This window comes from Bidens hawaiensis, unplaced genomic scaffold (genome assembly GCF_021521415.1).
Source record: "Bidens hawaiensis isolate Kalapana, Puna unplaced genomic scaffold, B.hawaiensis_p1.1 tig00022007_1, whole genome shotgun sequence".
In the NCBI taxonomy this organism is placed as follows: Eukaryota; Viridiplantae; Streptophyta; class Magnoliopsida; order Asterales; family Asteraceae; genus Bidens; species Bidens hawaiensis.
This window is the reverse complement of record NW_027493413.1, coordinates 127154-199242: the sequence shown is the minus strand read 5'-3', so window position 1 is coordinate 199242 and position 72089 is coordinate 127154. Positions and strand designations below refer to the sequence as shown.

At 37.4% G+C, this 72089-nt stretch overlaps 2 protein-coding genes and 2 long non-coding RNA genes across 6 annotated transcripts; 3 read left to right on the top strand and 1 right to left on the bottom strand.

The window, feature by feature from the left end:
* The first annotated feature begins 28954 nt into the window (after positions 1-28954).
* LOC143564486 (actin-depolymerizing factor 12-like) lies at positions 28955-33258 on the top strand. The gene is made up of 4 exons (XM_077051749.1): positions 28955-28961; positions 30168-30199; positions 32336-32595; positions 33015-33258. Exons 1-4 carry the CDS (start codon positions 28955-28957, stop codon positions 33163-33165), a joined length of 450 nt encoding a protein of 149 aa, XP_076907864.1. The 3' UTR covers positions 33166-33258.
* Positions 33259-33720: 462 nt separating this feature from the next.
* On the bottom strand, positions 33721-36654 carry LOC143564493 (uncharacterized). Its single transcript, XM_077051753.1, has 5 exons — positions 36187-36654; positions 35453-35645; positions 34513-34577; positions 34216-34426; positions 33721-34151 (listed from the first exon to the last, which is right to left on the bottom strand). The coding sequence occupies exons 1-5, from the start codon at positions 36495-36497 to the stop codon at positions 33795-33797; spliced, it is 1137 nt and encodes a 378-aa protein (XP_076907868.1). The 5' UTR covers positions 36498-36654; the 3' UTR covers positions 33721-33794.
* A 3924-nt stretch (positions 36655-40578) lies between these two features.
* On the top strand, positions 40579-43789 carry LOC143564491 (uncharacterized). Its single transcript, XR_013140885.1, has 3 exons — positions 40579-40966; positions 42197-42288; positions 43625-43789. It is a non-coding gene; the product is annotated as an uncharacterized LOC143564491 (long non-coding RNA).
* Positions 43790-44666: 877 nt separating this feature from the next.
* On the top strand, positions 44667-47706 carry LOC143564490 (uncharacterized). Of its 3 annotated transcripts, none has more exons than XR_013140883.1 (4): positions 44667-44967; positions 45043-45101; positions 46293-46940; positions 47044-47706. It is a non-coding gene; the product is annotated as an uncharacterized LOC143564490 (long non-coding RNA). The 3 variants fall into 3 exon arrangements; XR_013140884.1 differs by having other exon boundaries at positions 45026-45101; XR_013140882.1 differs by having other exon boundaries at positions 44667-45101.
* The last annotated feature ends 24383 nt before the right edge of the window (positions 47707-72089 follow it).

Below are 72089 nucleotides of genomic sequence, written 5' to 3'. Positions count from 1 at the left end.
GTCGACAGTCGTTGCAACTGCAGGGTTGTCGGTCACGATACCACCTGCGGTTACGTCCACAGCTGCTTCTGATGTCCCGGTTTCATTCGAAATCCCTGCTGAGTATACTCAAGACACATCTCACATGAGGTTTGATTTTGATGCAACCCTATCAGACTCGGAGAGAATAGCTGCACTGGAACGGGTCGTGGCAGAACAATCAAGGGTGAATCTTATCCAGACCCAGGCTATTCAGCGCCTAGTAGCAGAAAATCAACTACAGTCGTCCCTCCTGGTTGAACATAGGAGAATTATAGATGCTATGAAGGAGTTCTTGGCATCTCAGGGGGAGACAAGCTGTAAAGGCGACGAGTTAAGGACAAAGAAGAGAAATGATAGAGACGATGATCCCAATACATCGAAAGGTGCAGGTGGTGAGTTGCCAAGAACTACTCAAGCTCTTGGGACTTCCACAGCTCAGGGGGAGTCTGCAGGTGCAGTTGGTAGTGATGAGGTGGTGATGGTTGATGATGAAGATGATGTGATTGATGCTTTGAAAGAATTAGATGATGATATGCTAGATGATGATGTGATGTTTGATGATGATGTGCTGCCAATTGAGGAGATTGAAAAGATTGGTGCAGAAATTGTGATTGAAGATGAGATTGAAGAGGGTGAGATAATTGAGGAAAATGTTGAACACGAGATCCCAGATGTTGAGAAAGCCGATATGGGTAATGAGATGGCAAATGATGAGACTGAATGGGAGGAGCAGCCTAGGTGGAAGGAAGGCTATGCTCATTGGTTTATCAAAACTAAGAAGCCTGCTGTTCCAACCATGTTCAAGAAAAGTTATAATATCAAAGGCTACGCTGAGTCGAAGAAAGGAATTATTTGTTGGCTATATGATGAACAGCTAAAAGTGTTCGTGGTGAAAAGATATGATGGTATTCAATACTTTAAGAGGACGTTGAGATCTCTCAATACATTGCCTGAATGTGAGGTGAAGGATTTGGCTAGATTGGGGTTGATTAATAGAAGCGACGACAACATGGCGAGAGTTATTGGGAAGATCGTGTGGAAAGAAAGTATTAAAGAAAAGAAGTTTGAGTTATTAAAGCCACAGAAGGGAAAGCTAGTGGAAGATAAAGAAAGGGGAATGAGAGCAGATGGCAAGCCATGGATGGTAATGAAGTACAAACCGATCCGATGCATTAAGGAGGTTCCAATGAAGACTATGCCTCAAGATGTGTTGAAGAATCTTAAATGGTGGTATGTTGATTGCCAGACTGCTGAAGCCGTGATGGAAGACGAAGACGAACAAGAAGTGCTGAGGGTGTATGATCCGATGCATCTTGTTAATTTATCGAAAGCTGATCTGCAGGTGTTAAATGAAAAGAAGATATTTTATATTCCTGCTTGGAAAGACGAAGCGAGGAAGTATCAGCGAGTAGTCAAGGTATGCGTAAGAGAAGGAGTACATGCATGAAGATTACAAGACAAGTGCTTAAAGATCAAGATATGAAGCTACTGCCAAGGGGGAGTCTGTTGGTGCATAATGTCAGTAGTTCATAGTCTAGTGTCTGTAATCGAGTCTGTAATGTTAATTATGTTTTATATATGTCTTAAGCGAAGTTGTTAACAAGTTCGCCTAGGCGAACTTGTTAGACAAGCGAAGTTATGGACAACTTCGCCTGAACATGCCAGGCGAAGTTGGTCGTGTATATATAGTTCTAGGTTACGGGCTGTTTAGAAGTTAATCGTTTAGTTGTTCGAGTTGTTACGAGAGCTGTAACGTGTGTCTGTAATAGTGATATCGTATCACGTGTTTGAGTTATAATATAACGTGTTCGTTTATCGTATCGTGTGATTCGTGTTCTACGCTCGTAACGATCTACGCAGGGATTCCGCACCTGAGTTGATCGAGATATCTCGTGCGATCCGTCCAGGGAACCTACACGGATATACAATCCGGCTTAAGACCTTTAGTCTTATTTTATAAACTTTACCTTGTTGAACCTTTTAGTTCAAAATCTCTTTTTACTTTAAAACCTTTAGTTAAAAAGTGATATTAAAAACCTTTAGTTTATTTATAAATCCCTACGTTTCTTCTTTTCTAAGAAACGTATTCTTTTCTTTTCTTTATTATTTAAGAATAGTTATTATTACTTAAATAATATTTTCATAACAAAGAATATATATACTTACACACATATATATATTTATCAATATTCATAATTCTATCTTTTATTCTTTCTTTGTTATATTTTCTTTTCTTTTATCGAGGTATCGAGTATAACCTCGACTTAAGGTTTAAGCCTTTATAATATTTTATTATTATTCATTCGGGCATTATGCCTACCTTTGTTCGGCCTATATATCCTAATTACTCGAGCATCACTTCAACACCGTTTCACCTTCTTGTTCAACCCTTTCTCTTGACACTCGCCCTTGGCACGCAACACGATGGACATCAATACTTCACCAATCGTCGGCACGCTTTTCAAGACTAATCATCATGATGTAGAGAAGTAACAAACACCTTATTGGTCGATACGTCGGTGGAATGTGGCACGAACTTCGAGGAAACAAACACGGAAATCGAGGAATCGTCGCATGGTTTTTGAGGTGGATTGAGGGCACGCTTCCCAATGTTTAGGGAGATGTTTTAGAGTGAGAGAGATAGGCTGATTTGGTGTGAGAAATGAAGATCCCGGACTTGCTATTTATAGATAAAATCTGGAAGCCCATCGCGATACACGATGGCCTCCTGGTCACCCGTCGCGTATCGCAACGTAGCGTTGCATCGTCACCATATAGGTCAGCCACATGGCTGACGTTGTGCCACGTGTTAACACATGGTGGATGATGTGCCACGTGTGGACACGTGGCGGGACACGTGGCGAACGGTTTGCCACGTGTTGCCACGTGGCAGGCCACGTGCCTCGTTGTTAGACAACCCATCGCGATACGCAATGGGTTTCTCTTCTGATACATCGCGTATCGCGATGGGTCTGGAAAACAGAACTTTCATTTTTTAAATCCTAAAGTTTGGATTTTGACAGATTTGATCCCTTAACTTTAAAATTTAGACATTTTGAACTCGAAATTTTTACGATGTTACATCCTACCCACCATGAAATAAATCTCGTGCTCGAGATTGTCTCTTTAGAATAGATGGGGGTATTTATTTCTCTTTTCGGATTTGAGTTCCCATGTATACTCGGGCCCTCTTCGTGAGACCCATTTTACTTTAACAATTTTCAATGTTCGTCTTTTCAATTTCTTTGTTTTTGAATCTTCTATTTTAATTGGTTTTTCAACAAATTTTAAGTTTTCATTAATTTCAACATCTTTTAACGGCATCGATAGAGATTCGTCAGCTAAACATTTTCGCATATTTAAAATATGGAATACGTCGTGTATCCCTTGCATTTCTTCGGGTAGTCGCAAACGGTATGCGACGGTACCAATTCGTTTGAGTACCTCGAAGGGTCCGACGAATCGAGGACTTAGCTTTCCTTTCTTTCGAAGCGAACGACGCCTCTCCATGGCGAGACTTTTAGATAAACTTTGTCACCAACATTAAATTCCAACGGCTTAAGACAAACATCGGCGTAACTCTTTTGGCGATCACGTGCCGTCTTAAGTCGTTCTAGGATTTGGAGAATCTTGGTGGTTTCTTGGACTACCTCGGGTCCAGATAATTGATTGTCTCCGGTCTCAGGCCAGCTCACATGTGTTCTACATTTACGACCATATAACGCCTCGAATGGTGCGACTTGAATACTCGTTTGATAGCTATTGTTATACGAGAATTCCATTAGGGGTAAGTGGTCATCCCAACTTCCACCTAAGTCAATCACACAAGCGCGGATCATGTCTTCCAACATTTGGATCGTCCTTTCACTTTGCCCATCAGTTTGTGGATGATAGGTGGTGCTAAGGTTTAGCTTTGTGCCTAAGGCTTGTTGGAAGCTTTTCCAGAAATGAGACGCAAAACGACTGTCTCGATCAGAGATTATAGACAGCGGTACCTCATGCAAAGCAACGATGTTGTTCACATAGACACGTGTTAGCCTATCCATAGAGTACAATTCATTGATGGGTATGAAATGTGCGGATTTTGTTAATCGATCCACGATAACCCAAAAAGCATTATGTTGTCGAGTCGTTTTAGGGATTTTAGTGATGAAATCCATAGTTATTAACTCCCACTTACATACGGGAAGTTCGGGTTGCTGAAGCAATCCCGAAGGCTTTTGGTGTTCAACCTTGACCTTCAAACAAGTTAAACATTTCGCCACATGTGAAGCGATGTCCTTTTTCATTCCATTCCACCAGTAGTTTGGTTTAAGATTTTGATACATTTTGTCACTATCGGAGTGCATCATATATTTGGACTTATGAGCTTCGTTCATAATTTTATCACGCAAGTCCCCAACGATTGGTATCAAAATCCTATTACCGAGTCTAAGGATACCATCTTCACCCTTGACTAGCGAGTCAATGGTTCCGTTACGATTTTTGTCAGAGATTTGTTTTTCATTGATCACTTGAGTTTGGGCAGATTTGATTTGTTCAAGAAGATCGACTTAAAGTTCTAGCCTTAACGCCCGGACTCTTTTTGGCTTTTCATGTTCCTTACGACTTAAAGCATCAGCCACGACGTTGGCTTTGCCTTCATGGTAAACGATCTCACAGTCGTAGTCATTGAGAGTTTTCATCCATCTTCGTTGGCGCATGTTAAGCTCTTTTTGATAGAAGATATGCTTTAAGCTTTTATGATGAGTGTACACGATAAATCTTACTCCATAGAGATAGTGCATCCATATCTTTAGTGCAAAGATTTTGGCGCCTAACTCTAGATCATGAGTTGTGTAGTTCTTTTCGTGCACCTTGAGTTGACAAGAGACATAAGTGATCACTTTCTTTCTTTACATTAGTATGCATCCTAAGCCGGAATGAGACGCGTCACTAAAGACAACAAAATACTCAGTACCTTCTGGCAAGGCCAGTATAGGTGCTTGGGTGAGATTTTGTTTGAGTATATCGAATGCCTCTTGTTTATTTGTTCCCAATCCGTACTCGATGTTTTTGCGAGTTAAAGGAGTTAGGGGAACGGCGATACAAGAAAAATTTTCAATGAACCTTCGAATATAGCCGGCCAAACCTAAGAAACTTCGGATCTCGGTTGGCGACTTTGGAATTTCCCACTTCGAGATGGCTTCGATTTTAGTGGGATCGACTTGAATACCGTTTACATTTATGACATGTCCAAGAAATTGCACTTCGTGCAACCAGAAATCACATTTTGAGAACTTGGCGTACAACTTCTCGGTTCTAAGTATTTCAAGTAATGTTCGAAGGTGGACTTCATGATCATCCTTAGACTTAGAATAAATAAGTATGTTGTCGATGAATACGATAACAAATTTATCCAAGTAAGGCTTGCAGATTCGATTCATCATGTCCATGAACGCGGCTGGCGCAATAGTAAGTCCGAATGGCATAACGGTGTACTCATAATGGCCATTCCTTGTTCGGAAAGCAGTTTTCGGAATATCTTCGGTTTGGACTTTGAGTTGGTGATAACCAGAACAAAGGTTGATTTTGGAAAAGAAACTAGCACCTTGGAGTTGGTCAAATAGATCATCGATTTGAGGAAGTGGATAGCGGTTTTTTATTGTGACTTTGTTTAACGCACGATAACCGATACACATACGCATAGATCCATCCTTCTTCTTGACGAATAGTATTGGTGATCCCCATGGTGACGAACTCGGTCGAATGAAGCCTTTTTCGAGAAGCTCGTCGAGTTGTTTCTTAAATTCTTTCATCTCAGTCGGAGCAAGACGATATGGTGCCTTTGCGATCGAATCAGTATCGGGAATAAGATCGATCCTAAACTCTACTTCACGATCGGGAGGGATTCTAGGAAGTTCATCAGGAAAGACACCAGAAAAGTCAGAGACTACAGGTACTTCCTTTATCTCTTCGGGTTTGGATTCTTCAGGGACGTAGGCCATGAATGCTAAGCATCCTTGATTCAAACATTTGTTAGCCCTAATCATGGAAATTATGTTAACTTGGCTAGCATCTTTCTTGTTCTGACCACTTCCACCCGCACCACCAGTCGCGGGTTTGTTCTTCGGGCACTCGAAGCTTAGATGCCCCATCTCCTTGCAGTTATAAGATGTTATCTTTTTCTTCCAACAATCAGCCGTTGCATGGCCAGGTCTTGACAAAATTCACAGACGGTTGATGAAACATGTCAGCATTGACCTCGGTGGTGTTTTTGGCAAATCTTACAGAATGGAGTGTTTGAGTTGAACCTAGATCGGCTTTGGTTTGTGCCTTTGTCTTTGAAGTTGGCGTTTCCTCCTGTTCTCCCTTGATTGTTGGTTGTTGTTACTTTCTTGTCTTCCTCCTTGTTGCGGACAAGGCCGCCCATTAGATAACCAGCTAACTCCACAGTGGAGTTGGCCGTTTGAGGTAAATTAGACCTCACCATATCGCGGATTTCCCGCGGCAGTCCCCAAATATATCGTGTGACTTTGCTAGACTTAGGGTTAACAAGCTGGGGAACCAGGCGACAGTACTCATGAAACTTTGTGTTGTACTCTCGGGGGTTTGTCCCCACGACCTTATGATTAAGAAACTTAGTTTGAATTTGGTCGGTTTCGTGCATGGGACAAAACTTTTCCATCAACATCGCCTTAAATTATTCCCAAGAAAGATTGTATAAAACTTGTCGTCCTTTGCTCAAGATCAATGTTTTCCACCATTCCAACGCCTCGCCTCTGAACATCTGGGCGAAATATTGTATCATTTCTTGACTCGAACACTTTCTTATGATGACGATTGATTCCATCTCTTCGAGCCATCTAACAGTCGTGATAGCTCCCTTATCTCCATAAAATTCCTTTGGCCCAAAATATTTGAAGTCTTTGAAAGAGCAACCTCCAATATTCAGTTTCTTAAACTCTTGACGGATTCCGCCATCAGCATTTGATTCATGAACACTTTCCTCAACATGAGATGGTTTCGGACGAGACTTAACGGACTTACGAGAAAGATCAACGGATTGGGAATGTTTGGAATGTTTCGATTGAGATCTAGCCATAGATTCTTCCCTAACCGCTTGTTTAATCATTCTTTGTGTTTGACTCATATACTTATCAGGAATTTGTTCATCTTGTTTATTCTCGGGGTCTTTCCCTTTTTTTATTTCTTCTTCTTTTCGAGCATTCTCTATATTGTTACTTTGTTGCAACATTTTATCTTTCTCTTTTTCAATATTTCTTTTTAAATATAAAATTTAACAAATTTCTTTTCTTAATATACAATTTAATTTCACAAAGATATATATGTATTGTGAAATGATATATATATATATATATATATATATTTTACAACATATATATATATCGTTTGATTGATATATATATATATATATTGATAGACCTATCTTTACTTACGAACGTCTCAACGTTTTTTATTACACATTTTTCACATAACATATAAGATTACATTAACACACACAACTTCCACATCACATCCTTCATCATCATCTCTTCAATCTCTCACAAACTTTCTCACCACCTTGGTTAACTTGTTGCATTTCCGAAGAAGCGTCTCTCCTATCTTCTTCTTTTTCTTCCCATTCACAACTATCTTCTTTCTCAAGTCATCCGTCTCATGCAAGGCTCGGTCCAAGTGTTCTTCATGTGACTGAGGGATCTCGTTGGAGTATCCGTATCTTGGAGGTGGGTTGCGGTAACTCATCATCACCATGTCATAATGATTCTTCGGTTCTGGATACGGAGATGCGGTCACATCAGATGAGTAGTGGAAGAAAGCTTTGGCAGCTTCATTTTGTTGACGGATTTCATCCGCTTGTTCTTATTCCGTTGGAAGTGTGCCTTGATAAGGTGGAAAGCTTGATGATGCTTTGTTTCTCAGCTCCTCAAGATATTGCATGTAGGGGTCAACAGATCCATAGCTTGGATTTTGGGGAGGGAGTGATTCCACCATTGGAGTCAACACTTCATTTGGATTATCATGGTATTCCTCTTCTGGTTCTTCCTCGGATTCTTCCTCAGGATCCTCTTCCTCTTCTCAGGTTCCTCCTCTTCTTCAGGTTCCTCTTCCATGAGTTGAGCAGTCCCTTTCACCATCGGGGGCCTTCAAAAACTCTCGTAGGGAATCATTACTCTAATCTTGGGTTTGCTAGATGATCCTTCACCTTTGTTAGGACGGGAGTCAACATAATCGAAGGCAGAGCTTCCAGTATGCCATCTTTGTTGGTCGGAATAGCATTGCATCCAGTCAGATGAGGGAGATTTTGGTTCCTCTTTGATTGGTAAGTTGGAAAGGAAAGCATATGATCGGTGAGGGTTTGGTGGTAGGTATGTTGGAACTCCAGTTGGGTAATACGGTGGTATCTCGGATGGTTGATATGTGGGGATTTCTGAGGGATGGTATGTTGGAACTTCAGAGGGATGATACATAGAGATACTTGGCGGATGGTAGCTTGAATATCTTGGTGCTTGATATCCTTGCCTTGGGGTATCGTCGGGCAGATTGATCGGATTTTGTTTAGTATCGGGGTATTGAAATGGTTTGGTTAGGTCATGTTCCACACCTTGGTCGAAGAATGCTTCATAATAGTCTTCACTCGTGTTATCTTTAGGAAATGGTTCAGCGATTCCAGCTTCTTTTGCTCTACGCACATATGATGAAGGCCCAAGTATTGACGAACAGGCCATGTTATATTTGGAGGCCCATGATCGTGTCTCCAAAGGTGGCCCACGAAAACGGGCATAACTTGGCCCACGAATCTCCTTTTCAGGCCTATTACCAGTCAAATCGAAGCTTGAGACAAGGAGCCCAAATACAAAGCCCACGAAAAACGAAGCTCCGTTTCAGGCCTACGGCGGGTTGGCCCCTGTCCAATGCCCAAAAACGACTCCTAAATAAAGTTATGGGCCTTTTATTGTTTTTTCAGCACTTTTAATGTTTTTATTTTTTGGTTTGTGTTTGGCCCATGGCCTGTTTTAGGCCCATTTCGTATTAGAACACTTATTTATATGTTGGTTATGTAAGATGAAAGAGCATACTTGAATATTAATAAATTTCGTTTTTCTCTTCATTTTTCCTAGACCTTTGGGTGGCATTTGGGAGTTTTGAAGTTCATCACGAGTATTCACTGAATCAACGTGATTCGTTCTTCGTTTTTGTTTACACCGCTGCATCAACATAATTCTCCATCATGCTCTTGAATGACATCTAACATTTTGGGTGGTTTAGAGTGAGGAGGGAAAGAAAAGGTTTCAGCCTATCTTATCCCTATTTCAAATAAACAAGTAATGAAAATATTTTCCTATACTTGGATCGAAGCTTAGGTATTATCTTCTAATACCTAATTCGCTAAGATCGATGGCTCTGATACCAACACTTGTCACACCCCAAACCACGGCCTAGGCGTATGACACATATGTTGGTACCATAATTGTAATTAAATCAGAGTTAAGATTTAATAGCGGAAGTCTTATGAACTTGTGGATTTTAAATGTAATATTTACATATACAAAAGACGGGTTTTAAAAGTTTCCCGTTTAATGTTTTAAGATTAATTGTTTTACAAAAACCACCATTAACATTATATTATGTTTAACAAAAAGATCCGAGCCATCGGATATCTTGAGCACTTAGTTCAAAATCTCTTTTTACTTTAAAACTTTTAGTTAAAAAGTAATATTATAAACCTTTAGTTTATTTATAAAACCCTACGTTTCTTCTTTTCTAAGAAACGTATTATTTTCTTTTCTTTATTATTTAAGAATAGTTATTATTACATAAATAATATTTTCATAACAAAGAATATATATACTTACACACATATATATATTTATCAATATTCATAATTCTATCTTTTATTCTTTCTTTGTTATATTTTCTTTTCTTTTATCGAGGTATCGAATATAACCTCGACTTAAGGTTTAAGCCTTTATAATATTTTATTATTATTCATCGGGCATTATGCCTACCTTTGTTCGGCCTATATATCCTAATTACTCGAGCAGCACTTCAACGTCGTTTCACCTTTTTGTTCAACCCTTTCTCTTGATACTCGCCCTTGGCACGCAACACGGTGGACACCAATACTTCACCAATCGTCGGCACGCTTTTCAAGACTAATCATCATGAGGTCGATAAATAACAAACACCTTCTTGGTCGATACGTCGGTGGAATGTGGCACGAACTTCGAGGAAACAAACACGAAAATCGAGGAATTAGGGCACGGTTTTCGAGGTGGATCGAGGGCACGCTTCCCAATGTTTAGAGAGATGTTTTAGAGTGAGAGAGATAGGCTGATTTGGTGTGGGAAATGAAAATCCCAGTACTTGCTATTTATAGACAAAATCTGGAAGCCCATCGCGATACGCGATGGCCTCCAAGTCACCCATCGCGTATCGCGATGTAGTGTTACATCGTCACCATATAGGTCTGCCACGTGGCAGACGTTGTGCCACTTGTTGACACGTGGCGGACGATGTGCCACGTGTGCCACGTGGCGAACGGTGAGCCATGTGTGGCCACGTGGCAGGCCACTTGCCTCGTTGTCAGACAACTCATCGCGATACGCGATGGGTCTCTCTTCTGATCCATCGCGTATCGCGATGGGTCAGGAAAACAGAATTTTCATTTTAAACCCTAAAGTTTGGATTTTGACAGATTTGATCCCTCAACTTTGAAATTTAGACATTTTGAACTCGAAATTTTAACGATGTTACATGGACGATTAATGATTACCCTGCTCTTGGTAAACTATGTGGTTGCCCTTACAGTGGATTCAAAGGTTGTGTAGTGTGTCGGGGCGACACTCAATGTGTTCGACTTTATCACACAAAGAAGCAGAGTTATGCTCCCCACAGAAGGTATTTATCACATGATCACCCTTTCAGAAAACAAACAAAGACATTTAACGGAAAAGAAGAGATGAGAACCGCTAAAGAGCCTATGACAGGGGATGAGATATACGACGAGGTCAAAAACATTAAGAATGAATGGGGAAAGGGATCAGAATCTCTAAGTGGGAGTAAGAGAAAAAGGGATAACACAACGCCCCAACCATATTGGAAGAATTTCAACATATGGTACCAACGGCTCAGCTATTAGAAGTATTTACATGTCCAACATTGTATTGATTTGATGCATGTTGAAAAGAATGTGGCAGAAAGTATTGTCGGGACGTTGCGAAACATTCCCGGTAGGACAAAAGACGGATTGGCAGCCAGAAAGGATTTGGAGTTTTTAGGTATTAAAAAGGAGTTGCAACCGAAAGCCAAAGGCAACAATACAGAACTGCCTGCAACATGCTTCACATTATCAGCACAAGAAAAAGACATGTTTCTTGAAACATTGTATAAACTGAAGGCTCCACTAGGGTATTGTTCTAACTTCTCTAGTTTGGTGGATCTTAAAGAAAGGAAGCTACAAGGCCTTAAATCACATGATTATCACATGCTTATGCAACAGTTTCTACCCCTTGAAATACGGTCCATCATGCCAGAACCAATGAGAAATGCTATAATCAGGCTTTGTTTTTTTTCAAGTCAATTTGTAGCAAACAAATCATTGTAGAAGAGCTTGATAAGATGCATGAAGAGCAAATAGTTACATTGTGTCTGCTGGAGAAGTACTTTCCTCCATCATTTTTTGATGTCATGGTTCACTTAACCGTGCACCTTGTCAGAGAGATAAAATCATATGGGCCACCATGCTTTCGTTGGATGTATCCCTTTGAAAGGTGTATGAAGGTTATCAGAGGGCATGTGCGAAACAATACTTAACCAGAAGGGTGCATTGTTGAGGAGAACATTATGGAAGAAACAATCGAGTTTCTCAGCGAATACCAAAAAACATCAAGAGTACTGTTGGTATTCCACATGATAAGCATGATGAGAATGGGGAGACAATTTCTGTCACAGACGCTAAATCAGTTGAAGTTTCTCCTTATCTCTTCAAGAGAGCACATTTCTATGTGCTGCAGAATACGCCTGAAATAGCGCCAGTATATCGAGTAAGTATTACTAACATATATACTCTAAATTATATATATATATATATATATATATATATATTCACAATATATTATACTCCTACTTGCAGACAACACAAGACCACTTTGAAAAACCAAATGCCTGGTAAACGACAAGCATGGCTGGAGAAGGAGCATACTTTAAAGTTTGGTGACTGGTTACGCGGCAAGGTAGATCAATTTATTAAGTCTTCTATAATTTTTAAAAATCTTTTATAGTTTCTGCAATGTAGGTGAAGAATCTAATCCTTGTAATGAAATTCAGGTTGAAAGAGAGCTTGCGGGCTCCCCAGGTTCTATATTGGAAACCGTAAAGTGGATTGATTGCACACGGAGTACACCGCAACGTATACAAATACGACTCATACGACATCAACGGTTTTGAATTTCGTACAAAATCTCATGATGGTAGAGTTTACCAGAACAGCGGGGTGGGTGTAGAGGCGGATGACATGCATATCAAAAAAGACGTGGTGACCTATGGACAAAACTTTTATTTTGGGGTTTTACAAAAGATATGGGTCCTAGATTATCATACTAAAAGAATTCCGATTTTCATGTGCCGATGGGTTGACCGTAAACATGTCAAACATGATATTTTTTGTTACACTTCGACCTAAACAAATTTGGCCACAAGGATGATTCGTTCATATTGGCCTCGCAAGCATGCCATGTGTTTTATGTTCAAGATCAGCTGTATAGAAAAAAGCATGTTGTCCTCATGACTCCACCCAAGAATTATAGGCATTCGTATGACAAGGTCGATGAGGAATTTAGTACGGTAACGTTCCCTCATGAGGGTAATACATTGCCACTTGTACAACCAAATCAACTGCTTCGTAATGAGTCCCCGGATGATTACTGGAGGCCCGGGAAAAAGCCTACAACTATTCGTAATGGAGATTGATACAGTAGGCATTTAGATGTCAATAATGTCACCAGTCTTTACTTTGTACTTACTAATTCAAAGTAAAAAAAATATTGGTTGGTTTTAATACTATTACTACTTATACATACCAGTTTGTTGAATTCATTTCATTAAAGTCTCAGTCATTAAGTTCAAACAGACATTAACTAAATACACACTTTCAAACATCAAGTGTAACGCTGAAACTAATAAGCAAAAAATATAAAATACAACATCATGTTGTCACAGTTAATCCACTTTATTTCCATGCTGTGACAGTCATCATTTCTCCGCCTGCTGGTTTTGTTTCTTGCACTATTTGTTCATATTGTTCTTCTGCTTCTAATTCAACTTACTTTCAACAGCAGATTTTCCTGCAAAACATTATCAATTCATTTTCTAAAAAAAAGACCATCATGCCCTTCTTTTCACAAACCTGCATATCAAAATTGTACCTTCCATACTCAGATATTTGACCAAAGCATCTGTGGGTCTTAGACTTTGAAGAAACCTTTGAACAAATAAAATTCAGTTTGAAAAAACCCTTCCAAACTCAATGCCATCAAAAGTAACCTAATTTAAGATCTGTTGGGCCTAGTTTTGGATGGTTTGTACATAGTCTAATTGTATTTGGGTTTAGCATGTACGTGGGCTTGGGTCACGGGTTTATTGTGTAAGCCGGGATCTCTTAAGAGATCTTGGTGGGATCTTAGTTCGTTTGGGCTTAGGTGTTTTGGTTCCCTATATATAGTGCATGTATTGTATAGGGTTAGGTTGTTCGTTCATTGGTGTTTTGTCCGTCTAAGAGTTACTAGACGCGCGAGTATTGTAAGTGCTTAAGCACCCGACGTATATGTGACAATCGTCAATTTCAGGTTAACCCCGTTAACTCAACTCCGTTAATTCAAACTTTAAGATCGTTGAATCTATAACGCATACTTCATTACATTTAAACTAGGGTTTAAATGACGCTTAACACTTACTACATGTGTAGTCTTTCGGGATTTGCACCGAAACGCAAACGAGTTGACGCGAACGATTGATAAATAAAAGACAAACGTCAAAACACTAATTATGTGATTATTATGTGTTAGATATATGTGTGTTACTTGATTGTTATGTGGAATGTTAAACAAGAAACAAGAACCAACTAATTAGGCTAGAGATGTAACATTTGGAAGTTTAGGGACTAGAGTGTAACTTGTATATCTATAAATATAACCTTAACTACAAACCCTAATCTATTTTCTAAACCCACAAGACCCGATCGGCCCCTCCCTTGTTCTCTCTTGGCTGCCGTCCACAAACACACACACATACACCATCAATTCAAGCCTTTGATTGAAGAACAAAGTGCTAGGAAGGTATATTTGATCATCCTTCACATCCTTGTTGATTGAATTTGATGTTTGTTGGGTTAATAACAAACCCTAGCTGGCCGATTTTGTTCATGCATATGATTAATATGATTGTTGTTATTTGGATAATGAATTGATAACTAGTTTGATAGTATTGCATGTTAATTGTTGTGTCCTTGATTGTGAGTTCAAATAAAACCCTAATCTTGTATGTATGGTGTAATTGATATGCATGGATAGTAGTTATAGTGTCTAGAGGGTTATATGGATGCATGATAGTTCATAGATTGTTATTATGATGAGTTTTGATGAGAACAGATTCTGGACAGAACGTATATACGATGTTTAACTGACTGTAACGAAGTGTAAACGTGAAAATTGATTGAGATTGTGGGTACTGCAGTAAACTAGGTTGAGTCTAGTTTCTATGAAGTATAAATTCATAATTTTTGGATAAGTGGAAGTATACTTTTATGATTTTACAAAAACGTGATGCAAAGCTGAGCTGTTAGACCTGCTGTTAGGTTATGTTGTAAATGTTATATCTCATGAACTACGAGACCAATTGGGTTGGTTCTACTTCTGGAGGTTGACTCACTGAGTTAGGAACCAAACCCAAGTGGTCTTGCATTTATTGGATTTTTCGTTTAACGGGAATGGTAAATAACATTCTGATGTGCATGAATCTGACTGATATAAGTTAGCTGTAATGTTTTGATCATTATGAACAATCTATATGGAATAAAAATAAGATAAAAGATGTTCTGGAAACCTAAGATATGTATGCTCCTGTGGTAATTTTTGGTGAATTAATTGAGACGTTATAATCGGTAAACTAGTGCAATCTTTCAAGTAGAAATTCTGTCATAACGAAACTAGCTGCTGAGTTGTATAGGAATGCATGAAATATGATAGTTTTTATATAATTGTTGTATTTTGACCAAAATACCCTTGCGGGGAATAGTTGCTAGTTGATTGCCATGAATTGACCAAATTGCCCTTATGGGGAATAATGGTTAGTTAGTCTTTGTTTTGACCAAAATGCCCCTACGGGAATAATTGCTAATAAGTATGTTATTAATACGTGACACGAAAGTAATTGCTCACTCATGTATCGTATCACAATTTTACTTGTTTAAGTCACACACGAATCACAAACGAAACACGAAACATGTTACGTGCATAGGTATTATGTGCCGAGTCTAGAGACTCGTTAAACATTCCGATACTTAGAAAATCTCTTTGTTATTTTAGAACGCTAGAGAGTTTTCTACGACGCGCATCACTCGGTGATCTAGATCGGATATTCTTCGCAAACAGTGAGTTCACTTACCCCACTCTTAAACTGTTTTCAAACGTTTTTCACTTGGGGGAGATAACATACTCCGATAAACATATTTTCTGAGATAAACGCATATGAAAGATTTTGTTATAAATTATATATCACTTGTAAAGGCTAAGCGGCATACGTAACATTTGAAGTCCCACACATCGGACCGGTTAATATTTGGAATAGCGAGTCACTTTTGGGTAGTACTACTGGGTTTGACAAACCCCACCCGACGCTAAGCTCAACTGGAGGTTGAGTGGGTGTAAATTTTGGCTAACACTTACCATGGTCTGGAGGACCTGGTGACGGGCACTTGATAAACAGTCAGCTTCGGTCGCGAACCACTTAGCGATACTTGTTGTATAGATTAGCTACCTATCGATATATAATTTGACATAACACTATCTGGTAATGCTAAACACTTAAACGCTGTAACGTGGTTACACACTTAAACGCTGTAACGTGGTTACACACTCAAACGCTGTAACGTGGTTACACACTCAAACGTCGTAACGGGGTTACGCAACATTTAAACGTCGTAACGAGGTTACGCAAAACGCTAAACGATTTATCTTATTTTACTTGTGAACTCACCAACCTTGTGTTGACTCTTTTAGTATGTTATTCTCAGGTAGCCGAGGCGGGCGCTCGGTTTAGGAGCATGCATTAATGAAAACACTTTTATTCTGCAAACTTAATTTTAACAGTTACATTTGGTTTTAAGTCGTCCTGCGTGACGCAACTTTTGAATTAAGGTTTTACGCTTCCGCACTTACTTTCATTTAAACGTTTTTCTTTGGTTTGGTTATAACTAATGATTCCGATCCTGCCAGTTCACACCCTCTGACGGTAAAACTCCGTTAGTGGATTTTGAGGGTGTGACAGATTGGTATCAGAGCCATTGGTTATAGCGAACTAGAAACTGCATGCATACTAGACTATAACCGCGACGACCCATTAGTTATAATGATACGCACTGCATAGGTTTGTGTAGTCTTGAAATCTTATTTCTTTACCTCCTTCACTCATACGCGCGCATATACACGGCTTACCTGTAGGAATGTCGACGCCACCCTCATCATCATCCGATTCGATGATGCATGCTCACGGGAAGGAACCGCAGTTACCTACTGCCTCGCCACCCCGTGTAGTCCCGGAACTCGAAGCTCCTGCACCGAAGAGGTACCGCCTATCCGGAGGCCTGTATGAAAACAACGTTAGCTGGGATTGGTACCCCAACATGATCAGACGTATGGTCTACCGTGAACAAGTTCCCCCATTGCATCACCCGAACCACCCTGCTTACCCTAACACTCTACCACCTATAACCGAACCTGTAGAGCGAGTTCTCGCAGCTGTCGTTTCTTGTTTGGAGCGTGATGTGGGTTACATGCGCTACACGAGAGAGAACGTTTCCAGATTGTTAAAAGACGAAACCGAGACTAAGGAGGAGATTGCCCGCATGGCGGCGGCAATGAAAGATATGCAAGGGGCTAGTGATCAACAGATGAAGGTTATGATGAAGATGCAAGCCGAAATGATAGACTTGAAAGAGCAACTCCAAGAAGCAAGGACCCGAACTGAGATAGCTTTAGAACGTTGCGATATCCTACAAATGCAACTTGCTCAGAACGCAGCAGAACCTGAGGCAGAGCCTGAGGCCGAGCCCGAGGCAGAGCCTGAAGTAGAACCTGAAGAAGATCCCGAAGAGGAGCCTGAGGAGGATCCCGAGGAGGAACCCGAAGAAGAACCGGAGGAAGAACCGGCTGAGGAGGAGGCACATTCAGAAGTGTCCTCAGATGACGACATCTAGTGATGATGATACTTAGATGGAGGGGTTGTCTCCATCCTAACTATTATTTTTCTATGATTTTAAGGATTGATTGGAAATACTTTGTAGCGAATACAATGGTTTTAATCATGAATTTTTATTTAGACTAAAATGTGGTTGTGATGTGATGTTGTTTCTTATTTTTCTTTCTTACCTATTTTTTTTTATTACATGTATGGTGTGTTGTATATGAAAGAAAAATTCATGTTTAACATTTTATACTGTGATTCTAGGAAATGGCCGGAAGAAACGCTGGACGAGGACGTGGTAACATCAGCATGACTGCAGCTGAACTCCAAACCCTGCTGAATGACCATGTTGCTGCCCGCTTTAGCTGCACACGTTCAAAATCAAACAGGAGGTCCGAATGGAGCATGTACCTTCAAGAACTACTTAGACTGCAAGCCCAGTACGTTTAAGGGCACTGAGGGAGCTATAGGCTTCCTGCGTTGGGCTGAGAAGGCCGAGTCGGCCTTTGAGATGTGTAACTGTCCCCCTGCCAGTAGAGTCAAATTCGCTGCTGGGACACTTGAGGATTCCGCCCTCACTTGGTGGAATTCGAACGTCCAGATCCTCGGATTGGAACTGGCTAACGCGATGAACTGGGAGGAGTTCAAAAACATGATGCGAGAGAAGTACTGTCCGAGGGAAGAAATTTCGAAGTTAGAGTCGGAGTTTTGGTCGTTGAAAATGGTGGGTTCAGAGATTGAAAGCTACACTACTCGTTCGCACGAGTTGGCAGTGATGTGTCCGCGGATGGTGGATCCGCCGAGCAAGAGAATAGAGATGTACATTGATGGGTTAGCACCACAGATTCAGGGTAAGGTGACGTCTTCCAGACCAGCCACGATACAACAAGCGATCCGTTTGGCTCACAAACTGACGGATCAGGCTGTGACCCAGGGTGCGTTACCACCAAGGGGTTCGACTGTTAAAGCCCGTGACAACCCGAGTAATGACCACGTCAGCAACAGTAACAACAACAGCAACCCGAACAGCGGGAAGAGAAAGTTTGACAACACCAGATCTTCATCCTCAAACCTCCCACCGCAACACCACTACCGTAAGCCCGAATTTACTCGGAGTTTCAACACTCAGAATCACAACAACAACAACAACGGTAGCGGGCAGGTTTCGAGCGGATATGTTGGGAAATATCCAAAGTGCAACAGGTGCAACTTTCATCATGTTGGTCAATGTGACCGTGTCAAGTGTCAAAGATGCGGAAAGATAGGTCATCAAGCGAAGGAATGTAGAGGAGACCTTGCGGCGAAGGGTGCTCCTAAGCCACCGATGACGACTAAGGGATGTTTTGAATGTGGACAGGAAGGTCATTTCCGGAAGGATTGCCCCAAGCTGAAACATAATGACAACAATGGGGGCAATGGAAGTGGCAGTAATGGTGGAGGAAATGGCAAAGGAAGAGCGTTTGTGATTGGATCAGGTCAAGCCCGCAGAGATCCGCATGTGGTGTCTGGTAAGTTCCCTGTAAACGATTGTTTTGCTTCTGTTTTGTTTGACACTGGAGCTGATAGGAGTTTTGTGTCAAAGGCCTTTAGCCAACTTTTAAACCTTACTCCAACCCCGTTAGACGCTAAGTTTCCTGTTGAATTAGCTAACGGTAAAACTGTAATAACAACTCATATACTTGCGGGATGTAAGTTGAAACTGTCAGGTCATGTCTTTGACATCGACCTTATTCCTTTTACGCTTAGTAGTTTCGATGTCGTTGTCGGCATGGACTGGTTATCCGAGAACCGAGCGGAGATTATATGCCATGATAAGATAGTCCATATTACCACCCCTTCTGGCGAGATCATTTCGGTCCGAGGCGAGAGAAGCGGCATGACCACCAGCGTCATTACCCTTATGAAGGCACAGAAGTATTTACGAAAGGGTCATCCGGCAATTTTGGCGCAGATTGTTGAGAAACCCGCGGAGGAGAAACGAATTGAAGACATACCGGTTGTGCGAGACTTCCCGGAAGTTTTCCCGGAGGATTTACCTGGACTCCCTCCTATTCGTCAAGTCGAATTTCAGATCGAGTTGACACCCGGTACAGCACCCATAGCACGAGCCCCGTATCGGCTCGCACCGGCGGAACTTCAGGAGTTGTCCACCCAGTTGCAAGATTTGTTGGATAAAGGTTTTATCCGACCTAGCTCATCGCCATGGGGAGCCCCTGTCTTGTTTGTCCGAAAGAAAGACGGGACTTTCCGAATGTGCATCGACTACCGGGAGTTGAACAAGATGACGGTCAAGAACCGTTATCCTTTACCCCCGAATTGATGATATGTTTGACCAGCTTCAGGGATCGAGTTACTACTCGAAGATCGATCTACGATCCGGTTATCACCAGCTGAGAGTGCGCGAAGAAGATATTTCAAAAACGGCTTTCAGAACACGGTATGGTCACTACGAGTTTTCGGTTATGCCTTTTGGCCTAACCAACGCACCAGCCGTATTTATGGATCTCATGAATCGAGTATGCAAGGCGTACCTCGACAAGTTTGTGATTGTTTTCATTGATGATATTCTCGTCTACTCCAAGAACGAGACTGACCACGAAGAGCACTTAAGGATAATTCTGGAACTACTGAAGAAGGAACAACTGTATGCTAAACTCTCGAAATGTGAATTTTGGCTTCGTGAGGTTCACTTTTTAGGACATGTGATCAACGAGAATGGTATCCATGTCGATCCCGGTAAGGTAGAGGCCATCAAAAACTGGGAAGCACCTAAGACTCCGACTGAGGTGCGACAATTCCTAGGACTGGCCGGCTACTATCGGCGTTTCATCGAGGGATTTTCAAAGATTGCTCAACCCCTCACCGCTTTGACTCACAAGGGCACTAAGTACAACTGGGGTGACGCGCAAGAATCCGCTTTTCAACTGTTGAAAACCAAGCTTTGTAGCGCCCCTATTTTAGCCCTCCCCGAGGGAACGGAAAATTTTGAGGTACACTGTGACGCATCTATACAAGGTCTCGGTTGTGTGCTGATGCAACTCGAGAAGGTTATAGCCTACGCCTCTAGACAACTATAGGTTCACGAGAAGAACTACACGACCCACGATTTGGAACTCGGAGCTGTAGTGTTTGCTCTTAAGATATGGAGGCATTACTTGTACGGTACCAAGTTTACCATTTACACCGACCACAAGAGTCTCCAACATATCTACGATCAGAAGGAGCTGAACATGCGACAGCGTCGTTGGGTCGAGCTGCTTAAGGATTATGATTGTGCCATCAAGTACCACCCTGGCAAGGCCAATGTGGTGGCCGACGCCCTCAGCAGAAAAGAAACGGATAAACCCAGACGGGTGAGAGCATTGCAACTCACGATTCATGCCAGCTTACCCGATCAGATTCGCGATGCGCAACTGGAAGCGTTGAAAGATGATAATCTTCCATCGGAACTCATGCGGGGCATGAGCAAGCAACTTGAAACCAGATCGGACGGGGTCCGATATTTTGAGAACCGGATTTGGGTTCCACGATACGGAGAATTGAGAACTCTAGTGATGGACGAAGCTCACAAGTCCCGATATTCTATCCACCCTGGCTCAGATAAAATGTATCATGATTTAAAGGAACTTTACTGGTGGCCGAACATGAAAGCCGACATTGCCACCTACGTGAGCAAATGCTTGACTTGTGCCAAAGTCAAGATAGAATACCAGAAACCATCTGGTCTACTGCAACAACCGGAACTCCCAATGTGGAAATGGGAACACATCTCAATGGACTTTATTACGGGTTTGCCTAAAACACCGACGGGATGCGATACCATCTGGGTGATCGTTGACCGGTTGACTAAATCGGCACACTTCCTAGCGATTAAAGAAACAGACAAAATGGAACGACTGACTCGAGTATACATGAAAGAAGTGGTGTCTAGACACGGAGTGCCTGTCTCGATCATTTCCGATCGAGATTCTCGTTTCACCTCGCACTTTTGGAAGTCGCTGCAAAGCGCACTGGGCACCCGTCTCGATATGAGTACAGCATACCATCCTCAAACGGATGGGCAAAGTGAACGGACTATTCACACCCTGGAGGATATGTTGCGTGCATGCGTTTTAGATTTCGGAAAAAGTTGGGAACCCCACTTACCCTTGGTAGAGTTTTCGTATAATAACAGCTACCACGCAAGTATTAAGGCAGCGCCATTTGAAGCGCTGTACGGACGGAAGTGTCGATCACCACTCTGCTGGGCAGAGGTGGGTGATAGCCAAATCACTGGTCCGGAACTGGTACTCGAAACCTCGGAAAAGATTGTTCAAATCCGAAATCGCATGGCAGCAGCACGAGATCGCCAAAAGAGTTACGCCGACAAACGCCGAAAACCTCTCGAATTTCAAGTGAACGATCGGGTGTTACTCAAAGTCTCACCTTGGAAAGGTGTGGTTCGCTTTGGTAAGCGAAACAAACTCAACCCACGATATGTTGGTCCGTACCGGATAACTGAGCGCATTGGTCCGGTGGCGTACCGACTGGACCTACCAACAGAACTCAGTGGCGTACACGATGTATTCCACGTATCAAATTTGAAGAAATGCCTATCTGATGAAACCCAAGTAGTCCCGTTGGAGGAACTACAAGTTGATGAACAGTTACGGTTCATTGAGGAACCAGTCGAGGTTTTGGATTGGGAAACCAAAACGCTCAAACGCAGCAAAATTCCAATCGTTAAGGTTCGTTGGAACTCGAGACGTGGACCGGAGTTCACGTGGGAACGCGAGGATCACATGATGAAAAAGTATCCTCACCTTTTTGAAGGGCTAACCAAACACCGAAAACCGCGAAACCCGGCAAACCGTCAAACATCACCGGAGGTATGAACTAAATTTCGGGACGAAATTTCTTTCTACTAGGGGATGATATGACAAACTGAAAATTTTTCTTACTTTTTCAGGCTCTCATCACGACTTAACTCAAATTTTCGGGACGAAAATTCTTTAACATGGGAATGATGTGACAATCGTCAATTTCAGGTTAACCCCGTTAACTCAACTCCGTTAATTCAAACTTTAAGATCGTTGAATCTATAACGCATACTTCGTTACATTTAAACTAGGGTTTAAATGACGCTTAACACTTACTACATGTGTAGTCTTTCGGGATTTGCACCGAAACGCAAACGAGTTGACGCGAACGATTGATAAATAAAAGACAAACGTCAAAACACTAATTATGTGATTATTATGTGTTAGATATATGTGTGTTACTTGATTGTTATGTGGAATGTTAAACAAGAAACAAGAACCAACTAATTAGGCTAGAGATGTAACATTTGGAAGTTTAGGGACTAGAGTGTAACTTGTATATCTATAAATATAACCTTAACTACAAACCCTAATCTATTTTCTAAACCCACAAGACCCGATCGGCCCCCTCCCTTGTTCTCTCTTGGCTGCCGTCCACAAACACACACACATACACCATCAATTCAAGCCTTTGATTGAAGAACAAAGTGCTAGGAAGGTATATTTGATCATCCTTCACATCCTTGTTGATTGAATTTGATGTTTGTTGGGTTAATAACAAACCCTAGCTGGCCGATTTTGTTCATGCATATGATTAATATGATTGTTGTTATTTGGATAATGAATTGATAACTAGTTTGATAGTATTGCATGTTAATTGTTGTGTCCTTGATTGTGAGTTCAAATAAAACCCTAATCTTGTATGTATGGTGTAATTGATATGCATGGATAGTAGTTATAGTGTCTAGAGGGTTATATGGATGCATGATAGTTCATAGATTGTTATTATGATGAGTTTTGATGAGAACAGATTCTGGACAGAACGTATATACGATGTTTAACTGACTGTAACGAAGTGTAAACGTGAAAATTGATTGAGATTGTGGGTACTGCAGTAAACTAGGTTGAGTCTAGTTTCTATGAAGTATAAATTCGTAATTTTTGGATAAGTGGAAGTATACTTTTATGATTTTACAAAAACGTGATGCAAAGCTGAGCTGTTAGACCTGCTGTTAGACCTGCTGTTAGGTTATGTTGTAAATGTTATATCTCATGAACTACGAGACCAATTGGGTTGGTTCCACTTCTGGAGGTTGACTCACTGAGTTAGGAACCAAACCCAAGTGGTCTTGCATTTATTGGATTTTTCGTTTAACGGGAATGGTAAATAACATTCTGATGTGCATGAATCTGACTGATATAAGTTAGCTGTAATGTTTTGATCATTATGAACAATCTATATGGAATAAAAATAAGATAAAAGATGTTCTGGAAACCTAAGATATGTATGCTCCTGTGGTAATTTTTGGTGAATTAATTGAGACGTTATAATCAGTAAACTAGTGCAATCTTTCAAGTAGAAATTCTGTCATAACGAAACTAGCTGCTGAGTTGTATAGGAATGCATGAAATATGATAGTTTTTATATAATTGTTGTATTTTGACCAAAATACCCTTGCGGGGAATAGTTGCTAGTTGATTGCCATGAATTGACCAAATTGCCCTTATGGGGAATAATGGTTAGTTAGTCTTTGTTTGTTGACCAAAATGCCCCTACGGGAATAATTGCTAATAAGTATGTTATTAATACGTGACACGAAAGTAATTGCTCACTCATGTATCGTATCACAATTTTACTTGTTTAAGTCACACACGAATCACAAACGAAACACGAAACATGTTACGTGCATAGGTATTATGTGCCGAGTCTAGAGACTCGTTAAACATTCCGATACTTAGAAAATCTCTTTGTTATTTTAGAACGCTAGAGAGTTTTCTACGACGCGCATCACTCGGTGATCTAGATCGGATATTCTTCGCAAACAGTGAGTTCACTTACCCCACTCTTAAACTGTTTTCAAACGTTTTTCACTTGGGGGAGATAACATACTCCGATAAACATATTTTCTGAGATAAACGCATATGAAAGATTTTGTTATAAATTATATATCACTTGTAAAGGCTAAGCGGCATACGTAACATTTGAAGTCCCACACATCGGACCGGTTAATATTTGGAATAGCGAGTCACTTTTGGGTAGTACTACTGGGTTTGACAAACCCCACCCGACGCTAAGCTCAACTGGAGGTTGAGTGGGTGTAAATTTTGGCTAACACCTACCATGGTCTGGAGGACCTGGTGACGGGCACTTGATAAACAGTCAGCTTCGGTCGCGAACCACTTAGCGATACTTGTTGTATAGATTAGCTACCTATCGATATATAATTTGACATAACACTATCTGGTAATGCTAAACACTTAAACGCTGTAACGTGGTTACACACTTAAACGCTGTAACGTGGTTACACACTCAAACGCTGTAACGTGGTTACACACTCAAACGTCGTAACGGGGTTACGCAACATTTAAACGTCGTAACGAGGTTACGCAAAACGCTAAACGATTTATCTTATTTTACTTGTGAACTCACCAACCTTGTGTTGACTCTTTTAGTATGTTATTCTCAGGTAGCCGAGGCGGGCGCGCGGTTTAGGAGCATGCATTAATGAAAACACTTTTATTCTGCAAACTTAATTTTAACAGTTACATTTGGTTTTAAGTCGTCCTGCGTGACGCAACTTTTGAATTAAGGTTTTACGCTTCCGCACTTACTTTCATTTAAACGTTTTTCTTTGGTTTGGTTATAACTAATGATTCCGATCCTGCCAGTTCACACCCTCTGACGGTAAAACTCCGTTAGTGGATTTTGAGGGTGTGACAGTATATTAATAATACGTGTGTTTTGAAGCAATCATGTTGTTATGTTCTTGTGTTTACTTGTGTTTTTTATTCATCAAGTGTTGGTATTCTGCACCAATACTTGTTTATTGATATCATAATTGTCGTGATCCAGATTCGGGACTTACAAGATCTGGTGATGGCATTGAGTTTTGGAAGGGATTTTATCAAAATTTAAGATCTTTGGGAAGTTTAAGATCTGTGGAAACCTTAGATGTTTTCTGCTTGGGCAAGTTTGGAATTCACATAACATATATATAAGCGTAATAAATTTTAGTCAGAAGTTTGATTGCAGTCATTAAAGTCAAAATAGTTGGTTGTTGAGTGACTGCATACTACCTGTCAAAATGGTATCCACACGCTTTGGAAACGCTCGCAAGCTAATTAATTTTGGAAATTAGTTACATTTATGCCTACTACTTGTTAAAAATCTTGGAAATATATTTATGTAATGATAGCCTACGTTAAAGTTAATTAAAATAAATATCTAGTACGCTTTAAAAACGCTTACTAGTAATATTGGTTGTTTTAATACTATTACTATATTTATTACGCTTTAAATACGCTTACTAGAAATATTGGTTGTTTTAATACTATTACTATATCTATTACGCTTTAAATACGCTTACTAGAAATATTGGTCGTTTTTAATACTATTACTATATCTATTACGCTTTAAATACGCTTACTAGAAATATTGGTTGTTTTAATAGTATTACTATATCTATTAGAGCTTTTTCACGAGCCGATCTCGAGTAGCTCGCGAGCAACTCGGATGGTTTGCAACCCTTGTCTATTTCATTTGGTTAAGTTCATACGTACATACATTAACTAAATACACACATTCAAACATCAACACAGTTAATAGAATAACCAAAATAAAATACATGTAGTATTATCAACACGGTTAATAGAATAACCAAAATAAATTAATTATATTTATAGTGAATAATTTACTTACATTACATTAATATATAAAAAGTAACTACAAATTATTACTTGCTGGAGTCCTACCATCAGATTCCGTATCTGAATCTATATCCATCGGTCCTCTTCCGGAGTAAGAGAGGGCATGATCCTCTCCCACATGTCGTTCGAGGTGTGGGTGGAGTCCTTTAGCCTTTGCAGGCGAAGGTGCACCTCAGTACGGAATGTCCCATAAGCGGACACAGCCTTGAAGTCTTCGATTCCGTTCAACTCAATGCGCGCCACCTCGATGCCCCTGGCTTCCATCACAATGCTGAAATAATCAGCAGTAGTGTACCCAGGAAACCTAACCATTCGGTTAAGTTGTTGGTACCGGAAGGTTAGAGGGTTGACATAGTCAACATACCTCACACTTTGATTCTTCCGGACAGCGCCGGAATCAAAGTGGAAAACAATTGTGAAGAAGGTAGGGTCGTAGTAAATGGGTGCAGCCTGACGTTGTTCTCGTACAATCCAGTTCGCCGGCGCCATAATATTTTTGGATGTGATTTTCTGGTGAAGAAGATGGTGAAGGCGATGGGTCGATTGTGATTGTGAATATTGGAGGCGATGTGGTGGAAATCAGAAACCATGAGTGGTATTTAAACACCATCATCGAAAACCGGTACATCTCACTGACAATTTGAAATTGGCGGCATAAGGAAACTGGAAAGACAATGATTACTTAGCCACTCGTCAATTCACCGTGTGGCCATTAATTACGTTTGGACACACTTAAAAATATTTTAGTGTGACCATTTATAGCTTATAGCCGCACATAATAAGTTTATCCGTGACAATAAAAAACTTAGGAAAAATAAAACTAAACTACTCTTTGGTCACACAACCTTGTATAAGTGGCCATTAATTACGTTTGGACACACTTAAAAATATTTTAGTGTGACCATTTATAGCTTATAGCCGCACATAATAAGTTTATCCGTGACAATAAAAAACTTAGGAAAAATAAAACTAAACTACTCTTTGGTCACACAACCTTGTATAAGTGGCCATTAATTACATTTGGACACGCTTAAAAATATTTAAGTGTGACCATTTGTCACTTATAGCCACACATAATAGTGTATCCGTGACAATAAAAAACTTAGGAAAAATAAAACTAAACTACTCTTTGGTCACACAACCTTGTATAAGTGGCCATTAATTACATTTGGACACGCTTAAAAATATTTAAGTGTGACCATTTGTCACTTATAGCCACACATAATAAGTGTATTCGTGACAATAAAAAACTTAGGAAAAATAAAACTAAACTACTCTTTGGTCACACAACCTTGTATAAGTGGCCATTAATTACATTTGGACACGCTTAAAAATATTTAAGTGTGACCATTTATCACTTATAGCCACACATAATAAGTGTATCCGTGACAATAAAAAACTTAGGAAAAATATAACTAAACTACTCTTTGGTCACACAACCTCGTATAAGTTGCCATATATTTTAAGCATTTTAGCCACATTACTAATAAATACAATGGTTGTTCGTCATATTTCGCCACATTATTAAAAATGTGGCTAACAAATGCGACATTAGGTCACACAACGTAATATAAGTGGTTATATCTTTTACCGTTTAGACACATCTGTTATCAAAACAGTAGTCGTTCGTCACATTTGGCCATACTATTAAAACATGTGGCTAGTTAAATGTCACAGTTTTCCCTTAGAGTGTGGCTAATACATGTGTTTTTGGTCACATGTATCAAAGATCAAACAAACTATGACTGTAGGTCACATTTCGCCACACATTTTTATAAAGTGGCTAGATTATATCACAGTGTTTTTTCAAAGTGTGGCGAAACATACCTGAGTAGGTATAGAATGGTCACATAAAGAAAAACATGTGTGGCCAAAACTAGTCTGGAAGGTTTTCAAACGTGGTCAATGACCTTTTAGCCACACATTTAAGCCGTAGTGTGGCAAATCGCCCAGACCACATGTGTGGCTAAAAGGAGATTTTCACGTAGTGTATATTTATTTTCCTTTTTCTTTTAAGCCCTAATAATATAATCCCTTTTATATCATCTTAACACGCAATTGACGACATAGCATCCATTGACGTACACAATACATGAACTTCTCTCGCAACCGTTTCCGCCGTCTCACGGTCGTACCCGAACTGGCTCAATCTCAAGTCCTCCGTCACTAATGGCGCCTCTTTTTTGTTCGCCGTCGTAGCTCCGCCATTGTCCGAGCCAATGAAGCGAAACTGTTCTGATAGAACCTCTCTTAGAGCTTCTAGAGCGTGTGCACTCAGCGTCAGAATGTCGTCATCGAAACCAGCTCCGGCTCCGTCGTTATGATCTCTGACGTCTTCAGCTCCCATTTGCTAAGGTTTGCGAGTCGGTTAACTGAGTCAACACAGTAGTCTACAAGTATCCTAAGGCGGTTTAACAATATAGCCTACTGATTGCAGTTGAGGTTTAACAGTGACGTTGATTACAACTGAGGTTTAACCCTAATAATCGATGATCGGATTGCTCAATTGCAGATGTTATGTTGATTATTAGGGCTTGTAAGGGTTGTTTGTTGAAGGGTTGATGTTCGATTGCAGGTCCAAATGTTATGCTGATTATTATGATTTGATTATTAGGGTTAAGATGATATAAAGGGGGTTTTATTATTAGGGCTTAAAAGAAAAACAGAAAATAAATATAATACCTAAAGTTACCACTATGCCCTTGACTTAATGGACAAATTAAACGGGGTTACGAAAAAGTACTAAAATGGCCAGTTTTTGAAACATGGAGTAGCCAGTTGCGAAAAATTCAAAAAAAGTACTAAAGTTGCGTAGTTGACAAAACCACAAGTACTAAATTGACACTTAACTCTTTTAAATATAAAGTATTTAAACAAGAGTTCGGTTTGGGTTCAGCTCTTGACTCATAATGAAACCGAAAATGGTGGCCACATATCCAATACCATAGAACTCATTAAAATAAACTTAAAAATAATAATACTCAAATCTTTCATACAATATGTTAATAATAAAGTATTTAAACAAGAGTTCGGTTTTGGTTCGGCTCTTGACTCGGGATGAAACCGAAATTGGTGGCCACATACCCAATACCATTTAACTATTAGAAATGATTTGGAAACTAAAAGTAAGCAAGAACTAAACAATATTGATAAGCATAAACTAAAGCATAAGTTAAGTATATATCAAGGACTATAATAGTCCTCCATGTAGCATTGCCTTGTAGCACAACACTTCAACCGACCGTGTCACAACCCCCGACCCCTATACCCTGGGAGGGAAGCCGTGAACATTGATTGGTGGTATCGGTGTTTATTAAATTATTTTGCAGCGGAATATTTCATCAGAACCGTAGTTAGGAAAAATGATCAGAGTTATAAAAACACCATGATTATAATTATGATAAACCGGGAATTTAATCCCTTTTGATACAAACATAAGTTTTATAAGGTTAAACCCTAATTTACAAAACACGTTTCTTTATCTTGGTGACAAGCCACTTATTTAAGCTGGAAGCCCGCAGGCATCATTCCTTTGTCTCTAACAAGTCACCTGAAACATGTTTAAAATATTTGATCAGCAAGAAATACTTGTTAGTACATTCATTTGTAAATGACACACTTTACAGTTACAACATTAAGATGTTTTTACACCTGCCTGCTTACAATTCACCGAAAGGTACTTGTCACTCGACCATATCTATAACGGTGGTCATATTACTTATTGGCTAACACTTGTCCAATAAGTAACGTGTAATAGCCCAGTAGGCAAGCCTTGTATACAAAACCCCACAATACCAGTAGTAACCATCCCGTTAGTCTACAGAGACTTAATCACTGTAATGTATTTTAAATACTTTAAAAATATATTTTGAAAACATTTAGACCATCTGTCATGAGTTTTATAGGTTTTGAAATTATCATGACAATGTAGGAAAAACAGTTGTCTCACGCAAATGTGAGTGGTACAAAAACTCGAATGTCTCACCTTGCAAGTTTACAATTAAAGAAAATGCCTCTTGGTATTAAGCACCTAGGATAAACACAATGTAGTATATCTAGATTAGTATAAAACCAATAATCATAACGATAATCACGAGAGTAGAAACTTTACACAATGGCACAATGTCTCACCTTAATAGGCAGAGCTTTTGGATTCGTGTATATTAGTTTCTTTTGATCGAATAGGATATCGCTACGACACTCGGGTATTATACTATACTCTTAATATATATATATATGTGTGTGTGTGTGTGTGTGTGTGTGTGTGTGTGTGTGTGTGAATTCAGAGAGAAAGAAACTTTCGGTGCGAGATTGAATGTCCCGTTCTCAACCTATTTATAGTTGATTTTGGACCTCGTCTCGATACGCGATGGCCATAAACAAAAGGCGTCGCGTATCGCGAAAAATCTTGTAGCTTAGCCGAGTCACCCCTAGGCATGCTACATGGCACGCCACGTGTCATGCAACGTGTCTTGTCTGCGTAGCTTCCACGTCGCTATACGCGATGGTGTTACTTTGATAGTCCATCGCGTATCGCTACGCCGCAAAGTTTCTGGATAACTTACACGTCATCGCGCTACGCGATGAGGCTTAATCTAAACCCGTCACGTATCGCGATGGAAGGATTATTAAAAATCTTAATTTTCCACAAAAATACTAAGGCGGCCCTTAAGCGGCGATGCGAGCGTGCGAAGTGCAAAGTGTGTCATCAAAGCGCCACATTGCGCCCATCGCACTTTGCCCGAGCCCATGCACGTGCCCGTGCGCGTTCGGGTGCTTTGCACCCTCCGCTAGGACCACTGGGTGTGATTTGTCTTATAAGAACATTAACATATGAATTTTCTTTCTTATAAAGAACTCACTAGTTTTATAATCTAGCGAAGTGGGACAAGAACTTACACTCCTATTTATACCATGGTGGAAGGCTCTCCTTATCCTTCCTCCACCAATGTGGGATGGATTTTTCTGCTTTCATTTTCTTACTTTTTCCTTAAGTTTATTTTGTGGTTTGTTATAGACCGTGACAGGAGAAGTGAAAGCTGAAGAAAACAAGGAGTGTATATTATATATACGTTGCAACCTCAAGCTTTAAGTAACAAGAATTAGTTACAAATAAAGATTAGTATTAGCTTGACCTTGAGAAATCAAACTATTAAAAACTTGAAGAAATAATACTTGGATTTGAGAGAGAGTTTGGAGAAGATGAACAACCAAAGTGGTGTATGGAACCTTGCTTTTATAATGGTAAGAGTATGGTTCATTCATATGGGGAAATTGCATGTGATTGGTTAAAATGGTCAAACAAGCTTTTGATAATTGATAATAATAGTCCCTAAAGTTTGTTTTAAGTCATTTTTCATCATAAAGAGGTGTTTTAACGTACCGAAAATGATGTTTTCTTGACCCGACATTTGTGAAACATAAACGAACATAAAATCCAACCTTTTATTAATAACGACGAATCCGAAAGATCAAAACGGGTCGGGTTTTTGATACAAATACAAATGTAAGTTAAACCAAAAAATGACAAATGTTACACAAACTAATATGTATGTATTAAATTAAAACTAAACTAAACTAAAAAATAAAATAAATCATCATAAAAATAGCAAAACGATTAAAACAAAAACTTGAATAAACCCCCGTAACACGGGAGAATCAAACTAGTTAGTTTCATAACCAGATACTCGATCGTTTATTTAAATGATTAATCACGATAAATAAATTTGATATGACCATATTCATCATAAATTGAGTAATTAATTAAAAATTTTATTTGAAAAAAATATTAACCATAGAATGAAATAGGAGTGAATGGGTGGTAAGGCAGAAGAAGCTGACAGACCAATTTAATGTCAACCTTTAAGACCTCTAGTTTCCCGGCAAATTTCTTTCATCATCACGTACATCACCATCATCCTTCATTATTCAACAAAACCTACAACTTTCAACCCATACCTTTCTGTTCATCATTCTCAATCACACCACCAAGTCCAACCATGGTACGTAGTACATCTTAAACATACATATATCCATTCTTCTTAATCACTTAATCTAATGCATGTTATTTAACGGCTTCATTTTTTATTATTGTGATTCTTGTTTGCGCAAATGATGATCGAGGATAGGCGAACGCAGCGTCTGGAGTTGCTGTGTATGATGAATGCAAGTTGAAGTTCTCGGAGCTAAAGTCCAAGAGGAACTACCGTTTCATCGTTTTCAAGATCGAACAACAGCAAGTGATTGTTGAAAAGGTCGGAAGCCCTGACGAGAGTTACGAGGATTTCACAAACGCTCTTCCTCCTAACGAATGTCGTTATGCTGTCTATGACTTTGACTTCACAACTGATGAGAATTGCCAGAAGAGCAAGATTTTCTTCATTGCATGGTAACATATATATAATATTGGGAGAAAAATAATAATATATTTTTTTTATCAATTGATCCATATTTTTTCAATTGATCCATATTTTTTTTATCAATTGATCCATATTTTTTTATCAAACTAACATGTTCATGTGTTTTTTTTAATGAATATATATGCGCAGGTAGTATTTCTATACATAAACGAAAAAGCAAACTAATTTATTCATACTTTGTATTACAAAGTGAGAAAACCATATACATTATATGTCTACCGTTTTTTATTTTTACATTGAAAAGAGAGCATAATTTATTTTTTTAACGTGACTTTATAATAATCTGCGTTCTAAATAGATCCCTTCTAATAATGCACACACATGTGTAATCTTTTGTTTTTTCTTTTACTAATAACTCTACCGTTATATATTAAATGTTTTAAATTAGGGCACCCGATACATCAAAGGTGAGAGAGAAGATGGTGTACGCAAGCTCTAAGGACAGATTCAAGAGAGAGTTGGATGGAGTCCAAGTCGAGTTGCAAGCCACCGACCCAAGTGAAATGAGCCTCGACATCGTAAAGGGACGCGCTCTTTAATCACAAGAAACACTTCATTTGATGAGTCCCTGGTCACTATCATTTTCTTGCTACATACGCATTATTATATCGTTTTATTTGCCTTCTTATTTTTCGCCCGATAAAATTACTTCAATCATCGTAGTTACAATGTAACATTACCATGCCTCATATTGTAATCTTGAACAAATTTGATGTTATCTATCTAAAATGATTCTTTATTTACATCGTTATGTAACTAGAAGGGATTTCGTTATGAGATATATTAGGTGAATCCCGCATTACTCGTCCACAACAAAGATATCGAGTAATATCTTGCCTCAAATACTTCCAACTCGAATTGGATGCATTGCATTGCATTGCATTGAGAGGAAAAGTCTACAACTAAGGTGACATCATGGAACGTTTCCACTAAAATAACAAAAACAAATTCATGACGGGGTAAAACAAATGCTACACCGTCGTTATGACATTTTTGTATGGTAATACATTTCGATACAAAACAACTAATGACTGTACCTAGAATTACATGCATTCGTAGACCGTTAAACCCAAGAACTGTGCCCATATACTCTCCCCTAAGACTAAACCGAAGAAAATATAATCATACAACACAGACTGAAAAAATAGAATATATCTAAAGAGTTGGATTAGGGATTTTGGTTTTCAAAATACCCTTTCTCCCATTTTTCGACTTGTAGCACTGAGTTCGCCTTCCTCCTAAGTAAAGATTTTAGGGCTACAGGTTCATAAGGTGGTGGCATGGTGCAGGGGTTGACCGGTGCAGGGCCTTTGACCATGGACTCCATCATGAACTCTTTCTCAAACCCTTGTGAAGAACAAGCCATTGACTCCGAACATAGCTCCACTGCCTTTTCGGGTATTGTAGGCTTGTATGTTAAAAGTTTAGAGTATTCAGTTAGAAGATGAAACATGTAGTCATATACTTTGTCCATTTTCAAATCTTCTTGAATGAAGTTACTTGCAGCCTTCCCTATCGCTTGCGCCTGCCACAAAATGGTGTCACAAACTTAACAACGATAACAACGATAACAAAAACAAAAATATCACCTTCTGCTTGTGAGAGTTGCTCCAATCAACTGCAAACTTAATGGATCTGCACTTATCATCTTCTTTAATAGGCCAGTAATGGTGAACAGGCATTAACCCTCGTGTAAAGAAGTCATAATAACGCGGTTTCACCATGAAAGTGACGGAGTCGCAAGCAAGAATGTATTTATTACTCACTGACCATGCAGATCCCTCAATATAAATCTTATATCTGATATGAAGAAAAAAGAAAAGAAATAAAATTCATGTTTACATGATGAATATGACATTATGAACAATTAGATATAGTTATCTAGCCTGTGGACACACTGGCTAGCTAAATCTGATTGCTTGAAACCTTGCTGTGATTCTTTAAACCAGTCCTGTAAAAGTTAATAAATTAATTTATGAACGCCAACGTTTTTATTTTTAACCAGTCAAACTAGTATAATAAAAAAATTTAAAAGCTTAAAAGAGACAGGTCAAATGGGCAAAAGTGTTTTTAATAAGTAGTGTAAACAAAATATTTTAGGCCCAGATATAATAGTCAATTAATCATTAACTAAAACATGAATTCAGGCCCAGATTCAATATTTTGAGCCAACTTTTTTTCAGCCCAATTATTTTCGGCACCCAATTTTAATGGCAAAACCGAAAAAAACAGAAACGGAATAGTTTTGGAAGACTCAGAACCGAAATTTTGTTTTTTTTGGTTCGGTTTGACCCCAAAACCGACTAGGGGTGTGTATGGACCATTTTGGGTTAAAACCAAATGAACAATCGAAAGGTTGAGTTTTATAGTTTCTTTAGAACTGTTCAGTTTTGGTTTTTTCGGTTTGGATTCGGTTCAGTCTTTTTGGTTTACCATTTTGGCTTGAACTTAAAATTTGTCTCAAATAATGATTTTGGGCCTACACCTTTTTGTTAATTGATAATTAATAGATTGTCATACATTTAGTCTAAAAAATATTTTAATGACACTATTTATTCAATTCTTATAAATTGCTTACCATTCAAAATTTGAAAATAAAAATACATTTGGTTCAGTTTGGATTTTCGGTTTTTATTATACACAAAATCCACAAAAACTTAGGACCAAGCCGTCTATTTTCTAGCAACACAGATTTTGTAATCCTGTTTGACTCTGACACACAACTTATATGGATATTAAAACTTTGGACAAAAGTATTTAAAGTCAACCAAATCTAACCCATCACGTTTTGACCCGCCCATTTCCCACTATATAAGTCGCCAATACCTGGGCATACACACGCGCATTCCAATCCTGTGTTTCAGAAACATTACATTTAAGAAGATCCATTCGCGTTTCAGCAACAACCGGATTCCCCTTCCAGTAAGCATACGGTTCCCGGTCTATCCATTTACTCCTCCTATTCCCTTCCTCTAACTCCATCAGCAAAGACCCCCAAGGCTTGATATTAATCTCTGGCCTACATTATTTTCAAGACCGTTCAAACCCGCATCAAAATCAGACAGTTCATAATATTAAGAGTTAATTTGACAATGGCCCTTGTGATTTGAACATATTGCGTGTTTGGCCCTTGGAAATAATAAACTGCAAACTTAGTCCAAACAAATATAAGCGGGTCACACACACAATTAGCCCCAAAGTTAATGCCCGCCAGTCTTTGGAGTTAAGTAACCTCATGCGCATTCCATATGAAGGCATATTTGTCATTTTATATTGACGGATGATTTTTGAAATATTGATGATGCGATGATGGATGTAGAACGGCGTGTGGAAGTAAGTCGAATGAACAACAGTCTGTAGGGAGAAAGTAGTATTTAATTAAGGTTTGCAATTAGTAATGACTGAATTACCCTCACAAGAATGGTCATGGGGTCACTCTTCGTTAAAACTGACGGGCATTAATGTTGGGGACTAAGCATGAAACCCGCTCACAAACGTTTGGACTAACTTTGCAAGTTGACGATGCGGTCAAACCACAGGGACCACTTAACTTAACTTACCATCCCCAAAACGACCAATCCGGGAAGACTATATCCAGAGTCGAATCATCACTGCAGTAACGAAACAAAGGCGGTGGAGCAACCGCATTGGGCCCACTATAGTACTTCTTCAAGATAACGGGCCAGTCAACACAGTCAAACATAAGGTCCACATCCGGTACTTTTCCAGGATACCTTCTCAACAACTGCAAGATCCCCCACAGAGTGAAAACATCTCGAGACTGAAACGACTTCTCATACGTCTCAACGTACGCGCGCCCGTTTAATATCACTAAACGAAAATTAGCTGTCCGTTTTGCACTTAACACCATTTCTTCGGTAATCCCTGTTTCCTTCCATGGTTTCAGATCTTCATGAATCCAACGAAAGTATTCGGGGCATTCGCGTGGTGGGTCCGATGTGTGTTCATCATCTTGCGGTTCAAATGTTTTCGGGTAGTAGTTATTTGGGCATGTTTTAGTGAGATTGCCAGATAAGCAATTTAATGGAATCTCGATTTTCTTGGGGGGGTTATGTGTAATAACTTGAGTGATTGTAGGTTCAGTTTGTACTGTTTCATTGGTTTGATCATTAGCTGGCTTATTGGTGGGTTGAATGTGCACCGTTTTGGTGGTTTCTAAAGTACTCCCAGATGGGTTTTCGATTATTGTCTGCAAAACCAAAATCAAACACAAAATAAGATTAGAATTATTCGGATTCTTTTATGTTTCAATCAATCAGGTTATCTGATGATTAATCGCTAATCTGTAAGCTACCGGTTCCTAATCGGTCAAAGCTGGTCCAAATCTCGGTCAAAACTGGTGAAAAAGTACTTGAAAAATGACATATAATATTCCAAGGCCGAGTAATCTCTAGTCTAACGGGTTCTACAATGCTCTGTGGCAATTTGAGATGAATCTAGAATTCAAGCATCCACATTTATTTATAAAATTGTAATTTTAGAAAAGACAAAGGCAAGTTTGGTATGTTTGAATCCATCTGATCTGATAAACACATTTATGAGTACCATAGATCTAAAATAAAATACTATACGATGATCCCTGTCGGCATGAACCCTAGTATTCCAACAACAACTACTACTACGGAGTACTACATCATTTATGATGATGAAGAAGCATTAACAAATTAAACCTTGATTTGATAAAATTCGTACCTTTTAATTACATAGCCTAACTAACAATTATTGACACAAATATTTTGAATGTAGAAGCGACAAATTAGCAGGTAGCAGAAATTGAGGTGGGTCCCGCCTGAGCTGAGGAGTACACGTATCAAGAATAAACAGAGAGAAATAAAGTGTGCGTTGTGCGAACGTCACGGCGGATGCAACGTACATGGTTTTTTATTAATATTATTATTCTCCCAAGGGAAGGAAATGAAATGAAATGAATGAGACGACGCCGTTTCATACTTTGGCGTTTTCATATTCATGATTTATTTATTTGAAAGCAAATTAATAGAAAATAAAAGCGAATGAATTTGATAAGGAAGGTTAGTTACCGGAAGGGTGAGTCGAGTGGATAGGAAGGCGGCTGCGAGCATGAAGATGATGAAGAAGAAGAAGAAGAGGAGTCGAACAGAGGATCTGGAAGTGGCCGTTACGACGCCCGAGAGCCAGATCCTGTCGGAGAAACGGGTGTAGAGACGTTTAGATCTGGATCTCCAGGCTGAATTTGAATTGTTATTATCATACCAATCCTCCTCCAGCTGCTGCATCTTAACACTTCAAATGTGCACACACTTCTTCTTCTTCTTAACAAGTAAATCTGAATTAGTAAAGAGATTGACGTACGGAAGGATATTATTATTGGTTAAAGTGTTTGTGGAGAAAAGTCTGGGGTTCCGGTGGACTGGACGGCGGTGGGGGACACCCGGGTTTTTCAGACTTTTCTTTTTCTAACGTCTTAAAGAGGGAAAAAATAGAAAAGAAATACAAAACATAAAGCTGGATTTAAATAAGGAAACACTGTTCCTTCCTTGACCGAACACACCTATTTTATATACTAGAAAGATACATGAAACAAAAGTCTTCTAATTTGGTTCTCACATTGTATTTGTTTTAATTTACTTTGATTCAATATACCTGAAAGTGTGATAGGAATCATTTAGTAGTTTTTTAATGATTTATTAAGCGGTTATTTATAATATGTTTGGTTATATCTAACACATAAAATCTTTTAATAATTAAGTTTTTGAGACATGCTAAATGATTCAAAGATTATCTTTCTTTTAATTAGTCATCTCTCTTATTTGATTTAGCATTGGATTGCCAAACTTAACTTAATAAGTGTAGTCTAATTATGAACTTTTCTCGTTCCATACAACAATAAACGTGCATATTAAGATTAATAAAACGAAAATTGCATTTTATAAATCCCCCTTTTTTGTCGTTTGCCAATAATAATCTCAACTAGAATTATCATTGCTGATGGTTCCACCTTTAAAAAAAATCTCACTGAACCTCCATTAAAGAAAACTTAACGGTGTTTCAATTCAGATGTTTGAGCTTCCGGTTAACAAAAATCAAGTTGTCGAAGAAAAAAAAATAAACGTAGCCAATCAAAATCGTATCGCCCTTTCGATCAAAAACTTTTATAACATCAAAATTAAATCGGATAAAATTAAACATTGCTAAGTTTTTTGTAATGGATGTCCAAGGAGAAAAAAGAAATTTAAAAGGTGGGACCGTCAACAGGAATCCAGTTGAGATTATTATTGGCTAAACGCACAAAGGTGAGACTATTAAAATTCAACTTTACTTAATTAAATAGAGGGTGACAACAACACCAAGAATATTGGGTGTCCTGATCCAACATGGGAAAGAGATGTGGCATCACGTCCAGAATTCCAAACAAGATCCGAGCCTTTCACCTGGGTTTTGTGAGGGGAGTATGAGAGAGGAGCAAAGGAGGAGTGAAAAAATGAACGAGGGAGGAGATAGAGTCGTCTGACATCGTAGATGCCATGATTTTTGTTCCCAATGATGATTGATGATTGGAAGGCTTAACAAAAAGTTTGGTGGGGGGGGGGGGGGGTCGTGATTTTCAAGCAAAGCTTACACTTTGACCAGTCGTAGTGGACGCCTTAGCCCATTCAAAGCGCCTCTATAACCCCTCGCACGCCGCCCCCCTTCGGCGCTATCGTCTGATTTGTTGGTATGGCGTTTCCCACATAACGCTGCTATGCTGAAATCTGATTGGCTGTGGGTTTTGATCGTTGTCAAACGGTAACATGAGACGACACAATCCGCTGGGCTCGGAAGTAGGCCAGTGGCCAAAAGGTTGAAAACCTCGTCATTGGTTGATCCAGAAAACGACACAATCCGATATTCGAAATTTCAACTTAAACATAGTAGAAGTTGGTGATCACGAGAATGAGTATGAGTAGTTGCCTCGACCTGGCAGTAGAAGAAGTCGGGGAAGAGGTAAAGGATTCGTCGTCGGCGGATGCGAGCGCTGAAATAAGAGAAGAATTCAACGAAATGAGCCGTCGACTCGCCGACATACACGACCTTGGGAGCCAATGTTATCAGTTGTTGCAACAAAATTCTCAAGCCAATAACGAGTTCACCGAGATATTGAAAGACCTACAAATAGACAAAGATTTCGCTTTTTTTGAAAAAAAAACTTCACCCTACTTACCAGCAATGTCCAAAGGCTAGCCGAAATCAAAAGGGATAAAATTATAAAAAAATAAAAAATATGGGCTCGATAAAGAAGATTAAATATTTTATTTTAGGTATTTGTTTTTTTAGGTACTTCCTTTATTTTTGATGTATTTTTTAGGTATTTGTTTTATTTTTAGTGTAATTTTCTTTTTTTGTTTTTATTTAATGACATGTGTTTATTTTTATTTTTATTAAAAATAATAATAATTGGGTATGATTGGGAGGAACTTCATCGACTATACATGTTTTTTTTGTATACCCTTTATGGTGATGTGATGCCACATGTCGTACAACGCCCCCCATAAAGACTTATTCCACTACACATGATCTTAAAAACCTTATGAAAGGCAGCAACACCACCATCCCATATACACTTGATACTCTAATCATAAGATAAAACAAGATGTAATTTACCAAATATATATTGGAAACTAGAACTATAAAAGAGTTTAAAAGTGACTAGAGTTGATAATTGACTCATTATTATATTATATTAATATGTTTCTTTTGTTATAGTATGCAAGATTGCTTATTTCATCACTCAATCATGTTCCTATATTTGAAGGTATACCCGTACATAGATAATATACGTGTTTTCAGATAACTATATGATGTCTTTGCCAAAGCCGTCTTAGACCTTATACATGGCTCAGAGTCAGTCATCATCTAAGACTAATTTTGGTATGGGTTTAGTAATGAACAATCAATTTTAATTATATATATCTCCTCTCTCTAATAAAGGAATCAGTAATTAGACACGTGTCCTCTTCTCAATCAATTTTTTCCCGCCCATATCTTTATTCAGGGTTTAATCTAATAATTTACACGGGTGTTTCATATTACAAAATCATTATCTCCGACCCCCTTTCCACAATTACCCAGTGTTCTTCATCTCTAATCCCTAATTGACCCCCCCCCCCCCTTCTGATTCTTTATAGCCGGTTTAAAATCGATGTTGTAATATGGTGAATCGATGGATGGTGGTCAATTGATGGCTTAAGGTATTCAGTTTGGGGATAAATCTAGCCACCATGTTCAATAAATGAACGACGATTTATGGTTTCTCTTATTCAAATTCGTTGATTTCTCCAGCTCTATATTCGACGGTTTAAGGTATTCGATTTCATACGAACATCAGACTATCATCTCTCATCATTTTCATAAGTTATTCAATTTGCAATTACAGTTAGTCTATATCGATTTCATTTTCTATATGATAAATGTTGGTGTTTTTGGTTGTTCATTTCAGTTTAGGGTATTACTCGAAGAGAGTAGTTAAATTTGATTGTTAAGGAATTTAATTCATCTTATATGCCTTTGTATTTTAGAGATTAAACTTGTTGAGTTGGATCACATGTGTTTGTAATGGAATTTATAACATTAGCTTCGAACATGTCTACATTAAAGTTTGAGGCACACCAAGTGTTCGATAAAATGCCACTATGAAAAAACTATGAGATTTAAATAAAAAATGTGACATTAACATGTGTAGAGATATATATGTATGGTAAATATTAGGTCCTTTATTTATTAAGATGCAAATGATCATAATCATGATTTTCTTATGTATGAGATCGCTAATTCTTTACTTCGTGTATCATGACTGATCAATGAAAACTGGAACATTGTTAATTCTATACTTTTTGTATTATTACTGTTCACTTTGATATCTCTTCGTGTATCACACCAAGTGTTCTATACTTTTTTGTATTATTACTGTTCACTTTGTAATTCTTTCTCATTATCTTAATAATACTGCAACTTTTGAGATTAATTTTTGCTGTTGCAAAACTTTTTGAGAATGTTTCTGTTAGTCGGCTAGCGAGTTTGGTGAAGTAGTTGCTCATTCAGCTAACAAGGAACTTTTACATTACGCAAAGAAACCTGATAGTTTTGTAAAAATTAGTCACTTTAGAAAGAATTGGTCAGTTTCATTGAAGTAGTCTCTCTGTTGCGTTTTCTTATAGCTCTTTTCAAGGATTAATGTAGGTAAGTAATTTAATGAACTGTTGTGTTTACATATTAACAGCAGAAATACTTAATGTCATTCGAGATATGTGCTATCGTGAAGACAAAGGTGTTATATATATATAGGATGAGGATCTACATTAATATTTTTGAATTTGTGTGTGTGTGTATATATATCTAATAATAATAGCAGTTACAACTTTCAAAATTCTTGCAGCTAACCTGCAAACTTTATCCAGCTTTGAGGTCCTTTGATTGGTGACAGAGTAAGATCTTTGTATATTTTTTTATGTAACAGTAGTATATTACATGCATTTTTCAACTCTATACCATTATAATCTCTATTAACATGACACATGCTATGGACTTTGTTAGATTGGATAACGATATGTTGACAACTCTTGCTGGAAAGAAGCAATTATACACCTATAAAACAATGGATTTCTGGAAGCAGATTAAACTCCAGGGTATGTCTTCTGCATTTTTTTGTAATCGTGTTTTATTGATGTATATATTCTTTCATGACACTTAAATAACTTAGGATGTCTTTGAAATGGTCTGCTTTTGTATAGTTTTCAATATCAATACAAATCTCAATGGGACAGTGACAATTTTGGTTTATAGAAAAGGAATCCTATCATTACTTTTAATAATAGCAAATTATAAGAAAACTTAGAGCGCATGTGAGCAATGATTATTGTAGCTTTTGTGGATGTTTATTAATCTATGTATACATATTTTTATACTTATGCGAGTGTCGTCATTAATGAAAATAGGATAGAAGCATGCGTCTTACACACAGTGAATGATGAAAAGAATATAGTTCGTAAAACTATAATATATTTCTTAAGTTCTCATAATTGAAATTACCTATTACATAAAATTATTGTAATTGTATTATCTTTATATACAAAGAGATCAACTACAATACCTAACATATAAATAACTATCAACTGCCATATCTATAATGTTGCAAGTTAAAACTTATTTTTTTCTTGCTATTCTTAAAAGTGTAATGGCTATTAATTCAAAAAACTAAGCAAAGAAAGATATGGCCAATTTGCAGCTTCAGGTTCACGCTTATTTAGTTGACTTTTAGTCATACTATTTTCATATGCTCATGTTTATTATGGTAATGTTGGCTTACTTTGCTATTCATTATGTATCCATCCATTTGCTTATTTTAAATAACTTGATCACCGTTTTTTTTCATTTAAAAGTATTTAGTGTACATGTATCATGTTGTTGTAATTAATTTTTCACTGCTTAGTTTAATGTAATAAAATATGTATAAACTGATGTCTATTATCTCCAGTGTTTTAAAAACCGGTTTAAACCGGCCGGTTGAACCGGTTAAACCGGATTTCGCACAGCAGACCGGCATTTTGAGTCCGGTATTTTTGGCCGGTTTTCTAGAACATCATACCGGCGGTTTTTTTCTAAAATACCGGTTTTTTTCCGGTAAACCGGTTTTATGCCCGAGAAATTTTTGATATTTGCGCCATATATTCTTCAAAGTTATTTTTAACCTAACAATTAATATTTAAATGTGTAAAATTTATGACTATTTTTTTAAAATTGAGTGCATTTGTATTATTTTTTAATAAGGATTTTTTGTTATGAAATCATTTACTTTTAAGTTATTTTTGAAGTTGAAGTTGCATTTATAGGAAACTTTAAGGTAAACTATTCAACCGGTTGAACCTCCTGGTATAACCCGGTTCAACCGGTTGTACCGTTTTTTAGCTCAATACGGTACGAGTAAAAAACCGGTTTTTAAAACATTGATTATCTCTCTTTCAGCATTGTCTTTGGAGATGTAAGGACACATTTAATGACCCAAAAGGTTTCTATTAGAGAAGGCATTCATGTGATAATTGTTGGTACGATGTTTACTATTTTCTTTTAACGAGTCTGCTAATCAAAGTTTTACAGATATTACAGTATTTGTGTATAATCTGTGATATAAGTTACTATTCACATACTCTAAAATGTTATATTACATGTTATATTTTTAACCAGATTCTCCATTACTAATTTAGATATGTTTTTTAAATTTGTTGTTGTAGTTGACTTTTAGTCATATTATTTTCTTATGCTCATATTTATTATGGTAATAAATCACATTTCAAAATCAGTATGGTTTTTTTGGGATCAAATTGACTTTTTGCCTCATAATGACTTCATGTATGTTTGATTTCTGAGTCAAAATTACCAAAGTTCGCATTTCAAAATCAATATGGTTACTTCACAGTTAATGTAAATTTTTAGTTACAAATAGTTGAATTTAACAATACGCATTCTTCTTGAGAATTTTGAGGTGTTAGCTTTTGATATAACCACTACCCTATATAATCTTGATATGAAAGTTTACATACACTTTGAAAAGGATGAATTTTTTACTAAAAACATTTTTTCTTGTGGTCTCTATTTAGGTTTTTGAACATTTTAAAATTTAGGTATTACATCCACGTCATTTTCCTTATTATATATAACTTGTAATCTAATTTATAATAAGTATTTACAAATTTTGATATATATCGTTTTCATTATTTACCTCGTGTAATACGTACGTGGGACTATAGAAAATATAAATGTCGTATACAATGAAATCTTTAGAGATTTAAGAATTATTTATATGTTTGTGAATTATAATTGTAACTTTACTTTTTTATTTATTTCACTTATCTTTCAGTTATTTATAAAGTTAATATTGTTCAACCCGTGTATCACACGGGTACCTAACCTAGTATATATATATAATATTAAAATGCATATAGGATGGGCATATTAGTAATTTGACCAATAATCTCTTAAAATTAAGAGGTACAGCCTATCTAAGCATGATGTACCAGTGTCTTAAGCACCTGAAACCTCAAAGTTGAAAACGCGGTCTTTCATCCAGAATTCAAATTTCAAAACCTAAAATCTCACACATAATACAGGGCAGAGAGAGTAGCATAGAGAAATGAGCACCACAAAAAACCCTAAATGCACCCAAGCCTTCAAACCATGAGATTTACACCTGAAATCGTAGAATGGGAGTAACAATGGATCAAATAGTTCATGTATTGCACTCTGTTTGGGTTAAATTGGAAAAAGGGGGAGGAACCGTCAGCCTAGAGTTCTGTTCGGGATTTCGAGAGGTATGTTTTTGGTTTGATTACATTTGGTAATGGTCTAAGCTGTTAAAATTTCATGTAGGTCTTTGAATGTAACAGGTCTAAGTTGGAATCCTCTGGCTTCATTCACCGTCTTCAACTTCCCATTCCCATCTAAGGTATATTTTTAGCATTATGATTTGGGTTCTGAACTTCTGTTGTTTTGCGTTCATTTAGAAAATAAGATTGTTGCTTCTTAAATTATTAATGTTCATATTTTTTACCCATCATAGTTCTTATGTGTCATAAGAGTTTTGCTGAACTATTATGCAGAACAATGAATTACACAAGATAAAGAGTACTTATCACAAGTGGAATTTTCATTGTATCCTTTTTAATTAGATCTTTATGAATTATATATAATATTGTCATGAGTTTGACTGCTTACGCCTATACAAGGTACAGCGGGTATTTTTTTTATACTAAGGTTTGATTTAAAGCTGAAAAACAACACCATTTTCCAGCATAATATATGAATCTGATTTAAAACAACCGAACCGAAACCAAAACCGATTAAACTGAAACTGAATCGAACAAAAAAAACCTAGAACACCGAAACCAAACTCGAATGAATAAACTCAAACTGAACCGAAACTAAAGATAAAGAATAAACTGAAACAAACCGAAACTAAAAAATCCGAATAACTGAAACGAACCTAAAAGACCAGAAACCAAAATGAAACGAAACCAACAACCAAAATATTAGACCGAAACATAACCAAAAACCAAAAAAAAACGAAACGAAAAAAGAAAACCAAAAAATTTGAAACCGAATCGTTACCAATAACCAAATAAAGTAAATCCAAAGTGAAACCAAAACCTGAAAAAATTTAACCGAAAAAACTTAATCCGAACTGAAACCAAAAACCATAAGGCTAAAATTGAAAAAATTAAATCTGAACCCAAACTAAAAACTGTTAGAATACAATTGGTATTTTTTTTATTTGGTATAGAAAGGTTTGATTTAAAGCTGAAAAACAACACAATTTTGCAGCTTAATATACGAATTTGGTTAGATGCAACTAAACTGAAACCAAAGGCAATCAAACTTCAACAAAAAAGAAACTACAACCGAACCAAAACAAAACCTAAAACAACCGAAACCAAACCAGATGCAAAAATTGAACCAACTCGCTTGCTTTCTTTAGGCTGATCATCCCATGATTGTTACGGGCATATTTATTTAAGAGTTGATTATGATTATTTCTATTTGGTACTAATTTATTATTAGGGCGAGTCATGTCTTCGGGCTTATGATTCTGTAATGACATTATTAACTTTATGTCATTGCTTTCGTTTCGGTCCATTAGGTCGTTACCTGCATGACCTGACCTGCCCATGTTAAACAAATCAACTCATTTTTTAAGCATATGAACATCAATCATAGCATACTTGCAGATATTGTGTCTTAAGTATTGTATCATCTTTGGTAGTAATGGTTAAAGCTTTATACATTTGTTTAATTTTTGCTATGTCGCTTATTACATGTATCAACAAAAATTTTAAATACACCGCGTTTCCTTTATGTATGCAGCCGACATAGAAAAGGGGGATTAGTTGCTACTAATGTATTTTTCTAAACCATTAGAAGATTCTACATGACCCATTGTATCACTTGTAAGTGGGATGTCTTCTTCAAGATATCGAAGTCCAACTATATACATATTGACATGTAGGTAAACCCGATGATCTAATTTGCAGTTTGATTCAATTATTATTGTATTTGATCAAATCCTCTGTTAATGCTGTTTATTTGCTTTAGTCATTTGTAAATCACTTTGTTTACTATTTTTATACATTGTAAATATCAATTCCGATGTAAATAAAGTTGAGTGTATGGATGAAGACTTACATTGTTGTATATTTGATTTGATATTTATGCTTTATTTTTCAAATGGGCAGATTAAAGTGTTAACTTTATGAAAAAGTGGAGGATGCAGTTCTTCATATTGCATGTGGTAAGGCATATTATAGGTTTCTTATGGCTAATTAAGTTTATATGCAAGTTTGTTAAATCTTTAATCACTAGACTAACCTTTAATCTTGACTTTTGTTTATTAGGGTGGTGATTTGATCAAACTGGACAAGGCAAAATTTGGATGGGCTTGATATAGCAGAGGGCTGGTAAATTGCTTCAATATATGCATATTTTAAAGTTATGAAAGCTTTAAGAATAACGTAATAATATATCTTTGTGTTCTTTAACTCTTTTGAGTTTTGACATTTCAACATAGTAAACATTTTGTGATATTCAACAAATTAAGTTTCACACTTGCACATAGGAATAATTTTGGTTAATCTAATATTTTCAATTTTTTTTAAGTAAACAAAACAACCTACTTTTGGAGTATTTTTATTTTTATGAAAAATTATTGGCTTGTAAATGAAACAAACGGACATGAATTGGGCATGTTGATGTGTGTTTGTTTAACTTAAAACGAACAAACTATTGAACACAAACAATAAACAAACGGGATTACTTTTATTTCTAGCCAAATATGAGTTCTGTTTGGTGAAGATGTAATAAATAGTTAAAAACCAAATCTGAGTAGCCCATGCTCTGTCTAAAGCATCATGCTCACAACTGTCTTTTGATTTTGCAGCTTGTTGTATTGAATCAGAAGATGTCACAATTACCTCCTTCACTAAATTGACTACGAGAGTACATGCTATCTATATTATACGATAGGTATTATTATTTGGTTAAAATATTTAATTTACTACAACCTATATTCATTCCAAAATGACTGTATTATTATTATTTAACATAGTCATAGGGATGAACATGGTACTGTACCGGTACCGAAAATACCGATCCTGAAAATCGGAAATTATTGGTACCGGTACCGGTAACGAAATATTCTGTTCGGTACCGGGATATTATCGGTACCGAGGGTAAGAAATCGGGAAATACCGGTACCGAACCGTACCGTACCGCTCCTAAAACTTAAAACTTTGGTATCGGTACCGGTACCGATTTTGCTCATCCCTACATAATCATGTAAAAGTATTATGGCCGAGACACACTTATGCAATAAAAGTTTAGAATTGCACATAATATTTTGGCATTTGCTCTTATATATTGTTACATATATTAAGTGAATAGTTGCTTGCAAAGATACATTTATCCATATCTTAATCTAAACAAGTTTTTTTCTTATTTAGTTTGTCTTTTTTAATGCTTTGCTTGGGGAGCTCATGATGTTGATGGTAGAAGAAACAAGGTGGTAGTTGATGAAGATGGCTTTATTATTGCTCTGAATCAAGATTTAGTACGATCAAGAAACGCCCAAAGTAAGGTTTTTATAAGTTTCATAGATATGCTTTTTATCTCTTTTTGTGTATATAATATTTACTAATGTAATATCATTGCAGCAAGCTGCTGTCATAATTTTCATTGATACACGTTCCGCCTTGCACTAAATAAGAGCGATGACTATAACAAGTGACTGTTTGAAGTTTACATGGAATGAGTATGCACACAAGCTATTTTGTTCACTTGTTTTTATTTGCCAGCTCAACACCGCATTAATGCACTAATGGTATTCTAACTTATGTATATAAATTTATTTATTTGATAATAATTTTATTGTGATTCTGTTTTGACACTCCTAGAATTTATTTATTATTTGTTTCACCATGCTGACGTGGCCCTGTTTTCACCGTGTTGATGCTAGCCTGTTTTGCAGCCTAATTGTATCGGATAGTTTCTAAACAAATATTATTCTGTTTGCTACAGGTGGGGTAGACGTGCACAAAAAAACCGGTTCCGGAACCTAACTGGTGGAACCGAACCGGAACCGGTTCCAGTTCCTACCCGGTTGGCCCAGTACCCGGTTTGGGTATTTTTGTACCCGAAAATCGTACCCAGTTCTCCTATTTGTATGTCCCCATCGGTTCCTACCCGGTTCCTAATTGTAACCGGTTCGGTTCCTACCCGAAAAAATCGGTTCCGAAGGGTTTTTTTTGAAAAGTCAAACACAGGTCAAACTAGCCGTTGGAACCGGTTCCAACGGTAATATAGCCGGTGTAACCGGTTTTGGAGACACAAAATAGCCGTTGTAACCCGTTCCAACGGTAATATAGCCGTTGGAACCGGATTTTGAGACAAATAATAGCCGTTGGAACCGGTTCCAAAGGTAATATAGCCGTTGGAACCGGTTCTTGTAGCCCAAAAACTATATATAAGTTGTTTTCCATTACTTGTTTCACCACCAAACTCAAAAACAAACTAAAATACTACTCTTTTAGCAAACCCGTTCCGTTACCCGACCATCCAACTAAATATTATTATAGCACCCATCAAAAAAACTAACAAGAAGGCTAAGAAGAGTGTTTTTGTTGCCCCCGTTTCTGCTACGGAGGACCCAAGGGTTGTTACGGTAGTCAACCATAACTGCAACGAAGACATATGGAAGAATTGGGATTTGATTGTGGATGATGAAGGTTATCAAAAGGCTCGTTGCAAACTATGTGGTTCACTATTAAAGCACAATTCCAACTCTACTTTGAGAAAGCACATCGAGAAGCCATATTGCAAGGCGTTGAAAGGGATTGGCGCGACCGATCAAATTGACTTGGGTAAAGATGGTACACTATTTCGTTACAACACGACTCAAGTTCAAGATAGAATGGCAAAGTTCGTTATTCAACGAGGGTTGCCCGAATCATACATATGTGTCACCGCTCATTGGGTTGATCCGGTGACATGGCAATTGATGAAACGCACCATCGCTTTTGAAAACTTCCCGTTCCCACATACCGTCAAAAAATTGTTTGAATTACTTGATGAAGTTATAACGACTTACAACTTGAGAAATAAAATATTTTCGATTTCGTTTGACAACGCTTCAAACAATACTAAGGAGGCCGAAAAATTTATCATTAAATATTCACCGCCTTGTTTCGGGGATTTTTTTCATGTTCGATGTGTTGCACATATCATCAACTTGGTTGTTCAAAAAGGTCTTGACAATGAAAACATTTGTGACGATTTAAAATTCTTTAGACTTATGTTACAAAATGTCTTCAAAAGTGGTAAAAGAAGACATCTTGAATATAAGAACTATTGCAAGTCGGTTGAAAGAAAGTATTTGGGCCGAATTAGGATGTTCCAACCCGTTGGAACTCAACTTGTCATATGCTAAAGTGTGCTTTTGCCCAACGCCAAACTTTACAAGCTTTTCATAACAATCTTGTTGAAGAACGCGAGGCCGATATGTTTCCGGAAAGTGTTTGGGTCCAGTCGGTTATTTGTTGGAGTATCTTGACGTGTTCAAAAAGTCAACAACAAAATTATCGGGAGTCTATTACCCTACTAGTTGTTGGGTTTTGCAAGAATTGTACTATATGTCTTGTGTTTTTAAAAGCTTTGCGGAGAAGAACAAACTCTTCAAGAATATTGTTGCGGTGATGAAGGAAAAGTTCATAAAATATTTTGAAAACATACCGCCGGTTACTTGTGCCGCCGCATTAAACCCCTATTGGAATGTTAATGGGGTTGAGACAACGATTGAAGAAATATTCGACAACTTAGGTATGCACGAGATCGACCCGAAGTTGTCAACGGAAGCGAAGGAAAAGTTCAACAAAAACCTTCAAGACCTTTATGACCATTATTTTCAAATGTATGGTCCAAGCACGAGATCGTCTTTTGTGAAAAAAACAACTAGTAGGCCGTGCAATGAGCCACTTATAAACTTGATGAATGGGATTCGTGAATCGCCATCTAAGAAGCAAAGAGGAAACACATCAACTAGCGAACTTGGTCGATATAGTGGAGCAAACTATGTTGAGGGCGCAACGGTCGACGAAATTCGCAATATTGATTTGTTGGCTTGGTGAAAAGGTAAACAAAATGAATTTCCCATTCTATCCGCCATGGCTCGTGATTTGCTTACGTACAAGTCTCAACGGTTGCTTTCGAATCGGTTTTTTCTCATAGTGGGAGGGTGTTATCTATGCGAAGAACAAAATTAACTCCCGAGTTTCTAGAGGTTTGCATTTGCCTAAAGGACCATTTGGATGCGGTGGATCGTGTACTACACAAGGCGAACTTTGAAGACGAAATACCAGTAGAGCGTCATATTCATGATGAGGAGGCGGAGGACGGAGTTTCTTCCGATAACGAAGACGAGGGTGAAGACGAGAATGAAGACGAAGAAGAGTTGTAATTTGTGTTTTTTATTTGTTTTAGTAAAATTATTTGTAACTTTTTCAACTAATATTTAGTTTTGATTTGTTTAATTATAATTACTTTTGTTACCCGTGATTAATTTTTTGTTACTTTTTTAATAACGACGAACATTATTTATTTAAACAATAACTATTACAAAAATTATTAAAATATAAACGATACTAAACATAACAACTAAAACTTAAAAAACAAAGTCCGTCGTTTTAATTCGGGAATACTTATTTTTGGGTTGTAGAGCCGGGCGATTCTCCCACTTCCACTTTTTTAGCATCCAAACTTCTTTTCTCTCGACAATACTTATTCGTATGTTTTCGTAATGTCGAATTGGACCCTGCTTTAAGAAACTTCGAGAAATATTTGCAACGTGCCATCTCATGTGAGTCGGTCATTAGACACAAATCGTAATGAACCCAAACATCGGAACATCTTGTTGTTTCGATAACCATAACAACGTCGTCATTAGTTGTCATTTGTTGTCGGTTTAAGCTTAATTGTGTTTTGGAGTGTGTTTTATAGTTTTGGAAGTGGTTTAACAAGTACACACTCATACATTGATATTTATAGAATGAAAATTAGCTAAATATAGTAATAAAACCGGTTCCAACGGTTAAAAACGGCTATATAGCCGTTGGAACCGGTTTCTAACGGCTATAATGTTTGAATTTAAAAAAAAACCGGTGGAACCGGTTTTTACGTAATAACCGGTCCCGGTTCCAACCCTACCCGGTTCCTAAAGGTTTGCATTTCTGGGCATCGGTTCGGGTCGGGAACCGAACCGGTTCCTGACTGGAACCGGTGTCATTTTCTACCCGGTGTGAAAAAAACCGGTTCGGGTTTTCAAGGTGAACCTGATTTGTGCACGTCTAAGGTGGGGCAACACTTGTATATGGCATGGTGCTTATTGAAGTTAATGGGAAAGGAGCGGTTATATGAGACAATGGCAAAAATGACATTTTGTTTAGAAAATATGGAATTTTAGTAAACAATCAAGAACTAAATCTTGACGTCCAACTTTGACATTTTTATTCTCCTTTTCAATAGTTACCCGAGTCGTATGAGGCGGAATCAAGTCATAATTAAAAATTAGGAAATCTTGGTGTTGCAGTCGGGTAGAATATTTTGTACATTTCTTGAGGTTTATAGTTGCTTTGTAGCACATTAATAGTGAGCAGATTGTAAATGTACACGCGAAAACCTCGTCGCGTGTGATTTTAAACATAAACGAAACTTGTCGCCTCCGTCGCATCGCGCAGGTACCTACCAGTATATATATATATATCTAACTATCTAAATAATTGCCTATCATAAAATCCTACATGTCGCTCTCACGTCGCTCCCCACCATTTCTAAAGCCACCAGAGTGCTTAGACAGTAAATGGAGAACTCTCGTTGATTTAGCCTGGTTTAATCCGCTTCCTCTCACACGGGTCATAACATCTCAAATATCAAACATTTCAACATCTAACGATGTTATATACTAAAATAACAACTCCACCATCACAATTGCCATCATCTTCCTCTGACGATTCAATCCCCTTGCTCACCACCACTTATCGCTCTCATCTTGCGCTCTTGTTCGTCGTTGATGATTTAAAACCCTAATCCCCAATAACAATCTCTAATCGCAAACTGATTATAATCACGTTGTCCGTAACTAGGTAATTGGAGATTGAATCGGCGTTCCGGAATCAAAGTTAATTTATGTTAGATCGTACTTATCGTAGTTTTATTTTACTTTTCTTCTCAATTAGGTGCTAGCTGGTCAATTAGGGATTAATTTAGAGGATTTTAACAACTTTCATCTCGAAATTGAAGCAACTCTTCAATACTCTTTTTCGCTTTAGGTTAGTGCAAGGCATTGATTTAATCTTAATTTACAGTATTATTTACAAATAAGTTGATTTGGGTGATGTTTCAATTGGTTTGGATTAGACTTCTGAGTGCGGGTTTAATATATCTGGGAGTTTTGTTTTAGTATGATTTACAAATAATGGTTTTAACCTTTTGTTTTAATGATATTACAAACTACTAATTGCAGAACCTGTTGCTGATATTAAAATAAATCATGTTTGAATCGTTGATTCAGTAAACGCATGCACTGTAATTGTATCGAGGTATTAATACCGATTTTTGATTTTGATAGGTTTTGTTGTGAATCGCATGATTTTTGAGTCTAGGGAATGTTTATTAACATGTTAAATAGAAGGTTGGCATATGAAGATATTGCAATGAGATTTGTACTATAATTTGTGTGTTTCAGCTGGGTGTGAATCTACCATTCCTAAGGCATTGGCCAAATAACTAAAACTGTTTTTATTTATCATTTTTATTAACTGCTTTGTTAGAATGTTAAAATATATTTATGTTTAAAATTGCATATTTTACTAGATGAAACTATATGTTTTAGTTGTACCTAAATTCATCATAATATCAAAGCCCAATCGTTCCAGTTTGTTCAAGATCGATACAGATTGATTTGTTTTAAGTAGGGTGGACTTAAGTGGAAGCCGCTGACATAGTGAATTTATCTTTACCATTATCATTCTTTTTACCTATAAACTGATAATTTGTATTTTGATGGATATAAAGTCACATGAACATCAACCCTTATCCTAAAATATTCATATATTTTGTCATTAGAATACATTTAACATTGATGATGTAAATATGATACAGAGTGGTTATATTATGACCTGAAACCTGATAGTCAGATACTATGATAGAGTTACACCAACAATATATATATATTTTAATGTTGCTATAGTAATTTGTGTTGGGCGTGAACAATACTTTTACCAATCAGATCGTTTGTTTTGTTATAATACGCGGGTAATTATAGAACTGAAAAGTGAGATTAGTTCCCTTTTTCTTTTATGGTTGTTTGTTATCGAATATTCTGAACCGTTAATTATTTATGCGTGTCTAATATATTGTTATAGGTTTTGACTAATTATTCTATTTATTTTTAAGGAGAGTGAGGATGATTGTAAGAAGAGTGAACTTGAATTGCAGAAATTGTGGGCTTAGCATGTTTTTTTTTTTTTTTTGTGGCTTTTTCGGGGTTTTGTTTGATAATTTAGGGATACTTTTATTAAAACAGTTGATTTCTCATTGAACTCAAAACGGTTACAATAAAGTGGCTGGCACACTGATTATATGTTCGTACGCCAATATATATGTACGTGTTCATTTATGTTCGTTCATATAAAATCAATATGAACTGTTCATGGACATAAATGAACGTACACATACATAATTGAACAAAGGTTTATAAGACCGGATCATACTTGCCAAGCAGGACCTTACGATTCAGTGTATAGATTGATTTACACTTAACAGTGTAATTTTTTGTTTTGATATATCTTGATTTTATGGTTTGTATTCCAGTAAGGGGAAATCAAAGCAACATGTCGAGTAATGTTTGGTGCAGAGCTGGAACTGTAAATGGTATGTGATCATGGATTTGCAATGTATCTCTTGCCATATGTTACTGTAATATCATAATAATAACTTTTGCACTTTCTTTGTTTTCATATATATTACATGGTACCTTGGTTAAGCGTGATCATGATAATAACATTTGATGATAGTAAGAATGATAATGAAGAGACAAATGAGGTATAATATTTAGTTAATATTTGCGAAAGCTTGAAGCATATTTATGCATTAATTAAGATTTTTTACTGGCAACATTTTTATGCATTTGTGGATTAATAAAGAAGCTTCTTAGGTTTAACATAACGCTTTTTTTTAATTTTTAAAATTTTCCTTTTATTACATGAAGCAAGATTACGACGGATCATTACCTTTAATTTTAATATTTAAACACGTTATACATGATAAACTATATATTCCCAATAATAAAAAATAAATAAAAGTAACATGCGTAACATGCGAGGATGAAACTAGTGTGTGTGTATATATATAGACACACACACACGAACCTCTAAAAGCTCCCTAGTCGCTCCTCACCCCTCTCAAGCCACCATATTTCTTTATTTATAAACGGAGATCTCTCATGCATTTGACCCGAGTTCATGGGTACGAGTCTCCTCAAACACATATATCCCTTAAACGGCCTATAACATTTAATTAAATTAAAAATTAATCTCACAAAAGATATTATATGCAGATCTTATAAAATAGGGTTTGGATATACTAAAATTAATATTAGATTTCTTTAACAATAGATATTATATATTTATAATTAAGAAATATATTATAATAAAAAGTAAATAGATTATGGGTCTCACCAAACCCGGATAACTTTTAAACGGATTATAACATCATTTGTGAAACTCTTTCATCATCGAACCTAATTTATTTTCTCAACTTGGATTTAGTTACATTAGCGATTATTTTTTCTTTTAAGTTTAACTTATATGAAAAGTTTCACAAAATAATATCCAAATTATAACAAATGAACACATGCGAACAAATATAAAAATTAAGCTGATAATTCATTCAATGTTTAATTCAAAAATGAACATAACCCAACATAAATGAATCAAAATAGGTTCAAGTATATTATTATCTTTTTACAATATATAAACTAAAATTCAAAAAATTACATTCACAATATTATAAACGAAAACATTAGAAACGAAAAGTGTAAAACAAACCTCGTATTACAAGAGATAAAAACTAGTATATATATAAGGGTAATTTATTAATACTTGTATTGGGCACTCGAAATCTTGAAGAGGCCTTACTGCTCTTGAATGTATTCATATTGGTTATCTTGTATTATATCACATGGCTAATTATGTTATAGTTGTGCACAATGCATTTAGATATCATATTAGTCACGATGTTACGGGGTGGGCCTAGTGTAGAACCAGGGGTAGCCTCCGTCACCCCTCAACTTATTGTAGATAATACAAAAGTTATTTTTTCTTGGTCGGTTTTTGAATTTCGTTACCCGTGAAAAATATAACATTATCCCTATTTTTTTAAAGTTCAACAAAATTAAAAGTTCATACATTGTAAAGTCCATCCATAGTTAGTTTAAAGCCCAAACAAATTAAAACACATTACCTCTTGTTTGGTTTAGGCCGGACATCTACATACAACAAACAGCCACTGCGCCTGCTTCTATGTTGCACAACCAGCCACCCCTGATCTCCCTGCTGCCCTCCTCCGGGCGCTGTTTCCTCTTCCAAGATTCAACTTCTACTTGCTCAATTTTAGGTGTTATTCAAATTCTATTTAAATTGTAATTGCTTATCGGATGTTTGGATACTGTAAATTCGAAATTAGAATTGATTAGAGATTTAGGGTTTATATGTAAATTGAATTTGATTAGGGATTTAAGATTTATGTGTAAATTAGATTTGATTAGGTATTTAAGGTTTAAGTGTAAATTGGATTTGATTAGGGATTTAAGATTTATGTATAAATTGGAATTGATTTGGAGTTTATATTTTAAATTTTGTTTTTTCTAAAATTACGGAACTTGAAAGATGAAAAAACAAAGTCTTGTTAGCAGTTTTTTTAAACGAAAAAGAAAAGAAGAGAAAAGTTTGATAAACTAAAAGATGAGGATGTAATGGCTCGATTTCAAGCTTTCAAAAACCAAAGAGGAGAAATTTGTACCTCATGTGTTAACATTAATTTATTATTTGTGTTTCTATTTTTGTTCTGTTTACATTTTATGAAATACGGTTACATTTACAAGCGTGATCAGTGAGACACACTGACCAAAACATAGGTGAATACGTCTAAAGTCTCGTACTATAGATCATTAATCTAGTTATATATATAAGTTTAGTGTCCGAGAAGAGTTTGAGTTTGGCTTGATCATTGATGTGTGCTGCGCGTGCTAGTAAGATTTATAAGAGAATGGAGTTTTAGTTTTTGCACAAGATCGTGTTTTAAATTTATAAAAGTGATTTATACTAAGACTAAACACACACAAAATAGGCAAGTGAACCCATCGTATATATAGAATAGTATTGGTAAGAACCAAGTATCGATCCGTGGACACAAATGTTTCTAATAATTAATCATCGTTTTACTTTAATCGGAGGTTTTAATCATATTAGGGTTGATTTTTTTACTTTTTATAAAATATGAATATTTATATATAGTATATAGGTGACAATAAGAGAGTTTCTAAGCGAGTAATTCAATTATACGAAGGTTTACCATCTATCAAGGACCCACTCCATTATTCCTTGATGATTATTAAATGAACATGTGATAGACTTGCCCTAATAATATATGATAGAATAGTCCCTCATTTCTAAGTGAACATATTCTATGACATAAAAGAAAGTAACATGAACATTTTAAAGTCAATCCTTTCCTAATGTCATGCTACCACGAGAATGTCAATTAAAGTAGACAAGTAGGTTGGTGTAGTAGAACGATTAGGAATGACTTCGATTTCTCAAATACCATCCCTAACAACTTCGAGTGGTTGTAGTTAACTCACACAACCTCCCCTTGGTTGATTTAATTAGGTTAAAGTACACATTCCATTAACATATGATTTCTTTAACTAGTATGATAACCTAAGTAATCGTGTTAACAATGTTATTTCAGAATTATCAAAACTAGAGAAATAGATCATAGATTATATCTCATCATTTCTATGTACAGCATAAGGATCCATGTTTTATCTTGAATAAAGTATCAAAGTATTCTTTTTACCATTACTAGTTTCCAAGAACATGAATTACCATGAATTATTATAAAATCATCAACCCTGATGTATTGAATTAAAGTGATAAAACATTTCTTCATCAATGGATAATTGCAATATAACCATGTACTATACCAAACTAAACCACATGTTTCATGTAATCATCAAGTAAAACAAAGCTTCTCCATAGATTATAGATGGTAAATGGAGTTTAGCTCATAATGAGCATTGTTATGAACATAAAGAGAGATAATGATAACAAACACATGATACACTAGAACAATCTAACTAAATGTGGATGAAGCTCCCTTCTTAATGATGGATTATGATGGTGTTGATGATGATGGATGATGATGGTAACCTCCGAGCCTTCAAACTCCTCACTATATCTTCAATATGAGTGTAATGTGAGTGTTTTTATAAGTGAAAACCGTATATAACTCTTCTTTAAGCACACTTCACAATTGACACAAGAGCCTCTATTTATAGGCTGGCTGGAGGAAAGAGCACGGCCCCGTGACTACGTGTCCCAGTTGCATGTTGTCAAATCGTACATGATGACTCACCACGGGGGTGTGCTTTCAGAGGCACGCCCCCGTGATTTTATTGACATGTGCTTCAATTCTTTTTGTATTTATCTGGAGGTGACCACGGCCCTGTGGCCAAAGAGGCACGACTCCGTGCTTTTATCAACATGTGCTTAAATTCTTGTAGATTTTTGTCTTTTCTTATTTCAAGAAGCATGAGGGCATGTTTATTGTTTTAATTGTGTCTTCTTCCATTTTTCTTCGTCTTTTCGCTTGTTTCTTCGTTTGAGGCTTGGGTTTACCTAAAATTACATTTTATTAAGATAAGTAGCCTTCTGTGTTATGTTATTTGATAGAAGTTGCAGTTTTTAGAGATTATTTGATGCTTAAAAGATGTATAAATTTATATATATCAAACACCCCCACACTTGAACCTTGCTTGTCCTCAAGCAAGCTACTTATAAATATTCTCTAAAAATAACAAGTTAGGACCAAGATTTTATCTTCCCCAAAAGAATTCTGAGAAAATGGGAACAAAATAACCAACCTTAAATCATAAGACTATATGTAGTGATATAAAAAGGGTGATTTGTTTTCATGAGCTTCAGTTTATGCAAAACGTCACGTTCTCACAATGTTCACTCACACTCGGTTTTATATCTGATCATACCTGTGGTGTATGTATGTGAACACTCTTACTCAAAATGTGACCTGTGAAAAATACGACTGTAACAATTTCAAATCTCCACTTTTGTAAAGGGTTGCACAAATTAGAAGGTGATATGGGTTGGTTTTGTAGGGATTTAGTGTTTTGTGATGGTTCAAAGGTTTAGGTTAATGAGGATAGGAATGGTAAATACAACTTCGGTTGGTTTTTGGGAATCTTGAGATGTCTTCGGTGTCTTCGATGTGTGTGTATATATATACACACATATTTTTAAAACAAACCTAGTGACTCTTTTAAGGTCAGATCGTCAAGACCCGTTTTGTCGAGGATGTGGATAAGTTCTTCCTCAATCCTGTTCTGAACATAACTCCCAACTCTAATGGATCATTCGGATTTGAGCCTAATAGCCCCCACCCTCATTAGTTCGGTATATTCATGCTGAGACTGAGTTTGACTTTTTCTACATCTTCCTTCGCGAGACCAGTTTCTGCAACCTAAGCATCGTTCATATCTTTTTGCTCTTCATTTCATTGCGATTTTGGAAACTCCACAAAATGGTAGCCTTTGTTCGTCTTGGCGCCACTTTTTCCTCACCTCATTGCTGAAGAGAAAGACTCTCTCCCTAAGTTCTGGAGGCAACCTAGATTTTGCGAAATGTATGCAGCAAAAGAAATTGAAATCGAAAATGTATTTCCAGTTCTTTAGGGTCTGCCAGTAAAAGACCAGTGTTGTATTTTACCGGTTTGTGAGGGGTAAAGTGGTAAGGTTTTGGTTTAGGGTTTTGTGATTTGGAGAACGGTTTAAGAGGTTTGTAGTGATATTACCTTCTTCCTTATACAACACTTCGTGCGGTCTTGAATTGAATAATTGCGACAAGTTCTAAATCACACGAAACATGACTCACTCAAATATTCCGAAAAAATATTTATATGGCATGAGGTTTATCTCACAGTAACGGAGGGATTGGGTATAAACGCCATATTTTGCATAAATTATTCTCAGTATTACAAAACTTCTTTTTATTTTTTTCACCTTTTGGTTATAGTAGATTTTTAGTTGGTTATTTGCAAAAAAAATTTCTGGATTATTCTCTTGGTTTTGTTATAAAAAATAGTCTTTATTTGCTACAAAATTTGTTATTTAGAGAATTTTATAATTAGTTGAGCAGCAATTGGTCAAGTAATTCCCATTCCCACACTTGAATCTCACATTGTCCTTATGTGAAAAGATTCATAAAAACATTAAAATTCTAATTAAGTATGGTGGGTTAAAATGAAGAGGTACTTCCCTATGGTTAAACGAAATTTCGACAGAGCGTCCCCTGTTTTTCGTCTTTTTCTTGTTTTGTACCTGTATAATGTAGAACTGCAAACAACCACAAACAACCAAGCATAATTTTGCTGAAAATTGGGTATGGAATCATCCATACCCTGCCCAAACGGGATAAATAAGTACCTAATATAGTGTCTTGGCACCACCGGCCATAAAAAGTATCCAACCAAGCCAACAAACAAACAAACAAGTAAACGACGGAATGTGAATTGTTTAAACAAACATAATGATAAAGTCATGAAAATATAACCAGCCCATGCATGCCCATACCCGACCTACCGTTTCCGCTGATCATCAGTTACCCGTATCTGGGTCGAACGGTCCCCACTGCCTGTCCATGCGATATCCTAGACGTTCAATCTCTCGCCTCGTTTCTGCATATTCAGCTGCCCGCTGTGCATCGGAGGCAGCAATCTGTCCTGTGATCCTATCAAACGAGGCGGTAGTGGTCGTTGAGAACTGGTCAATGAGGCCGTATAGGCCCTCGAATGAATATCGGCTATCACGTGACTAGTTGGGACCGGCCCCCGTTAAAGATCGCCACCCTGATGATAGTAGGTGCGGCGGCGGTACTGTCTGGGCGGTGATCCTCCTCTCCTCTCGGGCACGTCCTGGATCATCATCTATGCCGGGTCCTCAGGATCCCAAACCTGGTTCAGTGCGTCATGAAATCTCCAAACGTCTGGGTCTCTGCCGAACTGCTGGGCCATATGCATAATGTATGCAAAAAACCAAGGTTAAGAGCAACTGGGTCTGGGCTACGGGTTCCTTCCCTGTCTGCATTATAAGCTCCATAGAGATTATAGATCCATGGGCCGCCAAATATTGGGGTGTTTTGGCTTTTTGCATTTGCATTTGTGGTTAATAGTTTGCTGAAAACAAATAAGTGATGTTGCATGGTGTGTCGGTCTTCATGCAATACAAGGCCCATAAATCCTTCAAGTTCACAACCGGTTCACTTTGACCACGAGTAGTGACAGTGTGGCTGAGCAAGCGGTGATGTATCTCATAAGAACGTAGAGCCGTGCTTTTCGAGCTGCTTGCAATGTAGGTTTCATCCCCGTAGCTTAGTAGTTCCCATGCTTGTAACCGTGCGTTTCCGGCCTCCGCGTCATCATCACCGTCTTCATCCACGAATGTTGTTGCGGCTGCGTACCAGACTTCACTTTCTATTTCCGCAATCGTGTAAATCCCCAGATCCACCCCCAGTTGGGTAACTGATGTTGCATACCATTCACCCTAGCATCTAAACTCGACTGCTTCTTCATCCCAAACCTCCAAATTCTTTCCCTAATAGAGAAAGAGGCTAGGAACTCCTTTGTTAATTTTGTGATAGCCTCCCCTCTTTGATTAAAAACCCGTCTCTATGGTCCTTTCACAATGGATTTGAACCTATCCCACTGTTTGACTTGCCTTAACGTATCCCTACAAGCATAGAAGTTTGGTTCTGGCAGGCGCTGGTTAAGATAAGTCATTCTAGTTTAAGCTCTTCGGTCCCTTGCATCACGTCCTGAAAAGACTAGGAATGCATGTACGTCATCCCCATACTCGGCCATCTGCAATTTATATTCAAATTGGTTAAAATCTAACAAGAATTATTGAAATGCTGGAACAGAAGCAAAACCACGGTGCCGTGCTTTCAGAAGCATGGCCCCGTGCTGCTGCTGTTCGTCAGTTTATGCCAATTTTGACTTTTGTTGACAACAGGTGACCACGACTCGTGTTAATTAAAGCACGGTCTGTGTTTTTAATCCTAATTTCACATTCATCAAGATTTGAACTTGTGTTTCTACCCGGTTATATGTCAATTGGGTTTTAATTTGTTAAATACTTTACCCAAGATCCGAACCCAAATGATTTCTCCCAAACAATCATAGCATAAAAACTATATAACATATCATTATCTTAGATCTATCCGAATAACCCATCTAATTTTCGGGTTAAAACCGAATCGATCAATTGGTGAGATTTTGGGGGTTAATTTAGACCTAGAAAGATGAAATCGAACAATTGATTGTTAAATTAACATACCTTTGGTTGGAAATCGAAGAATTGATGGAAAGATTTGTGAAATTGGTGAAAGGTCGGCGGTTTTCGATGTTAGAACGAAGTGGTGTTAGGGTTAATAGTTTGAAAAATGTTATTTTATTAGAAAAAACTCGTAACTGTACTGGACACAAAAGCACAGTACCGTGCTTTTTGAAGCACGACCCCGTGCTGCATGAGGCAGACAGATTCTTTTGTTTTGTTGTTTATTTGTCGGGCAGGTTCGTTTTTTAACTGTTTTGCTTTGAGGGTTAAAGTTAAGATAGAAATTAAAAGTCCTAATTTTCATTAAAACATTAAACATAGTTAAACATAGTGGAAAGAAAAGTACAACAACAATCCCGAATCACGAAACATAACACAAGCAAAAGTAACTTCTTAACAAGATAGAGTCGGAACTTCAACGACCACCATTCCCTAACAGGTCTTGAATGTATGGTGGAGCTCGTTTAGCTTCCAAGAGTTCGGAAAGCTTTTTATCGAGCTTTGCAATCTCCCGGTTAAGATAGTTGAGCTTGAAGACCACATCCTTGTTGTGGCTACCCACAACATGGAAGTTCTCGAACCGCAATAGTTCGACTTTGTTGATCAGCTCGATTAAGCGTGCCTCAGTTTGGATGTTACTTTCGACTTGGTCCCTCATGATTCATTGTAACCTCATGATTTCTTCCTCAAGGTTTGAGGAAGAATCATGTTGCTTGCCTTTCCTCACTGGCCTCCATTCAACTTTCTTGCTTTCCATTTCAGTAATTTTGTGTTTGGTGTGAATGGAATAGTGAGTTTTGCATGCATTATATAGAAACTGGAAAGTAGAACACGGCCCCGTGCTTCTAGAAGCACGACCCCATGCTGCTAGGGGAATAAATGTTTCTGATTCAGAGAATTGTACAGAGTCAGCGCGTATCATGCTGAAGATTCTAAGGTGACCACGGCCCCGTGCTTTTATAAGCACGACCATGTGCTTTTTGTCACTGAAAGTTTCTTTGATTTTTCAGCCAAACGTGAGAGCCGGAATTTTTATAATGATGTTTAGTATGTTATTTCAAGAGTTTGATCATCCTAAAAATTACTTTTCATTAAATTAAAAGTCTAAAACAAATACGGGATAAGCCCGGTTCTCCTAGAAACGTAAAATTACTCGGGTTAAGCCCGAAGATCCTAGCACAATGTGCCTAGTGCACTTGTTTGCACATAAAAACAGAAAATTAAGGTTCCTAGATCTCTCCGAAGGGTTCTCCTCCACCGATTGGTCTTGGTGGTGGAAAGTACGTGAACCCGAGAACCTGGAACTGGAGTTGTTCGTTAATTTCCCGAAGTTCCATTTTCATGTTCTCCACCGATTCGGTGAGTTGAACGAGATACATTTCTGCGAGGAGATTCATCTCGGTGAGTTCTTTGATGAGTTCTTGAAGTTCCAAAAGAAGCTCGGTTTTGGATACGTAGCGGGTTTCGTTTCTCGGTTGTCGAGGAACGGGAATTGCTTCACTCATCTCAGTAGGCATGATAGTGTTTTTGGTTTGGGTTGCTGCAAGAAATGCATTGGCACAAGGTGCCTTTTATAACCAGAAGTCGAACACGACCCCGTGCTTTAGAAAGAACGCCCCTGTGTTTTTGGTCTGACAATTCTGTTACAAACCAGTCTGACTGAGATTTTTGCAGCGAAGATTTCGGCCCGCATTTTGTGGCACGGGTCCGTGATTTTGAAAGCACGCCCTCGTGTTTTTAATATATATATATACACATATATTTTTTTTCTATGTTTCACTATTTACGAAGCCTAGTTTAAGAAGGTCTTGGCCAGACCTTGTTCCTGGTATGTTTATTTAGTTGGTCGGAGGATTATTACCTCCGAGACATCTTCAAATGGCCCATTGATATATGGTTTTAATCGATGCCCATTGACCTTGAACTTGTGGCCATTTGTGACAATCGTCAATTTCAGGTTAACTCCGTTAACTCAACTCCGTCAATTCAAACTTAAGATCACTGAATCTATAACGCACACCTCATTACATTTAAACTAGGGTTTAAATGACGCTTAACACTTACTACATGTGTAGTCTTTCGGGAATTGCACCGAAACGCAAACGAGTTGACGCAAACGATTGATGAATAAACGAAAAACGTCAAAACAGTAATTATGTGATAATTATGTGTTAGACTTATGTGTTATGTGATAACATGGTTATAAACGTTAACTCAATGTACTAGAACTAGTTAGTTAGGCTAGAAAAGCAACAATCGAAAGCTGAGGGACTTGAGTGTAACATAGTATCTTTATAAATACTAATAATAATAAACCCTAACTATTATTTTCTCTCCCACACAAACCCCGATCGGAACCCCCCCTTGGTGACCTTGGCTGCCGTCGACTTATACACACATATATACAATCAATTTCAAGCCTTTGATTGAAGATTAAGGTGCTAGGAATGTATAATCGACTACCCTATGCATCCTTTATACTTGATTTGATGTTTAATGGGTTAATTGAAAACCCTAGATGGCCGATTATGTGTGTGTATGAAGTTAATATGATTGTTGTTGATTTGATGATGATTTGATAACTAGAATTGATATTGTTACATGTTAATTGTTGTGTCTTTGATTTGAGTTCAAACAAAAACCCTAATCATGTATGTAATGTGTAATTGATGTGCATGGATAGTGATTATGGAGTCTAGAGTGTTATATGAATGCATGATGGTCCATAGATAGTTAATATGTTGAGTTTGGATGCAAACAGTTTCTGGACAGATTGTGTTATTGATGTTTAAGTGACTGTAACGAAATGTAAATGTGAAAATTGGTTGAGATTATTGATACTACAGTAAACTAGGTTGAGTCTAGTTTCTAAAGAATATAAATTTGCAATTTTTGGACGTGGAAAAGTTAACTTTTATGATTTTACAAAAACGTTGTGCAAAGCTGAGTTGTTAGACCTGCTGTTAGGTTGTTTTGTAAATGTTATATCTCATGAACTACGAGACCAATTGGGTTGGTTCCACTTCTGGAAGTTGACCTATTGATTTAGGAACATAACCCAAGTGGTCTTGCATTTATTGGATTTTTCGTTTAACGGGAATTTCAAATAAGATTCTGTTGCACATGAATTTGACTGTTATGAGTTTGCTGTAATGATTTGATGATTGTGAGAAACCTATGTGGAATAAAAATATAATAAAATATGTTCTGGAAACCTAAGACATATATGCTTTTGTGATGATTTTTGGTAAATTAATTGTGATGCTGTGATCGGTGAGATAGTACAATCTTTCAAGTAGAATTTCTGTCTCGGTGAAACTAGCTGCTGAGTTTTGTGAGAATGCATGAAACATGATACTTGCGATATAATTGTTATGTTTTAACCAAATTGCCCTTGCGGGGAATAATTGCTAACTGATTGTCATGATTTGACCAAATTGCCCTCGTGGGGAATAATGGCTAGTTAATTGTTATGTGTTGACCAAATTGCCCTTACAGGGAGTAATTCCTAGTGATGTACTTTATGAATACATGACACGTAAATAATTGCTTACACATGTAACGTATCACAAATACACTTGTTAAAGTCACACACGATTCACAAACGAAACACGAAACATGTTATGTGCATAGGTATTATGTGCCGGGTCTAGAGACTCGATAATATTCCGACACTTAGAAAAATCTCTTTGTTGTTTTAGAACGCTAGAGAGAGTTTTTCTGTGACGCGCATCTTGGTGATTTAATTTGGGAATTTCTTCGCAAACAGTGAGTTTCACTTTCCCCTTTTAAACTTTTTAAACGCTTTTCACTTGGGGGAGATAACATACTCCGAAAACGCATTTAAGATTTTGTTAATATAGATTATATATCACTTGTAAAGACTAAGTGGCAAACGCGTTAACTAAAGTCTTTCATTCACATCGAACCGTTTAATATTGGATAATAGCGAGTCATTGTTGAGTAGTACTACCGGGTTTGACAAACCCCACCCAACGCTAAACTCGACTGGAGGTCGAGTGGGTGTAATCTTGGCTAAACACATACCATGGTCTGGATGACCTGGTGGCAAGGCAAATGATAAACAGTCAGCTTCGGTGTCGAACACTTAGTAATACTTGTTTTATAGGCTAGCTACCTATAGATATATAATTGACATAACACTATCTGGTAACGCAAAACGCTGTAACGCAAAACGCTTAACGCAAAACGCTGAACGCAAACGCTAAACGCTTTATTTTTATATAACTTGTGAACTCACCAACCTTGTGTTGACACTTTTAGTATGTTATTCTCAGGTAGCCGAGGCGGGCGCGCGGTTTAGGAACATGCATTGCTTGAAACACTTTTAATTATGCATACTTATTTTAAACTGTTATCACTGGGTTTTAAGTCGTCCTGCGTGACGCAACATTGGTTTCTATGGTTTTACGCTTCCGCATTTGATTACTCGTAAACGTTTTCATGGTTTTGAAACTTTGTTTTATGGTTTGATTATAACTAATGATTCCGATCCTGTTAGTTCACACCCTCTGACGGTAAAACTCCGTTAGTGGATTTTGAGGGTGTGACACCATTAAAATTTGAAATCTCGACTGTCCCATAGTCAAAAACCGATTCAACTACTTAAGGGCCTGCCCAACGAGATTTCAGCTTTCCTGGCAAAAGTCGTAAACGTGTGTTATATAACAGTACACGATCTCCAACTTGAAATTTCTTGTTTCCTTTTAAATGGGCGTCGTGTAGAGGTTTAGTCTTTTCTTTGTAAAACAGGAGTTTTCATAGGTTAAAGTTCTTAGCTCTTCGAGTTTGTGAATTTGATCTTCCCGATTTTTGCCGACGGACATTAGATCAAAGTTTACTGGTCTTAGAGCCCAGTAGGCTTTATGTTTAAGTTCTACGGGTAGATGACATGCTTTCCCATAAACAAGTTTGAAGGCTGTTGTTCCTATAGGGGTCTTGTAGGCTGTCCTAAGGGCCCACAAAGTGTCATCTAAATTTTCCGCCCAATTTTTGCGATTCGTACGTATGGTCCTTTCTATAATCCTTTTTATTTCTCGATTCGAGACTTCCACTTGCCCACTGGTCTAGGGGTGATATGGTGTTGCCAAACGGTGGTGAACTCCGTATCGTTCTAAGACCTTGATGTGCGAAAATATATATATATATATAAATAAAACACGAATCGCAACTAAGCTTTAAAAACCAAACAATCTATCCTAGTTCACACAAACGGCAAGTGTACCGATCGCGTATAGCAAAGATGAGGAAAGTCCGGATATCGAACTCGAAGACACGTGAGAACGAATCAAATAATAGACCCTAATCCAAGTCCTACCCTAATAATATTTGTAATTGATTTTAATATTTTTTTATTTTATTTTAATTAATTTAAAACTAACTTACTTAACTTAACGAAACTAACAAGAAAACTTAGCGGGACTTAACGACGTTTTAACAAATATGGAGAAACGACTACCTAGGCAAGAATCCTAATGACAGTTCAACGGCTAACGGAATTAACTAATCACACGACACCGGGATCTTATAATAATTAACTAAGACTTATTAAAGTTCGCTAGATTACCTCTCGGTCTCACCAACTAACCCTCACAAATCTAAGAAGATTGAATAAATGTACCAGTAAAAATATTACTAAGTTACCCTAATGACGCATCTCCTCTCGGACTCAACGGCACAAAACCCGCTTAAAATTGGTACTAGCAATTATAGGGATAAAGGGGTAACAATATCTAACCCAATCTAAGACACATATTTGCACGCAAAACTAAACCAGATAAGACCAAAACTCGCTCTCGTGCAATTCTAACCTAACCGAATAAAGACGCGAGACAAACCGACTCCCTATTACCTTTCGGTCGCAAGGAAGGTGAAACTATTGAATTTTAATAATTAAACGCAATCAAGATTCCTATGGTAGCGCTAACCATAAACAGATCAAAAACACCAAGTCTAAGACCTAAACGTAGAACCCTAACCGAATGACACACAATCAATCAAAGTCATACGCGGAATCACAAGCAATAATTATCTAAAAACAATATTTTAACACATAAAAGATTAAATTATATAAAGCTTTCAATAATAATATGTCGTGTAATTAATTAAAACCAAATAAACCGCTAAACAATGTAAATAATCATCTCAACCTAGGTAGTACAAATAGTTTAGCTACTCATAATAATACTAATAGAATCAAAATAAATAGTAGCAAAACTCATCTCTAACAATTCTTAAATGAAGAAAACAATGTTTAAAAACTAAAACCGGATAAATAACTAACCAAATAGTCCACCAACTTTGACCAGCCAACAAAACTTGTTTCCACCGATCGGACCAAAGACACACCCCTTGGGTTTTTTTTATATCTTTCCTTCTTTTAATTGAAACCTAGGCCACGTGATCTTTTCACAAGAACCCAAAATTACTTCTCTTTAAAAGAGACAGTCCACACACCAAACCAATCAACCCAAATTTCCCTTTTTTGTTCTTTGTTATCTTGTGATGATGCTACTGCCGTAAAAAATAATATTCGAGCTCCTCTAGGGGTTTTTTTTAATGTTATAGTAAATAATAACATGTAAGGTTTTCCACTAGTGGGCTTGGGTCGGGCTTCAACTTGGTTCTTCAAGATTTGATCAAAAAGGCCCATTAGTCTTCAACCCGAACCTTTTTTTCTTTAAAACTCGTAACCTACACAAAATAATAAACTTCGTAAAACCAAGTTAAAACGAGTTAAAATCATTGATTTATTATACGATTAAGCACTTAAAACGTGATAAAAAGGTGCGGAAAATAGGTGTGTTTTACAACACATCAAACCTTGTCCATTAAAGTGTTACAGAAGTGAGTTCCTCTGTCGCTGATTAAGGCTTTTGGAGTACCGAATCATGAGAATAATCTTTCCAGAAATCTTACAACTACCCTAGCACCGTTAGTGGGAAGAGCTTGTGCTTCAACCCATTTGGATGCGTAGTCGACTGCTACAAGGATGTACTTGTTTCCGAATGAGTTAGGAAAAAGGCCAATGAAATCTATTCCCCATACATCAAAGACTTTACAAATTTGAATGCCTTTTTGAGTCATCTCATCTTTGGCTGAGATGTTTCCGGCTCTTTGACAAGCATCGCATGCTTGGATCAAAGCATGTGTGTCTTTATATATGGTGGGCCAGAATAATCTTGCATCAAACACTTTCCTGACCGTAGTGGCGGTACTGTGGTGTTCGCCAGTTGGTCCTTCATGGCAGTGTTTGAGAATGTCTAAGGCTTCTTTTCCTGAAACACACCTACGAACAACCTGATCGGCTCATATTCTAAACAAGTATGGATCTTCCCAGAAATAGAACTTAAGGTCTGAAAAGAATTTCTTCCCCTGTTAATGAGTAAGCCCTTTTCTTAAGATTCTACAAGCTAAATAGTTTGCGAAATCGTCAAACCAAGGACTCTCATCTTCCTCTTGCATGACTGCTTGGATATGCATGAGAACTTCATGTGGAAAATTATCATCGATAATTTCCTCATGCTATTCTTCTGAAGCTGGGCATTCTAAGCGAGAGAGATGGTCCGCGGCTACATTTTCTGCTCCTTTCTTATCCTTGACTTCTATATCGAATTCTTTGAGTAGTAGAATCCATCTGATGAGTCTTGGTTTAGCATCTTGTTTGTTGAATAGGTATCAAATGGATGCATGATCGGTGTTAACTATGGTTTTGGAAAGAACGAGGTAGGATCTAAATTTTTCAAAGGCGAAAACTACTACTAGTAACTCTTTTTCTGTTGTAGTGTAATTTTCCGGTGCATCATTAAGAGTTTTACTAGCGTAGTATATTGGGTGAAAATGCTTTTCTTTGCATTGTCCGAGTACGGATCCAACTGCAAAAGTCATTTGCATCACACATGATCTTGAATGGAAGGGTCCAATGTAGTCATGATTGGTTCGTTGACAAGCTTGTCTTTTAATGTATTGAATGATTCAACACATTCTTCAGAGAAGACGAATAGTGCGTCTTTTTCCAGAAGTTTGGTCATAGGTCTAGCAATTTTTGAGAAGTCTTTTATGAAACGATGGTAGAATCCTGCGTGACCTAGAAAACTTCTAATGGCTTTGACTGAAGTTGTGGTGGAAGTTTAGAGCCGGTTTCTATTTTTGCCCTATCAACTTCTAGTCCTTCTTGGGATATCTAATGATCGAGAACAATTCCCTCTTTGACCATAAAGTGACATTTTTCTCAGTTAAGTACTAAATTTACTTCTTCACACCTAGTCAACATCTTGTCTAAGTTTTTTAAACAATGATCGAAGGAGTCCCCAAAGACTGAGAAGTCATCCATGAAGACTTCCATAGAGTGTTCGATCATATCATGAAAAATGGCCACCATGCAACGTTGGAAGGTGGCTGGAGCAATACCTAGCCCAAATGGGATTCTTCGGTAGGTGAAGGTTCCATACGGGCATGTAAAAGTGTTTTTCTCCTGATCTTCAGGAGCTATGGAAATTTGAAAGTATCCAGAGAATCCATCAAGAAACAGTAGCACATTTTTCCTGATAGATGTTCAAGCATTTGATCGATAAAAGGGAGTGGAAAATGACCTTTCCTTGTGGCGTCATTAAGCTTCCGGTAGTCAATGCAAACTCGCCAGCCTGTGATGGTCCTCATTTGTATCAGCTCGTCCTTCTCGTTCATTACAACTGTCATTCCTCCTTTCTAGGGTACTACTTGAACTGGACTAACCCACGGTGAATCTGAGATAGGGTAGATTATTTCGGCATCAAGGAGTTTGATTACTTCCTTCTTCACCACATCTTGCACGTTAGGATTAAGACGTCTTTGATGTTGGACCATGGGCTTGTATTCTTGCACGTTATATCTTTCCTTCTTTTAATTGAAACCTTGGCCACGTGATCTTTTCACAAGAACCCAAAATTACTTGTCTTTTTAAAAGAGACAGCCCACACACCAAACCAATCAACCCAAATTTCCCTCTTTTGTTCTTTGTTATCTTGTGATGATGCTACTGCCGTAAAAAATAATATTCGAGCTCCTCTAAAGTTTTTTAATGTTATAGAAAATAATAACATGTAAGGTTTTCCACTAGTGGGCTTGGGTCGGGCTTCAACTTGGTTCTTCAAGATTTGATCAAAAAGACCCGTTAAGTCTTCAAAAACCCGAACCTTTTTTCTTTAAAACTCGTAACCTACACAAAATAATAAACTTTGTAAAACCAAGTTAAAACGAGTTAAAATCATTGGTTTATTATACGATTAAGCACATAAAATGTGATAAAAAGGTGCGGAAAATAGGTGTGTTTTACAACACATCAAACATCCCCACACTTAAGACTTTTTCGTCCTTGAAAAAAAAATCTACACAGGATCATAAAAAAGTGAAAAACAACAAACTCCCAGATTATATTATTAAAGCACAAAGAAACGGCTCGACATATTTATCGCGATTGCCGGTATTGTTGTCCACTTAAACCCAGCCATTAACCTATCAAGCCCCCAATTTCATTAAACATTTTAAGTTCAAAAATTAAGGCTACACCAACCCCATCTCAGACAAAGAGAGCTAGAAAAACTAGAGTTGAAGCAAACAGGTTCGACAAATCACCATAAGCCAAGGACTCGTTGATAGTACTAATTAGATGCACTCGGTGAAATTTGGATGGATGAATGGTCATGTGGA

What these genes read in the sequence shown, in the direction of transcription:
- LOC143564486 (XM_077051749.1), top strand. An exon ending in TCGAATGTCTCACCTTGCAA is followed by an intron (nt 30,200 to 32,335) that starts GTTTACAATTAA and finishes GATCGAGGATAG; the next exon opens with GCGAACGCAGCGTCTGGAGT. An exon ending in AAGATTTTCTTCATTGCATG is followed by an intron (nt 32,596 to 33,014) that starts GTAACATATATA and finishes GTTTTAAATTAG; the next exon opens with GGCACCCGATACATCAAAGG.
- LOC143564493 (XM_077051753.1), bottom strand. Translation starts at nt 36,497, where the DNA reads ATGGTGTTAAGTGCAAAACGGACAGCTAATTTTCGTTTAGTGATATTA. An exon ending in GATTGGTCGTTTTGGGGATG is followed by an intron (nt 35,646 to 36,186) that starts GTAAGTTAAGTT and finishes AAAATAATGTAG; the next exon opens with GCCAGAGATTAATATCAAGC. An exon ending in ATGCGCGTGTGTATGCCCAG is followed by an intron (nt 34,578 to 35,452) that starts GTATTGGCGACT and finishes TAACTTTTACAG; the next exon opens with GACTGGTTTAAAGAATCACA.